Source organism: Acomys russatus, chromosome 15 (genome assembly GCF_903995435.1).
Source record: "Acomys russatus chromosome 15, mAcoRus1.1, whole genome shotgun sequence".
In the NCBI taxonomy this organism is placed as follows: domain Eukaryota; kingdom Metazoa; phylum Chordata; class Mammalia; order Rodentia; family Muridae; genus Acomys; species Acomys russatus.
In genome coordinates, this window is record NC_067151.1 from 34,108,268 (window position 1) to 34,180,356 (window position 72,089).

General features: G+C 39.8%; 1 protein-coding gene and 1 pseudogene across 1 annotated transcript in view; both read left to right on the top strand.

Moving 5' to 3' along the window:
• Positions 1-12,731: 12,731 nt before the first annotated feature.
• Positions 12,732-48,392, top strand: LOC127198996 (nuclear autoantigenic sperm protein-like; annotated as a pseudogene).
• Positions 48,393-71,222: 22,830 nt separating this feature from the next.
• The window catches only part of Tm4sf4 (transmembrane 4 L six family member 4), a 17,972-nt gene continuing 17,105 nt past the window's right edge, over positions 71,223-72,089 (top strand). Inside the window, exon 1 of the mRNA XM_051157183.1 lies at positions 71,223-71,665. Coding sequence (XP_051013140.1) covers positions 71,492-71,665 — 174 coding nt within the window. The 5' untranslated portion in view covers positions 71,223-71,491. The remainder of the gene's footprint in view (positions 71,666-72,089) is intronic.

A 72,089-nucleotide genomic window follows, 5' to 3' on the forward strand; every position in this document is an offset into this window, starting at 1 on the left:
TGTAAGGGACATAAATATTATGCTATTAGAACCACTAAAATATTTCTTCTTCCCAAACTCCCTTCAGAGTGCTCATACTGTCTCTAAAATAAAACCAAGCCTCGCCATGATAGCAATGACAACCTCTGTGGTCCAAAATACATCTCTGAAATATTACCTTATGAGTAATGTCACGATTATTCAAGTTGTAAAACAAATTTATAAATATTAGCAGATTTATAATAAGCATAGACACTACTTGCATACAGTTTAGCACCTGGAAAGTTCCTTGATATTTTGTTCGAGCAGACTCAGTTTCTTGTATGGTACATCAAACTACAGGGTCTTGTCATAAGAAAACACGTGAACGGATCATTTAAAATTGAGATATAATGTCATTTTTATACTGGACTTGGGGAACATATCTGAGTTCTGAACAGAAACCAACCTCCAGCTTGTTTTTCCATGACAATGTAGGCTTTGGTTTTGTTTTAAGTTCTGAACAGGATGTGGAAAACTGGGAAAGCTGCCAGGATTGACATGGCTTTGGTGACAGGGAAATTCAGGCTAGGATTGAGAGCAAGAGCTGAACAAAAGCTTCAACTACATCTGAAAAACTGTACAGGGAGTTAGTACTTGTGTGCCTGTGTTGGGGGGCATCTGTGGGTATGTGCATGCGAAGGGCAGCAGACAATTCTGAATGTCTTTCTCCATCACACTCCACATTATTTTTGAGACAGGGTCTCTCAGATTTGGCTAGGTGGATTGGGTTGGCCAATGTGCTCCAAGGATCCACCTGTCTCTCCCTCCCCCATGCTGGGACCACAGTACATGCTACCTAGCTCCACATTTTTGTGGGTGCAGGGCTCCAAATTCAGATCCTGGTACTCTGTGGCAAACACTTTACCAGTGGAGCCATCTCCCCAGCTATGTCATGGTGATGTACTAAGAAGTAATCAGCTAACATTCCCAGCTCCGGTTCCCACCCAAGTCATTCAGTATCAATGCTTGTCCAGATCATGCTCCTCAGAAGAGGGCGCAGGCGTTAAGATGCTGAAACTCTGGGCAAAGGTTCTACAAAACTGAAAAATGAGTTTGCTTTTGCTTGATCTAGGAGTAGAGAATATGGACAGGAATATGAGGTTTGGCACTGGAGAGAGCTCAGGAAAGGCTATTGGTGAAAGTACAGTTCAGTCACAGCAGACGAGCCCAGCATCTTGAAGATACCAGTACCATGGCATGATCACCAAGAACAGCAGCAGTGGTGGAGCGGAGCAAGTGGGATTCTAGAAGACACACTGGAGAGGAAATAGCCAGAGAATGACTCACACCCTTAGGAGGAGTCCAGAGGATCATGAGTGTGTACATTGGACAGGGAGTTTTCACACAGTTAGACTTGGTTCTGCTTTTATTTGTTTGTGACTGTGCCCTGATTCTTTGCTCCTGAAATAAGAAAGTACTTATTTTAATTTTTATTTCATTTTATTAATTTATTCTTATTACATCTCAATGGTTATCCCATCCCTTGTATCCTCCCATTCCTCCCTCCCTCCCATTTTTTCCTTACTCCCTTCCCCTATGACTGTGACTGAGCTTATTTTAATTTTTAATTTATAGGAGCCCACAGTTAAGAGATTTTTGCTTTCACAAGAGACTTGGATTTGTGGAGGAATTGAGAGAGGGTTTCTCTGCATAACCTTGGCTATCGAGGTCTCACTTTGTAGACTGGGCTGGCCTTGAACTCACAAAGATCTTCCTGCCTTTGCCTCCGCAAGTGCTGGAATTACAGGTGTGCACCACTGTGCCTGGCTGAGACTTAGATTTTTTTTTTTAAACAGACTGAATCTTTTAAGTTTTTTAACTTATGGGACTTTGAAGTGAAAATATTTTATTTTGTGATCTAATTATTAATGTGTGATCTTGGACATGAACAAGAAAGGAAAGGGTGTGGCTTAACAACGATGCATTTGTGTGTCAAGTTAAAAAGGGGTCAGTTGGGGGAATAGGGTAAAAGAGGGAGGGATGGAGGAGGAGACAAGCAAGGGGGCAAGGGGATAACAATTGAGATGTAATCTGAATAAATTAATAAAAAATTTAAAAAGAAAAAAGAAAAAGAAATAAATAAAATTTGTAATAAAATGTTTTTTTAAAGGGGGTTAGTTGAACTGGTTAGTTTTATGTTAATCTGACACAAGCTAAACTCATCACAGAGGAGGGAGCCTCAACTGAAAAAAAAAAAAAACCCTCATTAAGATTAGGCTGCATGCAAACCTATAGGGCATCTTTTAAATTAATAATTCAGATGTAGGGGAGGGCCCAGCCCACTATGAGTGGTGCTATCCCTGGGCTGGTGGTCCAGGGTTCTGTCAGAACCCAGGCTGAGCGAGCCATAGGGAGCAAGGCAGTAAGCAGCAGCAAGCTTTCATGGCTTCTACATGCAAAGTTCTTGGTTCCTGGTTCCTACCCTGCTTGAGTTCCTGTCCTGACTTCCTTCCATAATAGGAAGTGTAAGCAAAATAAACCCTTTCCTTCCCAAGACATTTTGGCCATGGTGTTTCATCGAGGCAATAAAAACCCTAAGGCAGAGAAAAATAGGGAGGGAGGAGGAGAGGAAAGTAAACTTTCACCCAGACGCAACCCAGAAAACTGGAACAGCCATGGCTTGCAAGGGTATCGTGACACCCAGCTTCATTTCTCTGTCACTTTCCTTTGGTCCTCAGTGCTTTGGTGATGCCTAAACACAGACACATTGGGGGAAATTATGTGTCAGCTCTAAAGTACTGTGCAAACACTATCTACTTACAAGTCCCATATTTACAGAAGACTCATCTCTGTTTTTCTCTCTATGGTTCAAGACTGTGGGACCAAGGAAAGGTGACTTCAGTAATAGATATTAAGGAAGAGGGACCTGGGGATAGAAATGGTACTGAGCAACGTAGAGCACCCTGACATGTTGGAGCATCTCATAGCTTCTGTTGCAGCCACTGGCTGTCCCATTAAACCCACAAGGACACTAAAAATTGCCCAAGTTCAACTAACCATCAAAGTACCCATCCACCCATCCACAGGAAGTTATGACAAGATATTAGGAATAATTTTACATGTACCAATAAGCTATAATTTTTGAGGCACCAAGTCATGCCTTGGACCTTCTGCTTTGAAGTGAGTATTTAAACCTTAGTGTTTATAGCACTAACTGTGAAGTGCTAATTGACACTCTTCTGCATATATCCTGCCCATCTTTCCTAATATTAACATCGTAATCCATTGTGAAAATAGGCTTTATTTGAAGGCTAATACACATTTTAAAGATACACACTGGAAAAAAAAAAAAGAACATACATTGAAACATTGAACAATCCTACTACTTGGGAAGTGGAGGGAACTGTGCCCAGAGTTTGATATCAAACTAGGCCTTGGCAAGTTCCAGACCAGCATGGGCTACATAGAGAATCAATATCTCAAAACAAAATGGTGGTGCACGCTTTTAATCCCAGCACACAGAAGGCAGAGGCTGGAGGATCAATGTGAGTTCGAGGCCAGCCTGATCTACAAAGTGAGTCCAGGACAGCCAAGACTACACAGAGAACCCCTGTCTCCAGGAAAAAAAAAAACATATTGAAGTAGTTTTGGGTGGAATATAGGTGACAAAGTTGTTTGTGTGTTAACATTCGTTGGCATCATGTGATGAGGAAATGGGATTTTTCTCATGCTATTTGTACACTTGTGTATGTTTATATTTCCTCATTATAAAACCATTTCAACATTTTAGGGGTCCAGGAGAAAAAAGAACAATGTTCCATATTCATGTTAAACAAAAGGAATTGGTATGTCAGAAAATATAGCTCTTTGTGGGTATCTGTAGGCACTACATATTATTTTCCACTGTTATTGCTGCCCTTGTGTAACAGATAATAATAATAAAACTATAATAAAGAAACACAGAAAACGTAAATTTCACCATTTGTCTGTCATTTTTTCAACTAGATAGAGATGACTGGCTTCGGGGGATCCCTTCCAGCTGTCTTTTTGAATACTATTTAGAAAACGCTGGAGTGCCTTTGTTATTCTGTTTTCCAAATGCATACAGGTGATCAAAGGTACTTTTCAGGGACCTATGGATATGCTGTGTAGTATAAAGCAGAAGATGGAGATAATCTGCCATTTACAGAGTGGTTCAAAAAGCCATTCTATCTTTAGTACATGAAGCACATATGGCAGTCTTGGTATTATAAAGATATCAATAACCAATTACGAGTGAGTCACATTTTGAGATACTGTATCAGTTTGTAAATAATTTACCACTTTATCTTCTCGTCAGGACATAGACCCATTATGAGAAAGTTTATCTCATAAGAATATGAAACAAGCGGTTACAGTTTCTAAGAAGGCAATGAACGCTTCACAGACCATAGGAAAGTAAATCTGGGGAAGCACTAAAAATGCTCCCCTGGTGGCTTTTCTATTTTTACTTCCTTAATCATCATTAAAATTTTGCATGAGGCTAAACATGTCACATGCATCAATAAGAACTAAAAATTTTAAAAACTTTGTTCCATATAATTGTTAAAAAATGAATGGTAGCTATTCTTTCTGGGCTCACATCCCTGTGAGGACAGTTCTATAGACCTCATGCCACACTTCCATGGAAACTGCTCATAATATCATAGTTTTGTTTTATTTAACAAAAGCAAAACATGAGTATTTCATTAGCTCTTCTCATTCTGGGTCAAGACACACAACTTTTGGCCACCTCAGTATGGAGACATAGCCCAAACCCCAGGAGTCCTTTTCTCTGAGGATTAGAAGGAAGTTTTCCTGTGTCACCCCAGTTGCTGACACACAACAGGACAGATGAGCAGATACACTGGCCTTCTTCATCCTGTACAAGGTCTTCCAATAACAAATTAGGTCAGAGGTAATTCCCAAATTTTAACTCCTTTGAGAAAATATACAGACACAAAAGAAATAGCAAGTTCTATATCTATTCCCAAAGGGGATTTGATTCTGTTTAGATTTTGATTGATATGACGCAGTTTACCACTCAAGAAGTATTCAGAAAAAAATGAGTAAGTTTTGGCAAGAGTTAAATATTTAAGTAACATCTGCGTAGCATCCGTGGCTGTATTTATTTAATCCTTAGAGTAACATTTTTCTAAATCAAACATGTAAATCGAAAAAGAATGTGGGTGATGGATATATGCTTTATTCATAACAACTTTTTTAATGTATGGCTTCATGCTCTTCACTGTCCGCCTGAAGAATTTCTGTTAACTAACTGTTATATCTAGTGATATAGAGTTGAGCTACTTGATTTGGTGCTTGAAACAATGTTAACCTATGGGCAGCAAAGGTATTATTCATTATTGCTGTTTTGTGACTGGGAAAATGAGTACCCAGAGAAGTCTTTTTGCCGGGGCTCACAGGAAAAGAGGCAAACCTAGAGTTAAACATGTTTCCCTAGATCCTATGCCCTTTCTCTCTGACGTACCACACAATTTATAAGACAAGTACAGATGATGATTGCCCTTAATTCACCTGTTCACCTTTGGAAAGTGTTTTCCTCTTGCTTCCCCAGCTGCCTGGCACCAGCCTCTCCCCAAGCTCTTGGAGCTGTGATTAGCAGGAAGGGAGCAGCTTGCAGCTAGACCATCTGTCATGCATAAGGACTGGATACTTCTATAGAGGGCAGGGCTCCAAAGCTTGGACTTGCCAGGCACCCCAAGGCACAGAGAACATACAATCCACCTCTGAAGCAAGTGGAAAAAAATAAATGCTGCACTCAGTACTTTGTGTTCCAAGTGGAAAGCCCCACTCTAAAGATAATTGGCTGTTACCTTTAGGAAAGGAGAGTGACTTATATAGCCTAAGCCGTTATGGCCACTGGAGCAGGAGCAGGCAGCAGCTATCCAAAGTCTGCAGTACTGCAAGACTAGGTAATGCTTAAATAAATAACTGGTTCCCAACATACAATTCGGTGTTTAGCCAAGCCCAAGAACACCCTGCCAGCATTGCAAAGTCAACACCAGTATCTAAAATAAACACTGGCTGACTAGCACACACTGGTACTTTCATGAAAACGTATTGTGAAATAACCCTTTACCTACTGGAGTTCCCGGGTATTTTCTGGTCACAGTTCGTTATTCAGAACAATGCTGAGTCTTTAAATAGTCTTTTAAACTAATGAATTCAACAATCTTTTTGTTGCTTGTTTGTTGGCAGTTACTCTAACAGACCTGTAAAGGAGTTGAAATCTGACCAGCTCCCAGGTGAACATATCAGCCTGCCACAGTTTTACAAGGAGCTGGCAAAAGTCTTGTGATTCTTGGGTCAGTGACAAAAAAAAAAAAAAAAAAAATGCCGTTACCTCTAGTGATATCAGTAGCCTGCGCTGAATTTTGAGAAGAGAAATCAGTCTTTTAATATACATGAGACATTCAGTATGCCTTTCACCATTCTGAGAGTAGACATTTTCTCACGTGTGTGTGTGTGTGTGTGTGTGTGTTAAAGTCCTGAACAACAATTAGAAGAGTTATTTTTAAGATATGTATAAGTGTAAAAAATTTACAGAGAATTGTCTCCACTAGTTATTCTTTACCAGACACCATGGTAGCTGATAAAGATTAAAGATAAAAATGTAAGACTGTTTCTGGTTTTTTAGGGGGGCCGGTTGGGTGGTTGTTGTTGTTGTTGGTTCGTTGGTTGGGGTTTTTTTTAAAGCTTCTTTAAAAATCTGGTTGTGCTTAAAAATACAATTGTAACTTTAAATTGACAAATTTGGTCAGTAGAAGGTGTGTGCAGTTCAGTTTCTTTGGTGTTGAGTCTTAAAAAGAAAATTACTGTTGGATCCAGCTCCACCAGTAGGAATCTCCTCCACTTTGTTTGCTGCTGAAGTGTGAAAGAGCTAAGTGCCAGCTAACAGGCTGCATTTGCATTAGAGTGCAGCATTGCAGCATTTCCAAAGAGTCCAGCCTGCAGCATGATGAGCCAATGACAACAAGGTAAAGGTCGTGGCAAGGGAGCAGTGTTTAAAGGAAGAAGTGAAAGCTGACAGGGAAATTGGGTGTGAGGAACGACTCTTAATTTTACCAGTAGACTTTGTTGATTTAACAAATGAACCCATTGTTGATGCCTTCATAATTTAATCCAGGAGTAAGGGTCATGGCCTCAGAGGGATGTGAGCACCATCGCAGGAATGACTATTTTAAAATATCTGTTCATTTGTGTGTGTGTGTGTGTGTGTGTGTGTGTGTGTGTGTGTGTGTGTGTGTGTGTATGCTTTGCCTGCATGCATATCTGTGTATCACATGCACACAATGCTTGTGGAGGCCAGAACAGGATGTCAAATCCCCTGGACCTGGAGTTAAATATGGTTGCATGTGCTGGGGATTAAATCCTGGTCCTCTGCAAGAGCCAGGGCTCTTAACCACTGAGTCATCTCTCCAACCCCATAGAATGTTTTTTGTTTTGATTAGTTCTTCTTACAGTTTTTAAATTCTGCTAAAACAAATCCAGTTAACCTCCAAACCATTTATTTCAATTGCAGCTGATTCTTCTCAATATGGCTGTTCCTTTATCTCCATCTTCTATCGCCCTTCCTTTTTTGTTTCCAAAGAACAGGAGAAATATTTGACTTCCACAACACACTTCTCTATGGACAAATGAGAGAGATCTTGCCCAGAGAACACAAATATTCACGAATCCTTAATAATTTTTCCCACTCCAAATTAGTTCATCAGTGATCTGGTTCAGCAATAAGGCTTTTGTGGATTTAATTTGCGCAAGACATATAAAATGGAATCTAATTCCCTCTGAGCAGCCTGAACATAAGGAATGGCTCTGGAAAAATGCAAAAGCACGGGCAAGAACTCTTGTCCATCAAAGTGCTGAGTTTCACTGATGAAAGGAAGTGTGTTGAAGGGACAAGCCGCCAGAGCCAAGTCTGCTTGTCTGTGCTTTGTTTTTCAGTGCTTGTCAGTCAGCAGAGATGTTCCTTTCCCCAGTTGCCAATTCCCAGGTAACAAGAGAAAATGGAAGGCACATTTATATCACACACACACATACACACACACACACACACACACACACACACACACACTGAAAGCAGCAGGGTGGCTGAGTAACCACAGCTAGCCAGTTTGGCAGGAGGAATTGGTGCCTTTGGACAAATTAGACAAGTGCTCAGAAAGAGAAGGGTCTACTATGTGCCCCTGACTGGACTACCAAATTTTGCATGTTTTAAAAACAAAAAATTAATCAGTTTGTTGAAATTGAAACATAATAATATCATTTTCCACTTCTCTTTTCGCCATCCAACCCCTCTCGTATACTCCTTGGTGTCTCTCAGATTCATTTCTTTTTTTTTTTTAAATCTGTTGATAGATATTCCTAAATACGTAAATACAACCTGCTCAGTCCATGTAGTGTTTCTTGTCCATTTCCTTGTTCAGGTCTTATTTAGGCAGCCATACTGAGACTTCAGAAGCGTAGCTTCCTTGTCATTTCTAGGAGATACAAACTTACAGAAAATCTCCTGATTATCTGATATACATACATACATACTGGTGTGTGTGTTTGTATATGTGTGTGTGTGTGTCAGTGCATAAACAAATGAGTTGTACATCATTTAAAGCTCCATGCCTTTACATAATTGTTTCTGAGGCTCAGGGTTGTACCTGGATTGGAGGCTTAACACAACAGTAATAATGACAGAATTACTTTACTGTTTGTCCTATACCCTCATTAGAGTAAAATAGGCATTAACATGCTGGGTTCATATTTTGTTCTTATTGAATTGCTTCAGAGCTCAGTGGTAACAGGAAAACATATTCCAGACTCATAATACTCAGTTCAAGGCTCCAGGCATCTTAACCCCACACGCATGCTTTTGGTTTAAGCCTATTATTTCATACATGTGCTTAGATCTTCCTTTTTTATTTAAGTCACAATTTTTCATGTCACTAAACGTTCTTCTACAACATGGTATTTAAGATGACCAGAAGAACAAATGGTAACACACTAGCATTTATTCCTCAGGGTTGGCTATTTGGTGCGAGCACTGCCATGAGAGCTGAAAACAAGGACTGTAGCAATGAACCTGGTCTATGAGTGGCCTTAGGAGCATCCTTCCTCACAGACATTCTTCATATGTCCAAACATAAAGGACATCCCGTGAGCCAAGAGTATGTGGAGTGTTTATTTATGAAGAAGTTTTCTGTTACAGATTGGAAACAGAGTATTCCGTGTGTTAAAAGTGCTCAACTCATTTGCTAACGACTGTGGCACTGAGTGGAGCTGAAAGAGTCAACATACCTCAAGCTTCAGTCAAGGGCATCATCCTTTCCTCTTTCCTTTTAATTAATGTTTTAACTGGCATATAAAATTGTGCATCTTAATAGAGAATCATGTGATTTTTACATACATGCATGTGTGTGCGTGCGTGTGTGTATGTTCATATAGATGCATGGGCATATAGATGCACATGTATGTGATGGCCAGCAATTGCTGTCAGGTGTCTTTCTCAGTTGCTCTTCACCTTCTTCTTTTGAGACAGGATCTCTTTGAACCTGGCGCTCAATGACTGGCTAGGATTGGCAGTTAGTGAGTATCAGGGAGCAACTGGGACTACACAGGAGCACCAAATCCCCCACTTTTTATGTGGGGATAGAAATCAGAAAGGTGAACAGCAAACATTTTATCTTTCTAGCACCCATGTAAGTTTTAATATATGTGCACACACATTTAAGTTAAGCCTAATTACATTCTCAGACATTTACCATTTATATAGGGTTACAGTTTCAAAATCCTTTTTCTAGCTTGGACTTATTTTCTTCTATGTCAAATGATGAGAAGATCTTCATCTATGCTTAGAAGATGTCCCACAAAGTTTAAAAAATACACAGAAGCAAAAACACTTCCAGAACAGCACTGCAGAGAGAAAATGTAATGCTTATCAAATAATGTAAAGTTACCAATTATCTAACAGTTTATGAAAAATACAAACTTGGGTTTAACAAATCTGCTTCAACCATCTTTTTAACAACCACAATTCCATTTGTGGTCAAATTTATAAGAGTACAAAGCTGAAAGGAGCCCTCACAGGCTTAAGTTTCCTGGAAGCTCCTGCTGGCCACTGCACCATCTCAGCAAGTGAGATCTGAGCAGCTCAGGGCCTGCCCTCATACTGCAAAACTGGACAGTCTGGGAAGAGTTTTGCATAGACTGCTGCTATGAGGATTAACTCATTAAATGTCTAACAAAAGTCTTCATAAAAATAACAATTATTTTTAGAAAGTTTAATAATAAGCATTTTACATGTATTAAATTTGATCCAACCACTTATAAGTCTCTGTATTTGTCTTTTGGATTAAGTTATATGATTCATACAACAAAGAGTCTTGGAGGGCCAGATACCTTCCTCAGCTCTCAGGACATGCAGGTAGAAAGGGTGAATGTAGCTTCTCTTAACGTGCCTTACATTCTCATACTAATGATGTAAATAAAATAAATATGACAGCAATTAAGATCATTGGAAAAAACTGAAGTGAATTCTTTGAAGGAGATACATATGTACAGAATCTAAGAAGAACCAAAGAAGAGGACCCATGGGTGTAGATTCTTCAAGTGGGGGTAGTTCAAGCTGAGAGCCATTCCACAGGAAGAAATGGGACTAAGCCTGAGAGGGAGAGATGGGCATTCCAACTACAGAGCAGCCTGCAAAGGCTCCAGAATAGGTAAGACTTATCACAGAAGCATTTTCTTTGCAATGTGAGGCCAAGACAGCATCTATGACAACATTTTTCTAAAGATCCTATATCCCGCATTAAAGAAACTCAAAGCCAGTGAGCTATGTTGTAAACCCCAGTTTGTTCCAAAGAGGCCAGTGAACACCCATGTTCCTAACGTCCTTTTGGGGTATAGCGTTTATCCCAGACACCACTTTGCCTTTTAACTTTTAAACACAAGGTATGTGGGAAAACATGGGAAATTAAGGGGAGAGAGAGAGAGAGAGAAATGTATTCAGAAGTCAAATTGGTTGTTTTTGCAGTCTTAATATAAAATCTGATGGTAAAAACAATGTTTCTACTAAAGTAAATCTATGGAGCAGCAGTGCCCTTGGAATTGGTGGCCATGCACATGAGGTGTACTCACGCTAGAAAAAGCTGTGGCAGTGTACCAAGTAAATTGCCAGCTGTGTTGTCAGAATCCCCAAGTATTTTTGCACATATACAAATGAAACAGCTGAGCTACAGAGCTCTCATTGTGATGTCCTCAGCTTTGAGACAAGAAAGTGCTTGGGAGGGAGTCAAGTGAATTCACTTGCTCTCCGTATTAACTGGGCTTTAGGGAAGAAAAACTAAGGCCTTGGGGAACAGATTTCTAGGTTAATGTAACTGTCCTATATGTTTTTTGTTCTTACAAGTCTTTTGTACTTTTAAGTCTTTGCTTCATTTTATTCAAAATCACCTGGAAGTCCTTAATCAAAACAGTAAGTGCTCAGCGTTCTCCAAAACTTCAGCTTTTAACTTAAAAACAAAGTTTGCAGCCAAGAAAAGAGTGAAATAACACCATAGAAGACCAAAGTGAGAAGTGAACAAAATCGATAATGGGAACATAAATGTCTCATAAGGTTTCCTTTAGTGTTTTTCCTGATTTTCTTTTATGTGTACGGATGTTTTGCCTGTCTGTGCACTGTGTGTGTGAAGTGATCATGGAGGCCAGAGAGGGCAGGGGATATTCTGGGAGCACAGTTACAGACAGTTATGAACTGCCACGTGGGTGCTGGGAACAGAACCCAGCTCTCTCTTCAGCCCTGTGGGACTTAGTTTTAAAACTCTGATTACACTTTGGGCTATTTGGATTCATATGAAGAAACAGTGTATACATTTTTTTCTGTGGCCAGTGTGCAAAGTTTTATAAGTTATCTTCGGCCTTCCCAAGCCGAGCAGGGCTCACTAGATTTAGAAGGAAAAGTGAGTGATATCAACTACACAAAACCAAAAAAGGAATCCCATACCACATGGCAAGACGCATGGAGAGAAACTTAGTTACACTGAGTTTAACTGTGTGTCAGAATAAAACATCTATTTTCTAGTGTCTACATTTGTTTAAGCATCGAAAATAGTAGCACATTTGGGGTTTTGGTCTGTTTTGGAATTTAAAAATCTTTGTCAAAAGAGGCAGGAGAAGCATTATCTGTAAAATTGTTTAGATAAGTTAGATTTTTATATACTTAAAAAACAGAATCAGAGTTGAGTTTCTTATCTACTTAGAATTTCCCTTGTGCTTATTAGGTATTATGGAGATTTTAATTTTTTTAATATTTCAATTTAAAATATAAACAGCAAAAAAGCAATTAATGTCAAAGTAACTATAAAATGAAATTTCAATGTTGATTTCAGGTAACCTAGGTAAGGTATGTTAATATACCTTACAATCCTTAGAAAATATATGGTTACTAGAGACAGAACATCTCTGTGAGGCTACAGGTTAGGCATAGTGAGACATACCGGTAGTCTCAGGACTTGGGAGGTGGAGGCAGGAGAATCGAAGTTTCAAGGTTACTCTCAGTTCATAGTGAGTTTGAGCCCTGCTTGGGTAATAGAAGAGCCTAGATAAATAAACAAATAAGGCAAAAATAAGACAAACACATAAAAAGGTATATTACTATGTTTAAATTTAATTCTTTAAAAATCAAAAAGAAATCAACTTAAAAACTTTAAGTTTTGCCTTAGAAAATCAAAGCTATAACAATGTCGGTATCAAAAATGTATGGAAAGCATTCAGTGAGCAATGTGTACAAAATGGCTGAGGAATACAGCCACAAAGTCAGTCTCCTCTTTAGCTGCTCTAAGGCATTACAGAACTATTGCCTACACTGAGTTTGTTGATAGTACCCTGGCATGTGGATAAGTACACAGTAAATTGATGAACCAGCTTACGGATTTGGGAAGAAAGGAGGCACAAGAAGAAAGGAGGGAAGAGAAATAACATAAATATATTACTCATGTATTGAGTCACGAAAAAATTAAAAGTACTTTTCTTTGGAATATCCTATGTATGCATTGGGATCTTTAGATAGAAATGTATTGATGATAAAAAAAAAAAAAAAGTAAGATCTGACTTCTCAAACATTCAACTCAGAAAAAAAAAAAATCACAAAATATTAAGTAAGGGCAGCTGGTGTTGTTTTTGGTGAGGACTCCTCAATGTTAGTATCACCCTAACTGTCTCAGTCCCTGTTACTACAATCTTCAAATGTTCCTCAGTCTGGCCCTTGCTGGAGGAAGTGCGTCACATCACCAGGGGCAGGCTTTATGAGTTTATAACCTCATGCCACTTTTAGTTCATTCTCTCTGTCTAACGCTTGTTTAAAAAAAAAAAAAAAGATCTCTGGAGGGCAGTATAGTGGCACACACCTTTAATCGCAGCACTGGGAAGACAGAGCAGAAAGATCTCTGACGATGAGTTCAAGGCCAGCCTGGTCTACATAGTAAGTTCCAGGACAGCCAGAGCTACGTAGTGAGATCGTGCCTCAAAAACAAACAAATGAACAAACAAAAAGGGTGTTATCTCCCAGCTTCCTGTTGCAGCTGCCGCGGGGGCTGCTAGCTGCCTTGCTTTCCTTGCCGTTGTAGATCTAATCGTCTAGAACTATAAGCCAGAATCTTCTATTTAAAAAAAAAAAAAGTTTATGTTAGTGAATATAGATACACGTTTTTTGTTTTAGAGGTAATCTTACCTTTACTTGATTTCTAGCGGAACTGCCTTAGAAGTTCACGATAATAAAGCTACTTTGTCATTCCATGATATTAATAAAACTATATACTGCAGTTCTGATTGTTTTTCTGGTCTCCTTCAGTCTTAAAATTATCTTGGTCTATACGATAAACTGTGTAGTCATCCTAGTTAGGGCTGTGTCTTAAGATCAAATGGCTTTTGTCTTGGATAAACAAGTCTAAGACTCGGGGATAAACTTTCTAACATCCTTGGCTGGAGCCTGGGAACCTATGTCCTCAGCCCCAATGTCTGCACTTCAGAAAGCAAAGCAAAGAAAATAAAGCTCCAACAAAAGCTTGTCACAGTGTGTGGCTCTAGAGCAGCTGTTCTCAATCTGTGGGTCCTTTTTGGGGTTGAACAAGCCTTTCACAGGGGCGACATATCAAATATCCTGCATGTCAGATGTTTACATTGCAATCCATAATGGTAGCCAAATTTCAGTTATAAAACAGCAATGAAAATAACTTTATGGTTAGGGAGTCACAACAACATGAGGGACTGTATTAAATGGTGGCATCATTGGGAAGGTTGAGAACCACTGGTCTAGGATGAAGAATGGTTGAGAAATGCCAATGACAGCTTCCAATGCTCCATGCCCATCCTGTCCTAAGCATTAACCACACACCCTGAGCAGCCTGCCAGCTGTAGAGAGGAGGTGTGGGATGGGTGCTGCCTCCGTGGAAGTGGGTCGGGGTAAAGTAAAGCAAATGAGGCCATGGTCACAGTGAAAAACAGGCAAGAATCCAGCAGAAGCCTTTCTTTAAAACCCTTGGCAGGCTGGAGAGATGACTCAGTGGTTAAGAGAACTGTCTGCTCTTCCAGAGGAGGTCCTGAGTTCAATTCCCAGCAATCACATGGTGGCTCATAACCATCTATAATGAGATCTGACACCCTCTTCTGGCATGCAGGTATATATGCAGATAGGGCACTCATACACTAAATAAATAAATAAACATTTTTTAAAATAATAAAATAAAATAAAACGCATGGCAAAGGTGTTCTTTAGGCTCACAAAAAAAAAGAAAGAAGAAAAAGAAAAAATATGATAATAAGGGGAACTCACTGCAGATTCTTTACACATTGTAAAGCTGCATTTCAAAGGAGTTATGCGGAATAAGGGAAATTCAGTCTTTCTCGAAAGCCATCTATTTTCACACACCTTACCACACAGATGCCCATGTTCACTCAGCTACAGAAAATCAGAATGGCCTTTTGCTGGCATTGTGTGTCCTGTTCCAACCTCAGATGTCAGCGTTCAAATGTCTTAGCACATGCCATTCGTGTGGTTGTCTCTCAGAAGCAGAGACTTGGGGAAAGATGAGTTAGACATCCTATCATGGCAAAAACAAAACAAAACAAAAACCGCTTTGGTTAAAGCTCAGGTAAGTTAGAAAAATCACATATAATTTAAAGACTTAAAAAAGAAAGTCCATTCTTCATATGTCACTTCAAAATAACTTTTGAAGTTATTCCAGGCTCTTGAGACACAAACCAATACATCTCCGCCATTTATGATCCTCTAATTCGGTGGTTCTCAACTTTCCTAACGCTGAGAGCCTTTAATACAGTTCCTCATGTTGTGGTGACCCCAACCAGAAAAGTATTTTTATTGCTACTTCATAACTGTAATTTTGCTTCTGTCATCAACCATACTACAAATATCTGTGTTCTCCAATTGTCTTAGGCGCACCCATGGGACAGAGTCGGTTAACTCCCAAAGAGGTTGCAACCCGCAGATTGAGAACCACTGCAAGCCTAATTCTTAGGTACATTTTTTCCTTTTGTCATCTGGCTTCCTTGAAGTTTCTTTCTTTCCACGGCTATTAGTCTACATTTGCCCTTATTTCAATGTCAACTCCAATCTGTCTTCTGCTATGAAGTATTCTTACACCTCTCAATTCAACTGTGGCTTTCTTTTCTTCCTCCTTTCCTTCCTTTTCCCTCCCTTCCTCTCCTCCTCCTCCTTCTTCCTTTTTTCTCTCCTTCCTTGTGATAGTGGAAATTGAACTCAGGTCTTTGTACATCCTGCCTAAGTACTCTATCACAGAACCAAATCCTCAGCATCACTGACTTTTTTATTGATTAAGTTATTTATTTACTTTACATCCCAGTAGTGGCTTCTCCTCCCTCCTCTCCTCCCAATGCCTGCCTCTCACCTCCCCCACTTCCTCTACCTCATCCATGGCTGTTTGTCTCTGCATTGGTTTCCATCAGTTGCTGGGTGAAGCATCTCTGATGATTATGCTAGGCTTCTGTCCTCCAGTATATCAGAGTACCATTAATATTGTCAGGGGTAGGCTCCCTCTCATAGCATGGGTCTCAAGCTGGGCCAGCCTTTGGTTGCTTCTTACCTCCAATTCTGCTCCACCTTTAATCCTGGGCACATCTTGTAGGCAGGACAAAATGTGAGTCTAAGGTTTTGTGGCTGGGTTGGTATCCCAATGCCTCCATTGGAAGTCTTTCCTGGTTATAGGAGTTGGCCAGTTCAGCTTCCATATCTCCCATTGCTAAGAGTCTTAGCTAGAGTCACCCTCATAGATTCCTGGCAGTTCTGATTGTCCTAAGTTTCTCACTCAACCCAGTCATCTCTTCTAAAACTTTCTCCCTCCATTTTCCCCCTACCTCATCCCTCCTGTTCCCATCCCCACCCTACCCCGCCTCAGCCCCACCCCCCTTGATCCCTCTTTGTTATGTAGCTTCTTTGGGCTTTTTTTGTGGTTTGTAGCATGGATATCCTGTACTTGATGACTAGTATCCACTTACAAGTGAGTACACAGCATGTTTGTCTTTCTGAGTCTGGGTTACCTTACTCAGGATGATCGTTTCTAGTTCCATCCATTTGCCTGCAAGTTTCATGATGTCATTGTTTAAAATGCCTGAGTAATACTCTATTGTGTAAATGTACCACATTTCCTGTATCCATTCTTCAGTTGAAGGACATCTAAGTTGTTTCCAGATTCTAGCTATTATGAATAAAACTGCTATGAACATAGTTGAGCAAATATCCTTGTAGTATGGTGGAGCATCTTTGGGTATATGCCCAGGAGTGGTACAGCTAAGTCTTGGAGGTAGAGCTATTCCCAATTTTCTGAGAAACCACCAAATTGATTACCAAAGTAGTTGTACAAGTTTGCACTTCCACCAGCATAGAGGAGTGTTCCTTTTCCTTCATAGCCTTTCTAGCAGGAGCTGCTGCCACTTTGTTTTTTTATCTTAGCCATTCTTATGGGTGTAAGATGGAATCTTAGAGTCATTTTGATTTGCATTTCTCTGATAACTGAGGATGTTGAACATTTCTTTAATTGTTTCTTGTCCATTAAAGGCCATTCCTCTGCTGAGAATCTCCGTACTCCATTTTTTACTGAGTTGTTTGGTTTGTTGAGGTCTAGTTGTGGGAGTTCTTTATATATTTGGATGTCAGTCCTCTGTCAGATGTGGAGTTGGTGAAAATATTTTCCGATTCTGTAGGCTTCCATTTTATCCTTTTGATATCCATACAGAAGATTTCAGTTTCATGAGGTCCCATTTTTAATTACTTATTTTAGTGCCTAAACTCTTGGTGTTCTGTTCAGCAAGTTGTCCTGTGACAATAAGTTTGAGGCTAGTTCCTACTTGTTCTTCATCATGTTCAGTGTGTCTGGTTTTATGTTGAGGACTTTTATCACTTGGACTTGAGTTTTGTCCAGGCTAATAGATCTGGATCTATCTGCATTCTTCTACATGCAGACATCCAGTCAGACCAGAGCCATTTATTGAGATGCTTTCTTTTTTTCCCTTGTATGGTTTTGGCTTCTTTGTCCATAGGTCTCTGGATTTACTTCTGGTTCTTCAATTCGATTCCACTGGTTAATCTGCCTGTTTTTGTGCCAGTACCGTGTTTTTATTACTATTGCTTGTTTTAATACAGCTTAAGATGAGGACTGGGGTGGTAGGGGTGGTGATACCTCCAGAAGTTCTTTTATTGTACAGAATTGTTTTAGATATCATAATTTTTGTGTGTTTGTTTTTCCATATGAAGTTAAATATTTTTTTTCAAGATCTGTAAAGAATTCTGTTGCCATTGTGATGGGAATTATGTTGAATCTGTAGATTGCTTTTGGTAGGATAGCCATTTTTACTATGTTAATCCTATTGCTCCACAAGCATGGGAGATTTTTTCCATTTTCTGATATCCTCTTCAATCTCTTTCTTCAAAGATTTGAAGTTCTTGTCATACAGGTCTTTCACGTTCTTGATTGGAGTTACACCAAGTTATTTTGTATTGCTTGTGGCTATTGTGAAGGGTGTTGTTTCCCTAATTTCTTTTTCATCTCCTTCATCATTTGTACATGGAGGGCTAATGATTTTTTTAAGTTAATTTTGTATCCATCAATTTTGCTGAAGATGTTTATCAGTTGTGGGAGTTCCGTGGTAGGATCTCTGGGAGCACTTATGTACACTATCATATCATCTGCTCACAGCCATACTTTGACTTCTTGCTTTCCAGTTTGTATCCTCTTCATCTCCTTTAGTTGTCTTATTGCTCTAGCTGGAACTGCAAGTACTATATTGAAGAGATATGGAGAGAGTGGCAGCTGGAAAAGTAATGTTTATTTGCCTAATGGAATTGGCACCTTGGAGCCTTATTTCTGACTAAGCTCACTCTTTCTAGCTCTTTCTGAATTCTGGCTGGCTGGTTCAACTCAGCTGGTCTGGCTCAAATTCCTTTCCAAGCTGACTGATTCAATCTGACTTCTCTGGGCTTTTTAAAAATTGCTCTCCTTCTGAACTTCACAAACTGAACTACACGAAATTGTACAGACTCAAGTGAACCGCATCAAACTGTACTGTATTATACGATACTATTCTGTACTGTTCCATACTGAACTCAACTCTATTGTGCTGTCTTCTCTACTACACTCTACTGTATTGTAGCTGCTCTTTCCTGTCTATTCTTCTCAAAGTTGGGTGTGTCCTATCTCTGAGTCATTCTATCAAATCTTTCTCTGAGTAGTCATTTGTCTGCTCCTCAATTAGATGTCACTTTCAAACATGGGTTCTTCTTTCTACAAACTAACTTTACCTTCATTGTTTGGGACTAAAGGCGTGTACCAAGGGTGCGTTTATATTCCAGCCAGAAAAATGAAAGGTGTGTCGTGTGTCTGCATTCCAGCCAAACCACACAGACCTAGAAGGTCCTTGGACATCATCAGAGCAGCCATAATGCCGGATTAAAATTCCTCTACAGACAGCCTTGCTTTGTCTCTGATTTTGATGTAATTGCTTTATTTTCTCTCGATTTAATATGATGTTAACTACTGACTTGCTATATATTGCCTTTATTGTGTTTAGGTGTGTGCCTTGTATCCCCAATCTCTCCAAGACTTTTATCATGAAAAGATGTTGGATTTTGTCAAATACTTTTCAGCGTATAATGAAATAAGACTGTATTTTTTCTTTCAGTTTGCTTATATGGTGGGTTACATTGATGGATTTTCATATATATTGAACCATCCATGCATCTCTGGGATAAAGCCTACTTGATAATGGTAGATGATAATTTTTATGTGTTCTTGGATTCAGTTTGCAAGCATATTAGTAAGCACTTTTGCATTAATGTTCATAAGAAAAATTGGTCTGAAATTCTATTTCTTATTGAGTTTTTGTGTGTTTTGTTGCCAAACTAACTGTGGCCTCATAAAATAAAATTGGCAGTGTTCTTTCTGTTTCTATTTTGTGGAGTAATTTGAGTGTTGGTATTATCTCTTCTTTGCAGGTCTCATAGAATTCTAAACTAAAACTACCTTGCCCTGGTCTTGTTTTCTTTGGGAGACTTTTAATGACTGCTTCTATTTATATTATTTACCTGATCTTGATTTAGCTTTAGTAAGTGGTATCAATCAAAAAAATTTATCCATTTTATCCTGTGGAGTATGGGTTTTTAAAATAAGACTTAATGATTCTTTGGATTTCCTTGGTGTCTGCTGTTATGTCCCCTTTTTCATTTCTGATTTTGTTAGTTTGGATATTATCTCTGCCTTTTAGTTGATTTGGCTAGGGGTTTGTCTGTCTTGTTAACTTTTCTCAAATAACAATTAGGGTCCATAGGAAGCTGCACAAACCACTCAGACACCAATCTCAGTAGATATGGATGGTTTATTGAACATATACCTCAAGACTAATCATGATTAGGGATACAGAGTCTTGGGAGCCAAATTGTGACAACCAATATTCTTCAGAGACAGCTTATAAAGGCAAAAACTACAATTAACTCATATGAGGAAGAGGACAGTAGAACAGGATAGTCACTTTTGAATCAAGTTATTTTTGCTAACTAGACAAAGAAGTTCTAGCTGACCTTTAATTTGATTGATCCCAAGTGGTTAGAGCCAACTGTGCTTCTGGTTGGGGAATTTCTAGGAGTAGCAATGCCATAGAGTATGCTGAACATAAACATAGTTTTTGATCAACCTGACTTTGCACAGAGAGCTTTTCTCTATATCAGCAACAAGCTGAGATGGTGTGGCAGGTAGACCTGAAATAAAAATAGCTATTGTTATGCTGCTCAAGAGGAAAAGACCTCAACAAGAACCAATTCTTTGTTTCATTCATTCTTTGTATTGTTCTCTTTCTTTCTGCTTTATTGATTTCAGTCCTGAGTTTGATTGTTTCCTTCCTTCTACTCCTCTTGGGTGTTTTTGATTCTTTTTGTCCTAGAGCTTTCAGGTGCACTATTAAGTTGCTAGTGTGTGATCTCACTGATTTCTTTATAAAGGCACTTAGTGCTATGAGCTTTTCTCTTAATACTGCTTTCATTGTGTCCCATAAGTTTGGGTATGTTGAGCATTCATTTTCATTGAATTCTACAAAGTCTATAGTTTATTTATTTCTTCCTTGATCTAGTGCTCATTGGATAGAATGTTGTTCAGTTTCCATGAGTTTGTAGGCTTTCTGTTGTTTCTGTTGTTGTTGAAGTCCAGCTTTAGCCCATGGTGGTCTGATAAGATACAGGAGGTTATTTCAATATTCTTCTATCTTTTGAAACTTGCTTTGTGACCAAGTATATCATCAATTTTGGAGAACATTCTGTGAAGTGCTGAGAAGAAAGTATATTCTTTTGTGTTTAGGTGAAATGCTATGTAGATATCTATTAGGTCCATTTGAGTCATAACATCTGTTAGTTCCATTATTTCTCTATTTAGAATCTTTTTGGATGACCTTGTTCATTGGTGACAGTGGGATGTTGAAGTCACCCACTATTAATGTATGGGGTTTAATGTGTGAAGTAAGCTTTAATAATGTTTCTTTTATGATGTGGGTGCCCTTGCATTTGGGGCAAAGATATTTAATATTAAGATGTCATCTTGATGGATTTTTCTTTTGATTGGTATTAAGTCTCCTCCATTTCTTTTTATTAATTTTGATTAATCTATATTTTATTAGAAATTAGAATGGCTATTCCAGCTTGCTTCTTTGGTCTATTTTCTCGGAAAATCTTTTTCTTGCCCTTTTCTCTGAGGTAATACCATCCTTTGATGTTGAATGCAGTAGAATAGTGGATACTGTTTTCACATCCATTCTGATAGCCTGTGTCTTTTTATTGGGGAATTGAGTCCATTGATGTTGAAAGATTATTAAAGACCAATGATTGCTAGTTCTTGTTATTCCAGATACTTTGATGTTATAGTTGGTGGTGGTGGTGGTGGTGGTGGTGGTGGTGGTGGTGGTGGTGTGGTGGTGGTAGTGTGTGTGTGTGTGTGTGTGTGTGTGTGTGTGTGTGTGTGTGTGTGTTATTTTGGTTTTGCTGGTATGAAATTATTTATTTCCTGTGTATCTTGGCTGTAGTTAATGCCTTGGGTTGGTATTTCTCTTCTAGTATCTTCTGTAGGATTTGTGGATAGGTATTGTCTAAATTTGGTTTTATCATGGAATATCTTGTTTTCTCCATCTATGGTGGTTAAAAGTTTTGCTGAGTATCATAGTCTGGGCAGACATCTGTGGTCTCTTAGAGTTTACAAGACATCTTTGCAAGGCCTTCTGGCTTTTACAGTCTCTGTTCAGTAGTCAGATATAATTCTAACAGGTCTACCTTTATTTGTTACTTGGTCTTTTTTTTCTTGCAGCTTTTAATATTCTTTCTTTGTTCTCTACATTTAATGTTTTATTATTATGTAGTATGGGGATTTTCTTTTTGTTGTTGTTTCAATCTATTTGGTGTTCTGCATGCTTCTTGTATGTTAATACACATTTCATTCTTTAAGTTATGAAATTTTCTTCTATGATTTTGTTGAAAATATTTTCTGGGCCTTTGAGCTGGGAATCTTCTCCTTCTTCTATTCCTATTATTCTTGGGTTTCTTCTCTTCACAGTGTCCCAGACTTCCTGTATATTTTGTATCAGAAACTTTTTAGGTTTAATAATTTCTTTGACCAATTTATAAATTTCTTCTATTGTATCTTCTAGACCCAAGATTATCTCTTCCATCTCTTGTATTCTGTTGGTGATGCTGGTGTCTATAGTTTTTGTTTTCTTCCCTAAGTTTTCCATCTTCAGAGTTCCCTTTTTTTGTGTTTTCTTTACTGCTTCTGTTTTTATTTTTAGTCGAACCGTTTTATTCATTTTCTTTGCCTGTTTGATTGTATTTCCTGTATTTCTTTAAGAAATTTATTCATTTCCTCTTTAAAGGTCTCTATAATCTACATAAGATTGGATTCAAGCTCATTTTCTTGTGCTTGAGCAGTGCTAGAATATCTAGGGTTTGTTGTGGTAGGGTAGTTGGGCTCTGGTGGTGCCATATTGCCTTGGCTCTTGGTGATTGTGTTCTTACACTGGCCTTTAGACATCTGGTGGTCCTTTGTGCTGTCAAGGCTCAGGTAATGCAGGCAGAGAGCCATGGGCCAGAAAATGGAATACAAGGGACAAGGTACAGATCACTGGTACTAGACATACCCCAGGGGGACCTGGCAGGCAGGGGAATGTCTGGCTTTTTGTGTAGACTCTATTGATCAAGTCCATATGCTTGTGTGTCAGGTACTTTACTGTTCCATCTCCACAGCCTTAAGATCAGACTTCTTCTGGTGAAGACACCAGATCAGTGATTGTAAGAGAAATCCCCGGAAAGGATGCAGTGCTGGGAAGGCAATGGACTAGTATAGTAAGCCTCTCTAGAATTCTGGGAATCCAAAAAGCAATGGTGTCACGTAATTCTAAAATTGCTGGAGTCGGGCAATTTGTTTTCAGCCATTTCCAATAGGTTTAGGTTTATTAGAGTGCAACAACAAAATGTTTTACATAAATTTGGAAGATAAGTCTACCAACTGTGTCAGGTAGTTCTGGACTGCCTGTTGGTTTAGAGTGCAGGCCCTGAACTTACTTATATGAACCAAGAAGTAGGTAGATATGAGTAGGAAACTATTGTTTTGATCACAGCACTGGTTTCTATAACACAGCATTTGGAGAAGAGGTTCGCAGTGATTTTTGATGACTACAAAAAACACTTAGAAAATCACAGTACTAAGGATGATGGATTTTTTATTTCTGTGAAGAAATTAAAGAAAATCATTTTGAACATGACATAATTAAAAATATTTGGGTGACTCACTTCTTCACATGTTGATGTTTTATTATTATGAAAGGGGTAGTTTATAACAAAAAGTAATTTGCTTCAAGTTGATTTGAAAGTACAGGGACATGATCAGCCATTTTATTTACTAATACAGAACCTACATGAACCTTATTAAATCTGAGACATTTGAGTGAGAAAAGGTTGGTTCTACACAGAGAAATCCTGTCTCAAAAAAAAACAAAGAACAAAGATTTTATGAGTAGAGCATTCCTGCCATGTTTAAGAAGACATTATCTCTCAGCTGGTGTCCTGGTTCTCTGGCTCTTAAGATCATTCTGTTCCCCTTCCCCTGATGTTCTTTGAGCCTTAGGTATAGAGGTTGTGTTCTGGATGTTCCTACTGAGTGTAGACACCCAATGATCACTGATTCTCTTCATTTTGCCTAGTTGTAGCTTTCTGTAATAGCCTCCACCTACTGCAAAAAGAAGCATATTTTATGAGGGGTGAGCACTCCACTTATCAGTGAGTATAATAAAAGATATTTAAAACACAGCTATATTGATTTAGGAAATATATAGCTATATTGATTTAGGAAAATGGCAGTTGTTGCTTGTCCTCTAAGATCTATGATCTCCACATGGGTAGTTGGTGAAGTTTATAGTACCAGTCCTTCCTGTCTTGCACACATTAGCACTCTAATTAGAACTTAAGCCCAATTAGGCAGTTATTGGTTGCCTCCAGGATATTAGTGCCTGATTGACGACTGGGGATATCTTGCTTTTACCTGGTCGTTGTATGGTTCACAGGATTCAGATGATCACTTCTCTAATTACTTTTTTTCCTTGGCAGCCTTCTTTGTTCCTTCTAATAGTAGAGAGGCAGTTCTTAAGGAGAAGGCTTTAAGGTTGGTGCCAGATTGGTTCCTCCAGTGTCTGACGTATATACTGTCTTCAGCAAAGGACACAGTTCCTACAAAGGCAGAGAGAGGAGGTTAAAAAAAAAAGAGAGAGAGAGAAGAGATAAATAATAAGAATGATTGAAAAAGCCAAACAGAAGCACATTGTTATATAAATTTACCTTACTTCATTTAAAAATATATCTATGCCTACATAGAATGATAGTATTCCTCGCAGGAGCTATGAACTATTTAGCAAAAATGTTAACACCAGGTAAAGGACACTTTTGTTTGAATTTCTGGTCAAGAAGTGTTGAAGAGATTCCCAAAACAATATATGCTATTATCACTGGCCTTGGTTTCCTCCCAGAAATTAAAAGTTAGACCATCTCTTTAAAACAATGACAGCAGATGTTACCCCAGGTAGAGAGATACTCATGGGAGGGTCTTTGATATAAGATTTGTATTAAATCATTGAGAATTTCATATATCAATTAATCATATTCTCCTCTACTCTTCCTGCTAATTCTTCTCAGATTCACCTCCATTCCCTCCCACTTTTGCCCCCCCCCATATACATACACAAATTGAATCCAATTTGTGCGGCCCATGTCCTCATGGGGCCATCCTCTGTAGCACACTTGACCTACCAGGGGCTAGACTCTTAAAGAAAAATGATTCTCTCTTCTCTAGAAGCCTTAGCTATGAGTTGTGGCAGATATTATATATATATATATTTCAAATTATGTGAAACCACAACAATTTTTTATACTTTAATTAGCCCCTCTACTTCCATTGTCTTATCTTTCCTTTGTGATTTTGATTTCCCATGAAATATAAACTGAAACTAGTCTTACAGACACTATAGTCTTACAAACTCCTTAGGACTGTCTGGTTTGTTTTCCTTTTTAATTTCAAAGCCCTGGCATCCTTTTGTAGGGTAGTATGCTGTAAATTTTTAACCCTGGTTCGCTGAGTAGTTTCACTATGAATACTGGGAGATATCTTGTTTATGTTAACAAGTAAGGTAATAAAGATATATACTTAATATCATTTATCAATGGTAGCAACAAGCTCTTTGACGAATTGTGTGATTGTTTCTTAAATACTCAAAGAATGTATTCCCAGGCACGTGCTGGTTGCCATGTAATGGCACCCTCTGCATGACTATAACTTTCTCTATCATGCTTCAAGTTCACATAGTCAGAAAATAATCAATATGCTTTCGTTATAACATGTGACAAATTCTATGGTATACATGTCCCTACCAAGGATGACTTCAAAGTAGCTATGCTATGACATTGAATGTAGATCTGGTTCTTCCCAACTCCCAGTGTGCAGCAGACACACGATCCCCACAGACATGACAGAATGAAATAAGCCCCCAAATCTGCACAATAGTAACAGAAGTATAATTAGGAACCAGTGAGTTACTAGTGATTTTAGGGTTTTTTTTAGTGTCATATATTTATTTGAAAGTATGTTACATAATTTAATTAAAATTATGTTTGACTCCTAAAAGCTTAACCATCATCTATTATAACCTGGCAGTAGTCAGTTCCAGAATTTACTGCTCCTGTAGGAAGAGAAGGCTGTGTTTGGTAGAGCATCCCAAAATATTTCTGTACAGTGAAGCATGTTAGGGGTTAATTTCAGCAAAAGAACATGAACATTTGGCTAATAAAAAGGCATGTGCTGACTCTATCCTAAATCTTGTGGACTATAACTAAAATCTCTACAACAAGCAGTAGGGGAAGAGAGGACATTAATGTCCTTTTCAGTTCAAATGCATGTTTTAATAATTCAGGCCTTTGTGCTCTGAGTTCTATCTTTGTACCTTGGGCAAATACAAAAAGGAATACTGATTTTCTCATATGATGACTGTGAAGATATGTAATAACATTGGTTCAAAAAATAACTCAAAGCTATCAGCAGGTGACATAATAAATTTTATTTTACCACATTGTACTGGTTGACATTTCACTCACTTGACCCAAGCTAGGCCTAGCTGGGTAGAGGCACTTTAATTGAGAATCTGCCCTTCTTCAGATGGGCCTATAGGCATTTTCTTGACTAATGATTGATGTGGGAGCCCACTGTGGGTTGTGCCACTCTTGGGCAAGTAGTCCTGGGTTTTACAGAAAAGCAAGATGAGCGATCCCTGGAGACATGCTCTCTGCCTCTAGGTTCCTGCGAAGCTTGAATTCATGCTTTGGCTTCTGGTAATGACGGAGTGGAATTAGAGTGTATAAGCCAAACAAAACCTGCCCTCTACAAGTTGCTTTTAATCATAGCAACTACAAGTGAACTAAAATATGTACAATAAAGTTCTACTCTACAACAAGAAATGGAATTTTAAACACACATTTTATTGATAAATATTTAAAATGTTAAGCCAAAGAACCCAGACTACATACTATATGGATTACTTCTACACAATTCTTGAAAATTAAAACTAATGTAGGATACCAGGAAGCTGATTTTAGTTGCCTAGAGAGTCATGAAAGAGAGGGGACAGTTACAAAGGAACAAAGCCATCCAGCAGCAATGAGAATGTTTGTTATTTTGATGGAGTGGATGGCTCCATGTTTCACATGTGTCAAAATCCATTTGGTATTATGTACAGTATATTATATGTCATACATATACATGTGTATAGGTTATAATATATGTGCACATGCATATATATGCACACACACACATACACAGTGAATATTCATTCAAGAAGATACTAAAAGCTGTAATTCAGCTTCATTAGCAGAGCTGCCCATGGTGAAGCAGTTAAGTCTGCTCATCTCAGGTCCATGATATCAATTCACATGATGATCACCAACTAGCATGTTTCAAATAAACAGAGCATGTTTATGTGTGCATTGTTCTAAATGCATTGGCACACACTGTGAACTCCCCCATTTGCGTGACATTACCTGTATTTTACAGATACTCTGAAGTTGTACACCTGCTATTTGCCAAGACGATATGCTTAGTTTCTGGGAAAAAAATATATATCCAAAGTTATTTATTTACATAGTGATTTATGTTGAGAAGTATAAAAGCGAAAAATGAAAAGATATTTTCTGGTTCATTCTTGTGCAGCAAGCACTTTACAGAGCTCTGCTGACTCTGTTTTTTAAACCTAATCAATCTGTTGTTTAACAAACCTTCTAGGTGATCTTCTTAAGTAAAGATGTTTAAGAACCACTGACTCTTAAGAAATGTAGTGGTTTGGATGAGAATGCCCTCCGTAAGTACGTACATTTGAATGTTTGGTCCCTAGTTGGTGAAACTCTTTGGGAAGGATTGAGGCATTGAAGGGTGTGACCTTATTGGAGGAGGGGTGTTACTAGATGTGAGCTTTGAGGTTTCAAGAGCTCACACCATTTCCAGACACGTTCTCTCCCCTCCCCGCTGTCCTTTCCCTCCTTCTTTCCCCTCTTCTCTCGCTGCCTCATGATTGTGGATCAGATGTAAGCTCTCACTACTGCTCCAGTGCCATGCCTGCCTGCGTGCTACCATACTCCCTGACATGATGGCCGTAGACTCTAACGCTATGGAACTATAAGCCATCAAAAAATCCTTTTCCTATAAGCTGCCTTGGTCATGGTGTTTTGTCACAGAAACAGAAAGTTAACTAAGATAAGGACTGAATTGTGTTCCCATGAAGTTCATGTGTTCAAACCTTAACTTCTATTGTCATTATTTTTAGAGACAAAGCCACTAATGAGAGTAGTAGTTTAGGGTTAAGTGGGGTCATAAGGATGGAGCTCTAATCAGTAGAACTAGCATCCTTAAGGAAGAAAGGAACACTAGAGATAGTTCCTTTTCCATGCACAAAAAGCAAAGGTCATGTGAGGACACACTGAGAAGGTAGCACCTTCTAGCAGGGTATAAAACTAGATAAACACAGTTACCCAAATATAGTGGAGCCCATATGATGCCATCCCAAGCATGTAAGTGCTGGACCCATAGCTGTGCAGTTTGATGTTTGTCCTGATAGGTTTTGATTTTGCTTTGGTCTAACTTTACCTAGAGTTCCTCTCATCCCTACCCTATGAGTTAAGAATGTCTGTTCTGTACCTCTCATAGTATATTTGGAACATATAACTTGAAAAAGAAATTCAGGGGCTCACAATTAAGAGTTTACCCTGAGTCTCAGAAGAGACTTTGGGCTTTTGATCTGTTACATTTTGTTAAGATTGGGGAGAGTGATAAAATTTTGGGAACTCTTATAGATGAACTAAATGCCTTTTGTGTTATAAGATGGCCATGAACCATTGGGTTTCACAGTGGAATGGCTGTTAAAAAGAGATATGCTCAGAAGATCAATTCAGTCAACATTCAAGCATGAAGAAGGGATGGCTTCTTGAGCTCCGGTTTCTAGATGAAGAGCTATCAATTGTAGGCTTCTTGGGAAGGGAGACTCAGTTTCCTTTAAGGGCATGGCCCTGGCAGGTTGATCATACTCTGCTGGATGGCTCTATATGCAGGTATATATAGGCCATAGAAAGTAGATTCAGTGGCTTAATAAAAAAAGCAACAACAACAACACATACACAACACAACACAAAATTGAGTGGGTCAAGTTAAGAGGAGTTAAAGGGTGAAAATCAAAATACATTGAATGTGTGCATGTGTATAATTCTCAAAGAATTAAAGTATCATATTTTTAAAAGTGAGATGTGCTTGGACGTCAAATTGATAAGGAGAGGGCATGTGATAGGCTTTGATGGTTCATATTAATTGTTAACTGGACAGGATTTGAAGTCATCTAGGAGACACACCTCTACAGCATGTCTATAGAAGAGTAGGTATGCAAAAGGAAACAAGAAAAGAGAAGAGAAACAGAGAAAGTCCCTGATACATATTCTAACCACATTCCACAGCACCTCTTCCTACCTAAAAGAGTTAGAGTTTATCCCAGATTAAATCTAGACTAGAGGTGCTGAAAGAACAAGTGAGGACATGGTGACAGAAACAGGGAGAACAGGGTAGACTCACCGAGTAGTCTATAGATAAAAGTGGTATGCGGGGAAACTCATGCAGAAACAGCAAAGAAAACAGTATTGTGCCAAAGATGGAGTTATGTTCATGTTTGAAAAGATGATTAGATGATGGCAAAGTCTTAAGGATGAGAAATCTCCTAAAAGAAGCAGAGAACATGTGTTCTCAGAACTACACAAGTTGCATTGCCAGAAAGAGCACATTTAAAGTAATACAGGAGGTAAACTTTAAACCCCTTCCCAGATCTAGCCAATGGTCAGAATATTCTCCACAGTTGAGTGGAGAGTGTGATACGACTTTCTCACGTACTCTGGTGCCTCACATTTGACCATGTCCCCTGGAGGGGGAGACCTGGTGGCACTCAGAGGAAGGACAGCAAGTAGCCAAGAAGAGACTTGATACCCTATGAGAATATATAGGGGGACGTAATCCCCTTCAGGAACAGTCATAGGGGAGGGGAATAATGGGAAAATGGGGGGGGGAGGAATGGGAGGATACAAGGGATGGGATAAACATTGAGATGTAACAAGAATAAATTAATAAAAAAAAATTAAAAATAAAATAAAAAATAAAAAATAAAAAATAAAAAAAAATAAAGTCAGAAGGTTAAGTTCAGGCAAATTAGTTCCTGCTGACTTTGACAAGAAGTCCAGGAAGATGGGGGGGAAAGCCCAGTCTCTGGAATTGGGCAATAAGAAAAAGAAAGCAATTCCATGCTAGCTGTTAAGACACGGCCGTGTGTGGGAGGCAGACAGCTACCATAAAGCTTTTGCAGTAGAGAAGGTAATTGAGATCAGCTTCAAATACAATAACAGTAAGCATAGCCTTATAAACAAACATCAGAGTAAGGTGGTTTCATTATAAAATCAATATCATTTTATATGTCTTTGTAAACTTCATACCATTTTTATTTCATGAAATAGTATTTTAATATAATGCCTTAGTACCCAGTAACCCTTACATAGATGTAACATTTGTAGGGCTGGTGGACTACTCTCTAGAAAAATCGTAACTGCCTTTTCCCACTCAAACTGCAGCATACTCTCCTACCTGTGATGTGATTGGTATTTTTCAGCACCACCAATTTGAGAGGAAAAACAAAGCATAGGTTTGTAGGTATTCATTTGCATTCCCTAGATTTTGCTTAAAGTTATCCATCTCACTTTGGTTATTAGTTGTTTATGTTCCAGATTACAAATGTTCACATATGTTGCTTTTTGTCCATGAACAAAATCATGCTTTTATAAATTATTTCAATATCAAAGACATTTATGTATACTCTATCTTGATAGTATGTCTAAATAATTTTTCTAGGTATAGCCAGGCCTTTTTCATGGTACAATATTACATACATGTTGTCATAAGTGACAACATTTACAAATATTTGTATGTGTGTCTTTTTTGTTAACTATGCTTTTTAAGATTTGTTGTCATTATTTTTTATGTATGTGTGTGTGAGTGTGTGTGTGTGTGTGTGTGTGTGTGTGTGTGTGTGTGTGTGTGTGTGTGTGTGTGTACATGAAAGATGCTAGAAGTTTTAGACTCTCTTGGAACTGTAGTTAAAAGCAGTTGTAAGCTGCCTGACATGATGCTGGCAATTGAACTTGGTCCCTCTAGAAGTGTAGTATATGATTTTAACCACTGAGCCATCTCTTTAGCTCATTGACTACATGTTTTAAATACTAACAGATACCACCATCAATACCAACATTAACAATAATGATCAGCTTTAACACTTGCTCCAACTATTACTTCACTCTTCACCTGAGCTGTTTCACTAAGACTGTTAACATTTCACTATTGCTAGGGAAAGCTGGGAACACCTAGCATTGAGAACCAGGCAGCAGGTGAGCCGGAGGTTTTTACCCTTGGGTAAAATCATTGGGAAGAGCTACATGCCTAGTGGTGAGAAGTGGTTCCAGGCTTTGTGTTCACAATGCCCTTTGACCTACCTTAAATAATGGCAGTGCACCCAGGATCTCACCTCCCTCTCCAAGTCTCGGCTCCTATCTCTCTAGAATAGGACTGCTTTATGTTGTAGAATTTTTGTGAGGGTCACATAACAGAATACATGCAGAGTGTTTAGTTCTATGCGCAAAACATGGCAAGTACTCCACAGAGCCTCCATCTTGTGTTAACTTAATGCAATTTTGTTATTCTTTTCTGTGTATTTGTTTAAAAAACAAAAGCAAAAACACAAGCCTTAACTCTCAGCAGGCAAACAGATCTCTGTGAGTTCGAGATCAACCTGTCTATGGCATAAGTTCTAAGAAAACCAAAACTACACAGTGAAAACCTATCTCAGGAGGAGGAGGAGGAGAAAGAGGAGGAGAAGAAGAAGAAGACGATGTTGAATGGAAGAATGGAAGGCAGAGTAGGATTCTCACTGATGAAGGACAAAATAGTGGGTCAGCATTTTTAGTTGAGGCACACAGTAGGTAACGTTGGCAGAGGTCAGAGGGCCTTGCAGGTGAGTACCAACTTTTGTTTTATATATTGGTAACAGCAAGGTGTGTGGTTATGCAGGTGTGTGAATTACAGAATAGTGAATGATCCTGAAGACATTCAGAAATTATCTTTGTGCATTAAACTATAAATTTCCTGATTGCTCCATTAGGCTAAAGTCCTCAACTCTCAAAAAAAAATTCATTTTAAAGAGTTTTTTAAAACACACAGAGAAAGGAAAGGTAATAGGGCTACAGTTGTTTGAAAATGGCTAATACTGATCCAAAGTCTTTTATTAAATTTAGAAACTTCTACTTAGTTTTCTCAAATGAATTTTTCAGCAGAGGCCATCCCTTTAAATGTCTGTTGACATCATGTGTTGTGGAAATTCTATTAGATAGGGCTGCTAGAGGCTATCAAAATGAGACTTGATAGCCTATGACCATATAGTGGGGGAAGAGGTCCCCCTCTGGCAAAGACATAAGGGAGGAGAATAGGGTGAAAGTGGGAGGGAGGGAGGAACAGGAGGATACAAGGGATGGGAGAACAACTGAGATGTAATCTGAATAAATTAAATTTTAAAAATATAAAAATAAAAATAAATAAAAAATTAAAAGATAGGGCTGCTAGAGAAAACAGCCTAATTTTTAAAAATATCTGAACTCATCAAATGATTGAATGGGAGTAGCTGGTATGATGAAATTAGACACATTCTTATTAAAAAGGGGGGATACTGTGAAAATGAGGCCACTGGTGCTAAGAAACCCCCAACTATACAGCTCTCTTCTTCTCTTCGCCCACCAAATCATGTCCTGCCAGCACACAGCAAAGCAATGCATGAAAAGGCTAAACCGTATGAAATCAAACTCAGTTGTCATTGTTCATGGCACTGTCCTTCTTGACATGTGAAACTGTTTCTCTCTAGCCCTGGACTGGAGGCTAGGCTGGCTAGCCAGCAAGCCCTGGGCATCTGGCTCTCTCTGCATCCCCAGGGATTACAAGGGCAATGGGCTTCTTTAGATGGGTTCTGAAAATTGAACTCAAGGCCACACTTTCGCAGAGCATCTCCCTACACCTGGCACATTTACTTTGAAGATAACAACACCACAGTTATGCACCAAAATTCAAAGTATTATCTTAATTATCACAACAGTCAATGCAACAAGTACTGGTGTGTGTGTGTGTGTGTGTGTGTAACAGAGAAGAAAACTGGGGCTCTAGAAGGCTGAATGATTTCTCAACAGAATTCAAGTTTAGGAGAGCTGCAGTCCAAACCCTTTTGTTTCTATAATGCTGTACACTGTGCCTACATGACTGATAGCCTCACAAAGCTAGTGAACATTGACTTGCAGTTACTCTGGGGCTAATTTGCCTCTAGAGTCAAACACTAAATACCACTTCATTCTACAACAACACAGAATCTGAGAGAACACTGAGGGGCTTCAATGGGAGGCAGAATCTCACGTAAAGGTCTGAACCTGTGTTCTGGTCAAACTCATTTTATGTGCACATGGAGGATACAGAAGCATCTACGATTTTGATGGCCTTTAGAGGAGTTTCAACACATTTGGGTTACGTTGTGTCATCTATTTCTGTTTTACTACTCAAAAAACTGGGTGCATCTTATGGTCAGGTTTGTCTTATGGTCCAAAAATATGGTAAATAGTTGCTAATGAAACAAACAAGAAAACAAGGCAATTTCTTGCTTTCTCCCTAGGGAAGGATGTGACTTTTAGAATGTTACTTTTAGCTTAAACAAACTTTTGGAACTTGTTTTTATTTGTGTCAAAATTGTCAACTTTAAAATGGGAAAGTCAGAGGAAAAGAGAATTGGAATTCTATTATATTGGTATCTACCTGAAGTACAAACTCAGGCTTGGAGATGGCATTTCACATCTACCAGACTAACAAAATCTTGTAAAGAAATAAGATGTGCTAATGAGATGTAAATGAGTCAGTGTTGACTTGGGTCTTAAGTATGCCCTTAAACACTCATTTGCTAAAGGCCTGAACACCAGGATATGGTGTTGTTGGGGGCAAGAAATGATGGGACCTTTATGTGCTGGGCCCTAGCGGATGTTAGGATATTAGGACACTTTGGGGACCTTTCTCTCTGTGTGATTCAGGGGACTTTATCACACAGTGTCTGTGATAAAATTCTGTCTCATGACAGGCAACAGGAGCAACTTACTACCGACTGGAATTTCTGAATCCATGAACAAAATAGACCGTTTTCTACTGCTGTTGTCTCACTATTGCACTTTAGTGACATGAAGCTGACTAACACAGTTGTGCGCCACATTCTTCTCCCTGGTCATCAGGATTTAATGTCAGTTTGTAAGCAAGTAGGTGGCTTATAGTAACTTATTCTACAGATCATTGAAGGTGCCACACACAGTACATTTTCTAAAATTACCACAAATATGTTATAATAATTGTGCTTATTTTTCAGATACAAATAGCCATGGTTTCCCTAAATTTTCAACCCACATGGCTATTTCTTTGGGACAGCACAGAATAAATGTGAAAAGAAGGTCCTGCGGCTGGTAAACAAAAAGCTAGCCCTGCAAAAATCCTGGACTTTAGCATTTTTAATATACTTTGATTCTACTGATCATCACATTCAAACTTCTCACTAGGAGCAAGAGCATCAGAAACAATTCAGTGTGGAATTTAAAAATGACACCATCACCAGCTCCAAACCAAGAGGTTAACTTTTGTAATAAACTCAGCCAGCAGGTAAGGTCTATGTGTGCCACTCATCAGAATTGACACTTGTACCTCCTGATGTTTCAGACACATATTTTTCATGGATCTTTATTAGAAATATCCCTCCATCCAAACCACGTTTATTTCACTTGGCACATACTATCAGATAAGCCCCCTGATAGTTGTACATCCAGTGTATAGGCATACAAGATGGCTGCAAAAATAAGTGAGCGATTAGAGATTAGGACACAATTAGTTTTTATTAGAGTATTGGCATGATCAGGCTGCTTGGTCCCCAGTCATCAAGAGGTGTGGTTTGTACCATTTATTTTTAGCAACAATAAAACAAATACCTCTTCCCACGTTGTGGCTTTCTGTGCATTCATAGACCTGACTGTCCCTTCAGGTATTTTACACACAGAGATAAGTCCAGGGCAAGAACAGCCCCTGGGTGCTTGGGGCACAGCTTGGCGAACCTGGGAAGTCAGCTTAAGTATTTAAGGCACCTGGGAAAATGGGAGTTGGATTGTTGTTGTTGTTGTTGTTGATGATGATGATGATGATGTGGCTTTTTCCCTTTTCTTCAAAAAGGCTATGTGGCTAGGCTATAAGATGCCAACTTTGAAGAAGCCGAGTTTCCCCAACAGTCTTCTCTGAGTCTGAGTCCAAGCTTACCAGTGTGATGAAAAGCATTGCCCAGGATGCCAGCGTCTCTTGCCTTGTCCAATACTGAGAGTGTCACACTCTTCAGGCAATGATTCAGACACTCACTGTCTTCTCACTCCAATGTTTAAAGCCAGATAGGAAAACTTGACTCCACTTCAATCCCCCTGTCTCTCATGTTTTAAATGGTATTTATTTGTATGAGGTGAGGGAGCACGCTAATCCTATGGAGGTCCAAGAATAGTCTGCAGGAGTCAGTGCTCTCCTTCCACTACATGGGCCCCAGGGAGCCAACTCAGGTCATCAGCCTTGGCAGCAAGTGTCCTCACCCACTGACCCACCTTGCCAGTCTTTGGTTCACCTCTTTGAGTAGTTAAAATTAGTTTCCTGTGAGCTAAGTTCTTATTTGACTGAAATGCCCTTTCCAAAAAGAACTTTGCTGATGAATATGCTTGTCATAGGTTCTTATCAATTAAAAAAAAATCAGGTGGAAAGAAAAGAAAGCCTGTTATAAATGTCAAGACTGGAACAAGGGTCACAGGAAGTGTGGTGTGATACTGAAGCATTTAATTGTCACTCCAGGCTCCAAGCAAGATTGTTTAGTGGTGACTAACAGACAGAGTGATCATTTTGCTCCAGGCACAGCAGGTCTCCTATCATTATAAGGAAAACTCCCAGCCATGACCAATTCCCAGCTTAGCCCTTACGTGGCAGGGTTCTCTCTCTCTCTCTTAGTTATTAGCTAGGGAGGACACTGCCTGTAGGCTCAAAGAGGGTAGTGTTTGATGAGACCTAGATACTGAGGTCAAAGAAAAGCAATAACATGGCTAATGCTCTAAACTGAAGAATCATTCAAACCATAATCTCAATGAGATGTCATTGAGGTCAGGAGCATTAGTTCAGACAGCCTCACCAGAGATATTTGTCTAGTGAGCCCAGAGGACAGGTAAGGAAAGAAACAGAAATCTCTGGGTCAGCCTCTGGGGAGACTGTGATGATTTTCTATGGAGTCCTTCCTAAGTTCCGACAGGAATCCCACTGGACCCTGGTGGGCCTGGTGGGCCCTTGTGTAGATGTTCCATAGCTACCAGTGTCGATTCCAGAATATCTGTATGAACTATGTGAGGTAAGAGGTTATGATCTTCACGTGAAGAGGACGATTCCAGAATATCTGTATGAACTATGTGAGGTAAGAGGTTATGATCTTCACATGAAGAGGACTTTTACACACACACACACACACACACAGACACACAACCAGTGTTCTTTCTAACCTGAAGTTGACATGTGGCATACATCTCCCATGGCTGTCCTGTGACTTTATAAGAGCTCTAGTGCACTGCTCCTTTGAGCCTTCTGGTTGCTGCAACACTCTTTCACCACCATGGTACAGGAAACAAGTTGAAAAGGGAAAGGATCTGCCCTTGTGAGTCTTTGACTAGAGGTGTGATCAATGGCTTAAAGCTCAATCCATGCCTCTGCTCCCCAGTGAAGAAAAGTTCTACTTGAAACCCAAAGACAATGACTTCAAGATAACTATGCAGCACACAGTTGGAATTCAAGGCATGTTTTGTTTAAAATATGACTGATACTTAATGAATCAAAACTAAAATGGAAAATTAGGAAAGTGACCTCTACATCCTCTTCTGACAGCACCACTGAAATTAAGCTGTTAATGAACTCTGCATCTGATGGTAAGTGGGAAATTGCCAGAAGTTTGACACATGAAATGCAAAACCTAGTGAAGACCCACAGTCACTGTGCTGAATGAAACTGTACTTCAGCTAAGAAAGATTCAACTTCTTTTCCCCTTCTTTTTAGTTTGCTTGGTAATTTTTAATGTATAGTTCCTATAATTCTATTTCGAACTAAAGCATCTATATAATACTTTAGATGATAATCTATAAAACATACACGTATTGCCTTGTTTAAACTTAACCAACAAATGGGGCATTTAAAGCTAGAGAGGTCCAAACTGCTTGTCGAAGGGCTCTGAACTGCCGAGTGCTGTGAATGAAACCCAAGACAAAGGTCAGATTCTGCCCTAGTGCTCTTTCTGCGGCTTGGTGTTTCTTACTTTTGGTTATTTTCCTACATGTTTTGGTGTGACATATTTTCTGCATTAGAGTTCTAGTCACTACAAGATCAAGATGGGCAATGGTTACCAAAGCTTACGTTGTTTCCCAAAGTTCTCATTTGATTCAATTCTCATGGCTTTATTAAATTCCGTGAGGAATGCACAGTAGCTCACTCTGCATTAACAAGACAGAGTAATACACTAGACTAACAGCTCCGGAAACAGACTGCCTGGTGCTGAATGTCAGCCCACTACCTCCAAAAGGGTAACGTTGGGCTGTTTCCTGTTCTTACATTTCCGCCATCTGCTCACAAGACATAATATTACAGAGTGCGGGGTTGTTATGGGAACTAAATAATATGACTCACTTGAAGCGTGAGGAATAATAACTGAGTCTTAACTAGGAATCAAACCATTTCAAGTTCCTACTATGTGGAAAGACAACGTTTTATGGTGACCACGTCTACACAAATTACCTGTTTGAAGTATGCAGATAACTCCATAGCCTGAAGGTAACTGGGAAGTGACACAGAATAGGTTAAACTGCTGCTAGCTAGGAAAACAGAAGCCAGGAAGAGCCTTTCAGAGAATGTCTATGAGTATTCAAGGACTGTAGAGGTTGGAAGAGGTAGAGACACTGGAGGTTTCAGAAATAATGGTGGGTAAAAACTAATACTTTATTCAATGGTTCTTCAAAGCAATGAAGGGTTTTGTGCATTTTGGAAGTGGAGCATAGAAAAGGGAGAGTTTCCATACTTCCCATTTCTTCACCCCAACCAAGCCCTGAATTGAAGAGCAGGACTTTCGCAACCACGCTTTCAGATGATATCTGCAAACTCCAAGAATCAAAAATACAGCATTCCTGCAGAGAAGACCAAGGTGTCTGGGTATTCTGTGACCTCCCCTTCAGTTATGACTGTATGACAGTTAAGTCAAACAGTTCACTGGCCTCTCTCTCTGCCTCTTGGCTACCATTCTCTCCCATCCAATCCCTTCCTTACCGAAATATTCTTCCTAATGATATTTTCTAAAGAATGACTAATACATGTGCAATCATTTTGCAAAACTACAAAATGACCTGTAGTTTAATGATAGCTAACGAGAAATAAAAATCAGGCTAGCATAAGCATACCCATCTTATGCTTCTGCACTAGCTTGCACGACAATTTCAGACACGGTAGTTTAATCGTTCTTTAGGCCTTCAGGTTTGATACTGCTGCTTTATGAAGGAGTACACTGTGACATAGAGACACTTTTCCTGATAAAAGTCCAGGGGTAAGCAATAGAGTCAGTGAAAGTTGTCCTGTGTCTGAATTAACAGTACAAAGGTGCCGCCTACTTACTTTAGATGGTCCAGTGACTTCTCTTTGGGGCTTACAGATAAGCTATAGACCGATCAAGAAACACATAGCAGTAGCCTGGCCAAGGCCTTCAGTCTCAGCAGTGGTAAGTCTGTCAGACTATCTGAAAGTGTGTGTGTGTGTGTGTGTGTGTGTGTGTGTGTGTGTGTTTGTGTGTGTGTGTGTGTGTGTACATATGTATACATATGTATTTGACTTTTGACTTCTATCTTGAATATGTAAAGTCCTTGCAGTTAACTGATAAAAAGAAGATTTGACAGATAATGGGGTGGGCCCAGGGAGGAGGTCTGAGCTGACCCAGGGCACATAAGGAACTCCCCAACTTGAGGTAGCAGACACTTTACCCAGGGAGGCCAGAGCTGACCCAGAAAAGAAAAAGATCTTCACAGGAAGACAAAAACTTGAGTTACCTGCTCTGAAACACAACTCCACAGCAAAGTATGACACAACTTTAGGATAAAAGGACCAAAACTGTTCTTCAAGCAAGTGGTGGAAACAAGCAGGTGTAGCTATATTAATATCTGAAAAAAAACAGACTTCAAACCACAAGTAAAAGAGATTAAAAACATAGTTCATACGCATCAAGGAAACACTCCACACAATTCTAAAAATAGATTCACCTAACAAAGCAAATGGCACCAAATATAAAGTCACAGGCTAATCTTACACAGAGATAGTGAGTGACTTCAATACTCCACTCTCACCAAACAAAGGTCATTTGGATAATCAGAAACACACTGGAGTAAAATGACACTATAAATCAAGTGGACCCAACATACATTTACAGAATGTTCCATCCAAACACTGGAGTATACACATTCTTCTCAGTAGGTCATGGAATTGTCCCCAAAATTGATTACATATTAGGATATGCAGCAAGCCTCAACAAATGGAGGAAAATCAAAGGAACACTCTGTCTATATGGCCACAATAGAATAAATAGATATATTAACAGCAATAGAAACTACAGAACAGCTGGATGCGGTGGCACATACCTGTAATATCAGCACTCAGGGAGGCAGAGGCAGATAGATCTCTGTGAGTTCAAGGCCAGCCTAGTCTACAAAGCAAGTCCAGGACAGCCAGGGCTACACAGAGAAACCCTGTCTGAAAAACAACCAAAAAGAAACAAAAAAAAAAAAAAAAAAAAAAAAAAAAAAAAAGAAAGAAAGAAAGAAAGAAAAGGAATTACTACAGAAAGTACACAAACTCCTGGACATTAAACAACATTCTTCTGTCAGATATGGTGATACACCACTAATGCCAATACTGGAGAGAAGAGCCAGAAGGTTCTGTAAGGCCGATCTGGTCGATATAACAAATTCCATGCCAGCCATGGCTATAGAGTAGAACTCTCTCAAATATACATACATATATATTGGATGAGAAACAAGTCACTGAAAAAATCAGAAGGAAAACATTTTAAATTACAAAACTGAGTGAAATGGAAAAATACAACATATCTAAATTTATGAGACTCAATTTTTAAATACTCATTTATATAAATGTTTCATCAACATTTATGAGTGTGAACTACACACATGCCTAGAGCCTGGAGAGCTCATAAGAATGTGTTGGATATCCTGAAACTGAGTTACTGATGGTTGTTAATTACAAAGTGAGTGCTGGGAACTGAACCCTGGCCCACTGCAAGCGCAGAATCACTCTCTAGCCAAAAGACAATAGTTACAAGAGGAAAGGCACTAATATAACCAAGTCCCTACCTCAAAAAGTGTGAGATATCGCAAATAAATAACTTAATTAAGTACCTTAAGGCCTTAGAAAAATAAAAACAAAGCAAACTGAAAAAAACTGGGGATATGAAGAAATAAATATTAGGTCAAAAATTAATGAAATAGAAACAAAATACAAAGAATCAGTGAAAAGGAAAGTTGGTTCTTTGAAAAGATAAGATTGGCAATCCTTAGCCAAATTAATCAAAAGAAAGAGGGAGAAAGTCAAAGTTAATAAAGGAAATGGATAGATTTCTAGATATGTATGTTGTACCAAAATTTAACAAAGATGAAATAAACACTTAAACAGATCTACAACAAGCAGTGAGATCAAAGTACTAATAAAATGTCTCCTAAATAAAAAATGCCCAATGGGAGGATAAAAGGGATGGGGTAACCATTGAGATGTAATATGAATAAATTAATAAAATATTTTTTAAAAAAGAAAGTTGAAAACAAAAAAAAAATGCCCAAGATAGAATGGACTCACTAAAGAATTCTACCACAACTTGAAAAAAGAACTAATACCAGTACTACTCAAATTAGTCCATAAAAACAAAAGTATCCAAACTCTTTTTTATCAAGCCAGTATTACTCTGTTATCAAGCCAGATAAAGGCAAACCAAAATAAATAAATAAAAAGATGATTGGTAGGTAGGTAGATAGATAGATAGGTGATAGATAATTGGATAGATAGATGATAGGTAGATAGATAATGAAAACTACAGACTTTTCTCCCTGATTAACATAGCTTTAAAATCATCATAAACTTATGCCTAACAAATTCAAGATTACATAAAATATCATTCATCATCAAAAATTTGTTGTTTTTCATTCTAGAGATATAGGGATGGTTCAACATACACAAATCACTAAATGTGGTTAATCACATAAACTAACTCAATAAGTATAGAAAATAGGCTATATACAGCAAGCCTTTAAATAACACCATGCTAAATAAAGAAAAATTCAAAGCATTGTCATTTAGATCAGGTACCAGGTTACTTACTCTCTCCACTCCTATTCCACGTAGTCCTTGAAATATTAGCTAAAGGAATAAGACCAGAGAAGAAAATAAAGGGGATACAAACAGAAAAAGAAGTCATATTTACAGATGAAATGAGCCTATACATAAGAGACCCTAAACACTCCACTAAAAGCCACTCAGAAGTGACAAGCACTTTGAACAAAGTGGCAGGATACAAAAGCAACTTTAAAAAATTAGTACTCTTCTTAAATAACAATAAAAAACATCCTAAAAAGTCAAAGAAGCAATCTTATTCATGGATTCTTTATACATACATACATACATACATACATACATACACACACTACCTGTGACTAAGCCTGACCAAAGGGGAAATTTTACCATGAAATATATTAAGATAATAGAAAATATTGAGGAACATACTAGAAGCTAGAAAGAACTCGCATGCTCATAACTTGCTAGAATTAATCATATGGTGATCATATTACCAAAAGCAATCTACATATTCAATTGCAGTCCCAATCAAAATTTCAGTAACATACTTCACAGAAATAGAAAAAAAATTGCAAAATTGAATAGAAGGAACAAAGGACCAAGGACATCTAAAGCAGTCTTGAGGAAAAATGAAAACTGTGAATGGAGGAATCAGCATACTTGATTTCAAACTATATTAGAGAGTCATAGAAATAAAAACAGCGCATATTGGCACAAATGCAGACACATATAAGTGGAAAAGAATAGAAAACCCAGACATAAGTCAACACAGCTACAGCCACCTGATTTTTGACAAAGATGCCAAAAGTACACATTGGAGAAAGGCAGTATCTTCAATAGATGGTGCTGGGAAGATTAGATTTCAACATGCAGAGAAATGAAACTGAATTCTTATCTCTTACGCTGCACAATACTCTATTCTGGATAGAGCTCAATAGGAGACCTGACACCCAAAGCCTTACATTAAAAACAATTGGAAGTCTGCTTCAACGTAGGCATAGATAAAAGGTTGTTGGGGGTTGGTCTGGCGCTGCTGTATAATCAAATGCTAAATATTGGCCCCCAAGATCTGGTTGTAGTCCAGAGAAGCACATACTTAGGTGATATTATGTAAACTTTGCTCGCTGATATTTTCTGATTGGTTAAATAAAGTTGCTGACACCAAATTACTGGGCAGAATAGAGGTAGGCAGAAGTTCTGCTCCTGGGCTTGGGGTCTCATGTAGGTGCCATGAAAGGAGAGACAGAGAAGAGGAGGGGAAAAAAGGATGTTACCATGGATATGGACCTTGAGCATGTGGCTGTGAGGACTGGCTCAAAGGAGCAGAAGCAGCCCTAACAATATATGACAAGGAATATTGGGGTACACGGCTAGGAAATAGCAAAATAGCTTAGAGGTTGACATCTGCCTTACTGTAGTGCTTTAAAGATCATAATAAATCTAACAATGTCTCTGTGAGTTTTATTTAGGAACTGAACAGTCTGAAGTGGGGTAGAAACCCTTAATAGATATTTAGAAACAATAAGGGGCAACAGCAACCCCAAAAAAATATTTCTACAACAGTGGGTCTCTGAATTTGACTCTGGTAGCTCAGGAAATGGGAATTCATGAAACTATACGTAGATGTCTGTCAAAAGAATCTGTTACTTCATCTGGAAATAATCAAACTCGGGGCTGAAATCAATAAATTAGAAACAAAGAGAACAATTCACAGAATCAACAAAACCAGGAGCTGGTTCTTTGAGAAAATCAACAAGATAGACAAACCATTAGCCACACTAACTAAAAAGCAGAGAGACACTATCCAAATCAACAAAATCATCATAAATGAAAAGGGAGACATAACAATAGACACTGAAGAAATACAAAGAGTCATAAGATCCTACTTCAAAGGCATATATGCCACAAAATTTGAAACTCTAAGGGAAATGGACAATTTTCTTGATCAATTCCACTTGCCAAAATTGAAACAAGGTCAGATAAACAAACTAAATAGTGCTATTTCCACTACAGAAATAGAAGTAGTCATTAATAGTCTCCAAAAAAAAAAAAAAAAAAAAAAAAGCGCAAGGCCAGATGGTTTCAGTACAAAATTCTATTAGACCTTCTAAGAAGAACTAATACTGATAATCTTCAAACTACTCCAAAAGATAGAAAAGGAGGTCACATTACCAAACTCCTTCTATGAGACCAGAGTCACTTTGATACCTTAGCCTCACACAGACCCAACAAAGAAAGAGAATTTCAAACCAGTTTCTATTATGAACATTGATGCAAAAATAGTTAATAAAATACTCACAAGCACATCAAAGATATCATTCACCATGACCAGGTAGGTTTCATTCCAGGCATGCAGGGATGGTTTAATATATGGAAATCCATCAATGTAATCCACCATATAAACAAACTGAAAGAAAAAAAAACCACATGATCATCTCCTTAGATAAGAAAAAACATTTGACAAAATCCTACACCTATTCCTGCTTAAAGTCTTGGAGAGATCAGGCATTCAAGGCACATACCTAAACATAATAAGAGCTGTATACAGCAAGCCAATAGCCAACAGCAAGTTAAATGGAGATAAACTCAAGGATATTCCACTAAAATCAGGGACCAGGCAAGGGTGCCCACTTTCTCAATATCTCTTCAATATAGTTCTTGAAGTTCCAGTCAGAGCAATAAGACAACAAAAGGAGATCAAGGGGATCAAAATAGGAAAGGAGGAAGTCAAATTATCCATATTTGCAGATGATATGATAGTGTTCAAACTATGGCACCAACCAAGGACAATATGTGCAGTCAGTATCAAACTCCTACCCAGATCTAGCCAATGGATAGGACATTCTCCACAGTTGAGTGGAGAGTGGGGTCTGACTTTCACACGATCTCTGGTGCCCCATATTTGGCCATGTCCCCTTGATGGGGAGGCCCAATGGCACTCAGAGGAAGGATAGCAGACTACTAAGAAGAGACTTGATACCCTAGCATCATATTCAGGAGGACGGGGTCCCCCTAAGTCACAATCATAGGGAAAGGGAATGGAGTGAAAGCGGGAGGGAGGGAGGAATGGGAGGATGCACGGGATGGGATAGCAATTGAGATGTAATATGAATGATTTTATTTTTCAATTAAAAAATTTTTTTTAAAAAACTGTGGTACATTTACACTATGGAATACTACTCAGCTATTAAAAACAAGGAAATCCCAAATTTTGTGGGCAAATGGATGGAACTAGAAATGATCATAATGAGTGAGTTAACCCAGACTCAGAAAGACTCACATGGTATATACTCACTTATAATTGGGCACTAGCTCAAAAGGCATGTCCCCTGAAAGTGTTCACTTACCAGGAGATTGGGATAGATGTGAGGACATCCTACTGGGACTCTAGGTGAGAGAAGTATGGGAGAATGGGGAAATAGGATCCAGAAGGTCCTAGAAACCTACAAGTAGAACATCATGATGGTGCATAACAAATTACCACAAGATAATTACCGCTAGTGATATTAAGCAACAAACGTTTGCTATCTCACACTTTCTCAGACTCAGGAAGTTGGGTACAGCTTAGGAGGGTGTTTTTACCTCACAGTTTCTCACAAAGTTGAATGTGTCTTCTGAAGTGCACATTCCCGCTGTCTGCACTGGTGGGGCTCAACTGTGATCTTTTGGGACAAGGCTGTAGTTCTCTTCTTGGATACTGATCAAAAGTATCGCTCGGTTCCTTGGTTTATGGGCTTCTCTGTAGAAAGAGAAAAGCAAGAAATGGCTAAAGAAATCCAACAGTACAGAAATCACAGTATTTTTATAACTTCCTCTCAGAAGTCACAACCTACCACTCTTGTGTTAGAGGTCACACCTAAAAATACTCTAGGCACTCTCAGTTGCCAGTGAGTTTGAATTTTCTAAGAGATGATAACATAGTAAAGTTAGTCTTCTAGACTCCAGGCCTCTGATACACACACCCAAAAGTAAACACACATTCACTTGTTTAAGATTCTTACATGTTCTCACTGTACCTTTTCTTATCCAATGGAAAATTTGTCACCAAGAGACTACTGGCTTTGCTATTACCAATGTTTATCAAACATCCTAATTTGTGGGTTCTTCTCCCTCCTCCTTTTTACCCCCCCCCCCCCCACCCCCCCCCCCCCCCCCGCTTTCACTCCTATCACTAGATAGGAGAGGAAGAAGAATAGAGAGGAAAGAAGAGATCCCTGAATAAAGTCAGGGGTTGGAAAGGGGACGATGTTATCGTTAAATTACTTTCTGCTGGTTAGAGCCACTGAACTCCTTGGGGCAAAGTTTGATCGTCACTGGCAGGATACCTAATTTTTTCTTTTTGTTTCTTCTTTTTGCATGACTACTTAACAAACCGTGACCAATAGCAACCAACAAACCCCCTATTGGGTCTCTAGCATTTATATACCTTCTGAAAAGTCCCCAGAATTCCAAATGTCACACAATCACAGAAACTATCTGCAGCTGGCAAAATCATGCCTCTGCTAGAGCAGGAAGCATAGTCAGCTGCTGCAAAGTAGCCCCATATCCCCCATAACTGGGATTAAAATGAAAACACATTCTATATATTTCTGTTTTTTAAAGAAACCAAAACTCTAGACTTCTCACTACAAAAGTCTTGAAGCATCTTTATGTGTCCAGGTCTGTGTTTCACAGTATGTTGTAAAGAGGCATATACGTTATGGGGAAATCATAATGTGTCCATTAGAGTTTGGCAGAAAGAACATGTTATGCAGTTTGGATTTTAGTGAGAAACTTTGGGGAATATCTAAGAAAGCATGACTCACTGTAGGCTGGATGTTATCAAAAGCTTGAAGTAGTTTATTACTGGATTTCCCCATAGGTATCATCTATGAAAAGGACAGACTAGAAACACTGTGGCAAAATAATAAAAGCAACTAAGACAGAAGGGTTTGAATCTGCCATTTTCTGTGCCTGAAATTGAACGTGTTCCTGCTCCTGCTACTTCTGCAGATAAAATGAAAAGTCAGGATGTGTATAGTGAAGGTAAGACACTCCTGGGATTAGGATAGAAGCATATGGTGGTGGGGCATATTCTCTCAGCTGTTAATGCATTCCAGGAAGCAGCTAGGCTTTTAGGTAAGAAGTATGGAGAAACAGCTGATGAGTGTGGAGAACCCTTCTTTTTTTAATAGGAAATCTCTTTTGACTTGGCCAGAATGGAGGATGGAGTATTGGGAAATGCCTTGGAAAGAGTGCACGTGGAAGAGGAAGAAGGAGAAAAAAAACCAGAAGATGAATCTTTGGTAAGAAATAATAATGTAGATGAAGAAGCAAGGGAAGAATTGAGAGAGCAGGTTTATGATGCCGTGGGAGAAAAAGAAACCAAAGAAGCCAAAGGAACTGATATAGAAGACGAAGGTGAAGTGGGAAAGGGTGGAAAAGAAGATATGGATGTAAGTAAGCCTGTCGAGGAGCTACAGGAAAAATTAAATCGGCTTCAGTTAACTGAATCCTCTGAAGAGGCAAAAGAAGCAGCAATACCAGGACTGAATGAAGCAAAGGGCACTTCTGGGAAGACAGAACAGGAATCATTGTGTACTGAGAAAGGAAAATCAACTTCTGGGGCTTGTGTTCAAAATAAAGAATTCAGAAAAATGTCAAGAGGAGGGACTGGAAATAGTAAGCTTGGAGAAAACGCAAAAAAAAAAAAACCCAGAAGATCAGCCTGTTGGGGCTCCAGAAAAGCAGGGCACCTCAATGAAGGTAGATGCTCTAATAATAGAGCCCACAGTCAAGCCAGTGGACTTGGTGGGGGGGGGGGGGGAAACCAAAGGATCAAGTAGCTACCTCTGAGAGTGAAGTAGGGAAGGCTGATCTTGAGCAACTGTCAAGGCAAGATGTTGAAGTGTCGCCAGTGGTAGCTGCAGAGATCGGACATTCTCTGAGAAACCCGAGCAGGAGATTACGGTTCTTCCCAACAACGGTTCAGCTGCAGGAGGTCAGACTCCTAGTGAACCACAGACTTCTGCAGAAAGACTGACAGAAACTAAAGATGGCTCAAGTGTAGAGGAGGTCAAGGCAGAGCTGGTTCGTGGACAGGAGGAAGCTATGCTACCTGTAGAAGAGTCTGAGGCAGCTGGTGATGGGCTTGAGGCCAAGGTAGGCCAGAGGGCCACGGAGAAAGCACCTGAAGACAAATTTAAGGTAGCTGCTAATGATGAGACACAAGAGAGAGAGAGAGAGATGAACAGATGAAAGAAGGTGAAGAGACTGAAGGCTCAGAGGAAGAAGACAAAGAAAATGACATGGCTGAAGAAACACCAAATGAATCCGTTCTTGAAAACATGTCTCTTCAAGAAAACAAAGAGGAGGTTGGGAATTTAGAGCTTGCCTGGGATATGCTGGATTTATCCAAGATCATTTTTAAAAGGCTAGAAAGAAAAGAAGCCCAGCTTTATGCTGCACAAGTCCTTCTTAAACTTGGAGAAGTTAGTGTTGAATCTGAGAATTACATCCAAGCCGTGGAGGAGGAGTTCCAGGCTTGCCTAAGCCTGCAAGAACAGTATTTGGAAGCTCATGAGCACCTCCTTGCAAAGGCTCACTAGCAGTTGGGTTTAGCCCGTTGTTACAGCTCTCAGTATGATGAGGCAATGCCACAGTTTGGCAAATCTACTGAAGTCATTGAGAAAAGAATGGCTGTACTAAATAAGCAGATGAAAGAGGCTGAAGGCTCCTTTGCTGAATATGAGAAAGAAATTGAGGAGCTGAAAGAACTGATAACTGAAAGTAGAGAGAAGATAGAACATGCCAAGGAATCTCCACATAGTGAGAATGTAGCTGAGCTGGCCCTGAAAGCTACTCTGGTGGAGAGCTCTACTTCAGATTTCACTCCTATTGGAGCAGGCGCCGCAGCCTCTGTGATTGCCAATAGAAAACCAACAGATGGTGCTTCCTCATCAAATTGCGTGACTGATATTTCCCATCTTGTCAGGAAAAAAAAAAAAAAAGAGGAAACCAGAGGAAGAGAGTCCCCAGAAAGATGATGCAAAGAAAGCCAAACAAGAGCCGGAGGTGAACGGAGGCAGTGAGGACACTGTCTCCAGTGGAAGGGAACATTCAGAAAACATGGAAGCTGAGGCTGAGAATCAGTCTGAAAGCCGGGCAGCAGAAGAAGGGACAGTGGAGTCTGCAGCTACAGTTGAAAGTACTGCAAATAAAGAAGGAGCAGAACCTTCCTCTTGAGGGAATGTGGTTTTTTACATAATGTATTTTTTCACATTGGAAGATTCTTTTTGTATAACTTCAACAAAGATCATAGATGACAAGAAAAAAATGGAAGGGTTTGTTTTGGTTTACATATTCAGGGGCTTACATATTTAGCCTATATATACAGTCTGTCATGTTAAAGACAGCATAGAGGCAGGAACAAGAGACAGCTGGTCACATTGTATCCATAGCCAGACATCAGAGATTAATGAATGCTTTCACTTAGCTCACTTCCTTCATTTTATTCAGTTTAGGACCCAAGCCTACAGTATAGTATTACTCAGATTTAAGGTGAGTCTTCCATAGGAATTAACCTAATCTAGACATGCCTAGACATTTATGATTCTAAACTCTGTCAAGTTAACAATGTAAATCAGCCATCATAATTCCACTTTTGTCTACTTGACACCAAACATATAACTTTTAAGCCATAACCTTTCAACCCCTGTCACCATAGGCCATCAGTATTAGTCTGCTTTTCTATTGCTAAGATATAATACTGTGACCAATAGAAAATTGTTTTGTCTAAAATGATGGCAATCACATCTAATGCAACAAAGGGCAATAAATTGTGTGTAGAGGGAAGTGTTGTCCCAACATATTAGTACTGCTTTGGCTGCCCTACTCCTGAGAGGAGTTACCTTGGGAATTTGTCTTAGTGCATACCATCTACACCATCACACACAATACTTGAGTTCTAATGTTTAGCAAGAGCGGGCTTCATTCCACTCCTCTCACTCACACCTCTACATGAAATCTGATATCTTTCTGCCACTACTAACCTCAGTGTTGTTAGCTGGAGCCTCATCATGGCTGCTCACATCTAGCATCCCAATTATTTCTACCTCTGTCCTGCTGTAACTCGTTCCTCCACAAGGGAGTCAAAATGATCATTAAAAAAAAAAAAAAACTGGCAGGAGGAATGGGAGGATACAAGGGATGGCATAACCATTGAGATATAATATGAATAAATCAATAAAATTTTTTAAAAAGGTAAAAATAAGAGAAACAAAAACAATAAATGAAATACTCTTTAAAAAAAAAAAAACTGGCATATACCACTTTCTGTTTGAAACTGTCCAGCAGCTTCCTGCTGAATGGGACATGAGTGGCATCTTCTAACTGTGGTCTGTAAGACCCATGCCTGTGCCTTCTCCAACAGTTCTTGCCACCTTTGCCTCAGGTCCTCACCCTTCAGCTTCTGATGCACGGCTTTTTTCCCACCAGAAGGTCCTTGTGCATACTGTCTCCTAGTCTAAGAATAGGGGACCCCTTCTCACCCTCACATCTTATCCTCAGTGTCCCCAAATAGGTAGCAAAGCAAGTTCTCCTTACAGACTTCTCCATCCACTTGCATCCATTTTCCTATTCTATAATAAAGGTTTTATTATCTCTATTTTCTTTGTCTATTCTCTCTAATTCAGCCCTATGACAGTATACACTGTCTATAAATCCAGCACTGAATAGCTCAGAAATGACACCCAACAGTTATTTGTTTAATTAATTAGTTAATTAATTAATTAATTGGACTATAGTACATATAAGTAAGTAAAATAAAAAGTAGAAAGGCAGTTCCAGTAATAAAGAAAACTGCTAGTTGAATTCAGACTCTAGTAAAATTTAACCCAATGTGTCTGGAATAGGGTGTGTGTGTGTGTGTGTGTGTGTGTGTGTGTGTGTGTGCGTGTGTGCATGCATGTGTGTGTGCATGCATGTGTGTAAGAGAGAGAATTAATCAGAGAGAAGTACAGATAATGACATTTATTAAGCCTATTGAATATGTGTGTCTTACTTATGGTTTCTATTGCTACAGTGAAACATCAAGACCAAAAAGCAAGTTGAGGAGGTAAGGGCTTATTTGGCTTACACATCCACACTACTGTTTATCATCAGGAAGTGAGGACAAAAATTCAAACATGGCAGAAAGCTGGAGGCAGGAGCTGATGCAGAGGCCATGGAGGGGTGCTGTTTACTGGCCTGCTCCTTATGGCTTGCTCAGCCTGCTCTTTTTTATGAAACCAGGTCCACCAGCCCAGGAATGGTTCCACCTACCATGGGCTTAGCTCTCCCCCATTAGTTGCTAATTTAAAATATGCTCTCCAGACTTGTTACAGGCAGATGTTATAGAGGCATTTTCTCATCCGGGGTTACCTCCTCACAGAGACTTTAGCTTGTGTCAAGCTGACATAAAGCTATTTAGCATAATGTGCTTTATAAAGCACATGCATTTGTTACATGTTTTGTGATTTTCTTTATGAAATTTCACTGTAAATGTGAAATTTTCTATTATAACCTAAATAAAACATTCTTCTCCTGTCCTACATTCCTGTGGACATCTGAGAACATATTTACTTAAAAATGGTTTTCAAATTATATGATTGTGAAATTATGTCATATGAGTTAGGAAAAATTAAGGAACACAGCTCAATATGGCTCTAGTAAAACAGGCATAGGACCCACAAGGGTGGAAATCAAGCTTTGCAGTTGTGTAGAGCACCATCTCACCCTGCCCTCTTGATCTCTACAGTATTGAGTATGTATCCATCTGTTGCTGTGTTTCTGTACTTACTCATACAGTGTCTAACTCAAAGCAAACTCATGGCCTCATTTTCTTTCATTGACTATTCCTTACTGGAAAAAAAAAAGAATGAAGAGACCAGTGTTTTCATTTAGTATGCCACAATGACACATTTGTACATACATAGAAATTTAGCCATATGTGGTAGTACAGGCTTTTAATTCCAGCATTCAGGACACGGAAATAGGCAGCTATCTGGGTCCAAGGTCAGCCTGATCCACCTAGAAAGATCCAGGGCAGCCAGAGCTACACAGTAAAACCCTATTTGAAAGAAAGAAAGGAAGGAAGGAAGAAAGAAAGAATTACAGTCAAGGATTTTGAAGTTTTCATTGAATAATATAATTACAGAGAGCTTTAGAGTAGTAATTTAGCAATAATTTTTAAGAAGATTTTGACAGATTCAAAGTAAGTAAACATTAAAACTTGAGGATATCCTTTTCAACCCATTACTATCATTTTAAAGCAGTTTTCTGCCTCCATTTGGCAGCTATAAGCTATATATAAGCAGCTATAAGCTATACTCCATGTAACTAGGCTAGGAGAGAGAACTGGAGAACTAAGTTCAGCCACAGCAGCATTGACGATGTTCTGTTTGTCTCATTCAGTTTCAAGACTCTTTTTTATTTGAGACTACAAGATCATTTCTTGCCTCCTCATACTTATTTTAAGCCATTGCGTTTCTGAGTGATTTGTTATGCTGCTATGACTAGCTGATAGAAAAGGTGGAGCCTCTCTAAAACTGGTATAATAGTCTTTTAACAAAATGGCTATTTAGTACATGCAATGGTCCTTACACACATCTCATCAATTTACTTTTCCCTGGCGTGGGTGGGAAGAGAAAAAGGAGGCTGAGTGAGTTGGAAGCCGGCCGGTGTAAGTCTAGAGAGGGCCATTGGTGTGGTGCTGGAGACTTTCTTGTAGACTTCCCTGATTGGCAGCAATTCAGGCCCTAGTCTAAGAATTCGAAGGTGTGATTCTGATCCCGGTAATTGCAACTCCCTGGACTTCTCAGGCCTGCCCTCCCATCTCTCCATCGACCATCAAAAGAGCAAAATAAAACCTGCCTGGCTGGCTTATTCCACTGGCAAGACTGACTGAGGCTATGACATGATATCCGTTGAAATTGAAAGATGGTTATGCACACATGCACCTGAGATGATAGATGATATGACCTACAGCCTCAACTGATCACACTACTAGGCTTTTCTCAAAATTAATAGTTAAGAGTAAAGCATATAGCTCAGTCTCTTAATCCAAGATAGTCAGGAAGCACAAACTCAAGGCCTGTCTAGGCTACAGTGTGAATTCAAGACCAACTTGGGCAACTTGGCAAGGCCCTATGTCAAAAATGCAAAGCAGAAGCTAAAACTATAGGTCATTGTTGTAACACTTGCCTATCATGTATGAAGCCATAGATTTCTTCCTCAGACTAGGCATGCAGACACGTGCCAGTAATTTCAAAACATAGGAGACTGAGCCAGGATGATGAGGTGAGCCAGCTTAAGCTACAAGGTGAGGCCTTTCTGTTAGAGGTTGGTCTGATGTATTTTGATGCTAATTACTGGCCCCTGAGGTCTGCCTGCTGTCTTTTAATGTGCCACAACTATTGCTATGTAACCTTGCCTAAAAACTTACTCCTATTTGACCAATAAAAAGCAGACACTCGGGCAGGCAAATGGATAGGCATGGCAAAGGTTCGACAGCCTTTGAGAACAGAGAGGAGAGGATCTTGGGAGGGAGAGAGAGAGAGAGAGAGAGAGAGAGAGAGAGAGAGAGAGAGAGAGAGAGAAGGGACAGAGGAGAAAGAAGGAGAATCTCCATGGGATGGAAAAGGAACTCTGAAGTTGTTCATGAAAAGAAATGGCCCAAATGAACAACCTTAGCAAGTATTTTGGGACTGTGGATGGGAGGCAGCCCAAACAGAAATTATTAGAAGCAGATGCAATGGGATGGAGACTGGGAGATAATGGAGGATGGCTTAGGAGGTAATATCTGTCTTGCCCCAGGTAAAGGCATACTCTAAAATACATCAGGAGTCTATGTCTTTATTGATTGCAAAAGTGGGTTAAAAAATACCACCATCATAACTGTAGTCTAATCACAAATATTTATTAGGCCATACTTCTAAAGTAATCACAACACCATTCCATAAAAAGAATTTATTTTATCTTATTTATGAGAAAATAAAGAAAATGTTTTTGATATGAAGAATGTCATATACCTGAATTTTTATTTTACAAATAAAAGATGTATATACTCTAACATATGTAATTACTACTCTTAATTGATTTATAACTGGCTAGCCACTGATAATTATTCCACTTCCCAAGTAAAGTAATTGAAGCTGTGAAGAGTAAGTTCTGAAAGGTTGAGCTACAAAAAGCAACATAGTCAGAATTTACAGCCAGGATACTCTCATTTCCAAGCAAGTTTACTCAAAAGAAGTAAAAGCAAGGGTGGAGGGATGGCTCAGCACTTAAGAGCACTGGCTGCTCCTCCTAAGGACCTAGGTTAAAGTCTTAGCAACTCATGGTGGCTCACAACTGTCTATAGCTCAAGTTCCAGGGGATCTGATGCCCTCTTCTAGTCTCCTAGGGCACCAGGCATGCAAGTGATGTACATATGTACATGCAGGCAAAACACCCATATGCATAAAATAAACGTAGGCATAAACAAATAACATGTTTAAAGAAGGCAAACCAGCCTTAAAGGCTCACACACATCATGTATTTTGAGAAAGTAGCTGCATTTGGGATGACGGCCAGCTGTCTTGAGGAAAGCAACATAGAAAACTGAGGGGATCAATTCTCTCTGCTTCAGATCCTAAGGGGATCTCTTTGTTCCCACCCTTGCTTCTTCCAAAGCTAGTGAATGAACCAAGAACCCCATAGACAACCTTTGAAGGCACCTGGGGCTAAATAAATTCAGCAAGTGGATATTAGACATGTCTTGGGCCTGGGCAGAGGGAGGCCTCAATTCTCATAGTGACTATGAGATTGTACCCTCTTAGGGTTTATCTGCAAGTACGTACATGTAAGAAAGGAATGTGAGAGATGTGTGTCACATCCCTCAAATACAGTTCTCTAGGCTATTTCTAGGGTTCCAAGTGAGGTCATTTTTAAGTGGTTGTTTTTTCTCTCATAATAAGGAGATACGTTATCCTTCAATAAGGTAGAACAATCCCTTCTTTCCTTACCAGCTCCCTCTCCCTCCCCCCCCATTCCCTATGAAGCTCCCGCCACCAGTTACATTTTAATATGTGACATATTTCACATTTTTCAACCCAGTTGGGAACAAGGGATGGATGGGTATTCTCTTATTAAGTTGAAATTTAAAATGCATTAAACATGATATTGACATCACAAGAACGTAGGCTTTTAGTATGGTTACTTCCAGGTGACTGGATGCACAGTGAATCTAAAACAAGTTTGAAGCTGAGGTTTCCAGAAGTAGATAAATGGCTGTGTCTTGTGGTCTTCACAGCTCAGTTTTACACTCATGTATGAATGATACGTGTTATCACTGCCGTCATTATTATCAGTTATTACTTTATGATGCCTTCATTAAGTGAAGGCTTTGTACTAGGTACCATCAAGGACTTTACCTTTCCAGAAGACAACGTCATAGAATTTAATGAGTGAATCATTTTCACTGTCAGGGCAGAGGTAAGATTAAAGGTTTTGACATGGTGATAAGTTTTAAAAATAGGTATAGCCCTGGAAAGCCCAGAGTTAAGCTTCAGGATTCCTACTTCCAAAGTCCTTCATGGGAAGAAGTTAATTGCAGATGCTCAGAGAGAAGAGGCAGAGAAACTATGGCCTGTTACAGAGAAGTTCAAGAAAAACAGAGCCTGAGAAACAGCCACTGGAGTCAGTACAAGATGGCGCTGATGAGCTTTGTGTCCTGTGTAGACAGGAAGCAGGTGGCAGGAAGTTAGCAGATCAGTGTGGGCCAGGAAAAAGGGAGAGGGACTTGACGACAAAAGGAAACCCAAACACGAGGTGGCAGTTGAGGGAAAGAACAAAGTCAAAGGAAAACATCCCCAAGAAAGTAGGAATTTAAAAATGATACATTTTGCTAATTATTGAAGTTAATTGGTGTGTAAGAGGGAAACCATTGTATAGTTCCTTCTATTTAGCAGATATATTCTAATTCCCTTAGTATTAAGTTAGGAAAATAAAGGTAAAAACTAAGCATGTGAGAAGAAAGTAAAGAAACGAATCACAAGACAATATTAGATGTATAAGAGAGAACAGCAATCCAAGCATAATGGCACACCTCTTTGATTCTAGCACTCAGGGAGGCAGAGGCAGGCAGACGGCTGTGAGTTCAAGGCCAATCTGGTCTACAGATTGAGTCGAGGACAGAGAAACCCTGTATCAAAAAACCAGAGAGAGAGAGAGAGACTAGCAGGTGGTGACACCATCTCAGGTGTGGAACACTGAAGATAAGAGAATTTGTGACACACAAAAAAAGACACAGAATAAAATGCTGATTAAAAGAAGAAGGTGAGAAAACAAAAATCACTAAAATAGAAAGGAAGGTAGAAGAGATACTCCAGGCCTCCATTCCAATAAAAAATAAAATAAAATAAAAGGAGGAGATGCTACATCTAGGGGAGGAATTTGAAAAACCGAGAAAGGACTGGGACGCCAGTGATAACTGCCATAGCGGATGCACACCTGTTGATCGGTGGCAGAGTCTGTACAGTGGAAGCCATTGTGAGTCTCCCAGGCTCACACTATGAGACAGCGCCCGCCCTCCCCGGAGAAAGGATACAGCGAGCAAAGAGGCAGAGATGCCAGTCCCCTTCCAGCACCAGAGCCTGCTGAGATGACCACATTAGTAGTGGCTGTGCAAGAAAAGAAGTGTGCTAGAGCAAGCAGCAGCTCTCTAAGGGGCCCACAGACAACAATGTGAGAACTCAAAGTGGGGGGAGCATCTTAAAGGCCCACAAGAGCAAAGTAAAAGCTTAAGGAGGTGACATCTGAAATGTCCACAAGGAACAAAGTGGGAGCTCAAAGGGGGAACACTTGAAACACCTACAGAGAGCAAGTGGAAATTCAAAGTGGAGTGGGGGGACATTCATTTGACCCCCCAAATAAATAAATATAGCAACCAACATGTACAGCATCACCCTGTGGTCCAAGGACTGCCCTATGACACTTTGCTAGAAAGGTGTTCTCAGGGCCTACCCTAGGCCTTCCAAGTCAGAGTCTGGATTTCAACAAGACTGAAAATGAGTCATTTGTTAGTCAGCATTCTATCACTATAACAGATACCTACAAGAGTCAATGTAATAAAAGAACAAATTTATTTTGACATATACTTTGCACATTTTAGCCACCTTCAGTTTGTCCTGTTGTTTTGAGGTCTGTGGCAAGATGGCAAATTATGATTGGGATTTATGTGATGGGGCAAAGCTGCTCACCCCATGGCTGTACATGACAACAATCTCCCATAGAACATGCCTTCTGGTGATGTAAAGCCTCCCACTAATTCCCACATTATAAAATGGTCCATGCCTCCCTTCCCAGTGGCACCAAGCTAGAGGCCACTGACTCATGGGTCTTTTAATGCCGCATAAGATCCAAACTATGGTGATTCATATACACGTCCCATCTGAGAAGCACTGATTAATAACTTTGCCAGACATTTTTATGGAACTACAGGGAATCACAGAATTGTTAGTCTCCCTTTTAGTGTAGGTTTCGATCGCTGTGACGAGACACCATGACCACAGCAACTCCTATAAAGGTAAACGTTTAATTGAGGCTGGATGACAGGATCAGTGGTTTAGTTCATTATCATCATGACAAAAGTATGGTGGCGCACATGCAGACATGGTGCTGGAGAAGGAGCCAAGAGTTCTACATCTGGATCTGCAAGCATCAGAAAGAGAGTGAACCACTGGGCTTGGCTTGAGCTTCTGAACTCCAAAGCCTGTTTCCAGTGACGCACTTCCTCCAACAAAGCCACACCTACTCTAACATGGCCCTATATCCTAATCCCTTCAAATAATGCCACTCCCTATGAGCCCATGGGGGCAATTTTCATTCAAACCACCTCAGTCTCAATCCCAATCTATTGGAGATAGACAGTCTGTATGGTTACTAGGGATTTAAACCTAATAAAAAACAGAGTTCCTACCCTGGACCCTCTCTACTTTTGCCTTTGCACTCATTCAACACAGCCACTCCACAAAGTTGGTATGGATCTAGTAAGAGATGCAGCCTGGGGCCCTCAGGCTACTCTAGCTTACCTCAGTCCCCTATGGACTTCCCCTTGCTGCCTCACCTCCTTCACCACCTTAGGATTTGGGCCCTGTGAACTAACAACTAATATCAAAAGACAAACATCACTCTAACTCCAGATGCCAAGTCTCCCCACAAACACACAAACAGTATGATGAACCATGACAACACCCTTCCCCCAAGTCACCAATTCCTTAGTGATGGTCCCCAAGAAGGACAACTTAGACAAAATTTAAGACACAGAATTGAAAAGAACAATTATAAACATACTCAATGAATTCAGAACATTCAAAGAGGACACAAAAAGTACACCTGAATGAAAGCAAAGAGGACAAGAATACAATGATTGCAGTTCAAAAAAAAAAACACAAATGACTTAATTTTTTTAAATGAGAATTCAAGATGTGAAAATTAAATTAGGTGTGGTGGTGCATAGCTTCTATCCAAGCATTCAGGAGGCAGAGGCAAGCTTATCTGTAGAGTTCAAAGACAGCCTAGTCTATATAGTGAGTTCAGGCTAAACTAGGTATGTAATAAGACCATGGGGTGGGAGGTGGGACCGCAGACAGAAGATAGAGAAAGTCAGAGCTTCAGGACAAAGTAAAGGAACTGGATCACCCAATCAAAGAAAATGGTAAGTGAGAACCAGAAGGATCAGGGACTCCACAAGAAAACCTAGAGAGACAACTAACCTGGGCCCATGAGGCTCACAGAGACTGAACCACCAACCATAGAGCATGCATGGACTAGTACTAGGCCCCCTGAACATACATAGCAGATGCATAGCTTGCTCTTCATGTGGATCCCTCAATAACTGGAGTGGGGGCCCTCTCTGACTCTGATGTCTCCCTTTGGATCCTGTTCCCTTAACTGGGATGCCTTGTCTGGCCTCAGTGTGAGAGGATGTGCCTAGTTCTGCAGCAACTTAATGTGCTATGAAGGATTGATACCTATGGGGGACCTCTCCTTTCTATGAAGAAAAGGAAAGGGGAGAATGGGGGAGGGGTGTGAAAAGGGCGGGAGACTGGAAGGAGAGGGAGTGTGCTGCAGTCAGGATGTAAAGTAAATAAATAAATAAGTTTTTAAAAATTAAAAATCACAAATATACAGGAAATTTGGGACACTATGAAAATACCTAATCCATGAATCATTGAAAACAAAATAAGAGACTAAGATGGCTCTACAGAGGGTACTAAAGAAAATATTTTGGGCTGAAAAGAAAGATTAACACACAAAGGGTCATAGAGTAAAAATGAACAATAATAGGATAGTTAATCAAAGGAGATCTAAGAAAACACCACAAAAAAAAAAATGAAGTAATAAGGTGGTTTTCCCAGTGCCAGGCTTATCCATTGCACTCTGGATGTGCTGACACCTGTGACTTCCCCAAGTGTGAGAAACTCAACTGCATAACTTGTGGTAGTCGTGGACCACATTCACACTCTTCCCACTCATGGAAAAAAAGGGCAAGAATTAATATGCATGTATTAATAAAAACCCTGAATGTTAATCCCAAGACAGTTATAGAAGGACAGTTCAATAACCCACTGTCCTCTCACCAAGCCAGGTCACTCTGACATAAACCAAACAGACACATTGGAAGTGAAGAGCACTATACATCAAATAACCATGACAGGCATTTACTGAACATTCCACCAAGGCACTCATTAGTGCCGATATGAAGCTAGGGAGAAGCCTCCATAGTTAAGAATGCTTACAACTATTGAAGAGGATCTAGGCTGGGTTCTCAGCATCCACATAGCAGCTCACTGCTGTCGGTGACTGTGGTTCCTAGGGATCGATGCCCTCTCCTGGTCTCTATGGGCTTCTTCATTCACACGGTACACATACACACACTCGGGCACACATACGCACAAAATAAAATAAAAACTCATTTAAAAAATAATTGATGTGCTTGTTGGCAAGGCATGTAACTTTTTTTGTAACTTTCTTCAAAATAGAGCACATATTGGGACATAAAGTAAGCCTCGCAAAAGTATAGGAAACCTGAAATAACAATCCTTGTTCTATCTGATCACAATAGAATAAAGCCAGGGTCCAACAGCAAGAGAAACTGCAGAAGACACACAAACACAGAAATTAAGCAACACATTATTGAATGTGGGATTGCTGAAGAAATTTTAAAAAGATAAAATGTAGAATCCTAGAAGAGAATAAAAATAAAAACACAAGATTAAAATATCTATGGAATAAAATAAAAGCAGTTCTAAGAGAAATTTTCATTGTACTGAGATTCCATATCAAAAATCTTTAGAGATCTCAAACAAATAACTTAATGAGGTACCTTAAGTCTTTGGAAAAATCAATAATAAATCAACTCCAAAAGCAGTAGATAGAAAGAAAAAATTAAAATCAAGGTAAGTATTAAGGAATAGAAATTTTAAAATGCTAGGATTCAATGAAATGGTGAGTTGGTTTTTTGAAAGACAAACAAGATTAACTACTCTTTAACCAAATTAACCAAAAGGAGTAGAAAGAAAATTTGAATTAATAAAAGTTAACAGCATATTCTTCTCTTACATAGCGCCCCACATTGCTTTTGTACCTGCTTTGAATGGCTCAAACTTCCTGTTATAACAGTTCCACAGAATCTAACACCGTCTTTTGGCTTCTGTGGGCACCTGAACTCAGTTGCACATATCCACACACAAGCACACATGCATACAAAGACTAAAAATAAAACAAAACAAAATTATAGATGAAAAGAAAGGCATTACAACAGATATCATTGAGACATTCAGAAAATCATGACTATATACCTTTAAAAAAAACTATACCCCACTAAATTGGAATTTATAGATGCATATGACATACCAAAATTAAACCAAGATGAGATAAACAATTAAACAGATCTATAACCATCAATGATAATGAAGCAGAAATAAAATGTCTCCCAACTAAAAAACATCAAAGCCAGTCAGACCCATCATAAAATTCTACCAGATCTTAAAAAAGGAAAAATCTAACACCAATATTACTCAGATTCTTCCATAAAATCAAGAAGGCTTCTGAACTCTTCTTATGAAGTTGGCATGTTAGTGGCTGTTTTTAAAATGCATATCTGTGTTGCAGTTTCTCTCTTAACCCAGCTAGCACCCAAATAATTGAGACTGGGTTATGTTAATTATTTAATAAACTTTACAGCACAATACTGAGCAGTTATTATTCTATTCTTAACCCTCTATGTTAATCTGGCTCCCTCTTGGCCAAAATCCCCAAGATACTTGCATGTTATAGATTTCTCTGCTCCAGCCATTCTTTTTTCATGTTGTCTCCTGAATCTCTGCCCACGGCTGAATTCCCTGTCCCCCCTCCCCCCAACCTCTCTCTCTCTCTCCTTCCCTGGCTGGCAGGAAGTTCAGCCCTATTCTCTTCCTTGCTCAGCAATTGGCTGTAAGCTGCCTTATTATGGAGCAATGTTTACACAATATTGAGACAGAAGATTCTCAGAACTAGAATTGCAAACCAGATATGAGAAGGGGCACAGAAACCAACATTTGAGTCTTTACACAAAACTCAATAGTATTATCCTGATACAAAACCAGATACAAAACAAAACAAAAAAGAGAAAGTTACAGACCAACCTCCCTGAATATATGAATACAAAGTTCCCAATAAGATAGTGGCCAAATTAAAGATCACATTTTAAAGACCATTGATTATTATCTTTGTTACTTCATTCCAGAGATGCAAGGACAGTTCAACATACATAAATCAATAAATGTTAGTACATCACATAAATGGATTCAAAGTCAGAAATCATGTGATCATATCAATAAACACAGAAAAAAACACCTTTGGATAAAAATCCAACATCTTTTCATATAAAAGAGAGGCTAAGCATGGAGGGGACATGCCTCAACATAATAAAAGCTATCACCAACAGCAGAAAAACTCAAAACATCCCCACTAAGATTAAAACAATAGTGTCCACTCTCCCCAGTCCTATTTAATATACTGATTGATGTCTTAGCTAGAGCAATAAGACAAGAGAAAAAATCAAAAGATACAAATAGAAAATTGAGTAAAATCATTCCCAATTGTACATGGTATGATTCTATACACAATTCCACCAAGAAAACTCTTGAAGTGATTAACTTTCAACAAAGAGGAAGGACACACAATTAGCACACACACACACACACACAATCAATCAATCAATCATCAACTTTCTAATAGCAGTGAAAAGCATACTGAAAAAGAAATCCAAGAAACAAGCTCATTCTCAACTACCACAAAACCACTTAAGAATAAACCTAACCAAGTAAATGAAAAAACTCTACAATTAAAGTCAGGACATTAGAGAAATAAACTGAGAAAGACACTAGAAGATACAAAGATTTCCTGTGCTCATAGAATAGAAGTAATCTTGGTGAAAATGGCCATCTCACCAAAAACTATCTCTAGGTTCAATATGATCCCAGTCAAAATTCCAGAACTGTTCTTTGCAGACATAGAGAAAATATTTTGAAAATGTATATGGAAGTACAAAAGACTAAAAATAGCCAATCTAGAACAAAAGTAATACTGCAGGAGCTACCACCAAATCTAACTTCAGTTATATCACAAGGCCATGAAAATAAAAAACAATGTGGTACTGGCTGGTACAAAAGCAAACAAATAAACCAGTGGACTAGACGACCCATATATAAATCTACACAACTACAGCAACCTGATTTTTGATAGTTAGCAAAAGTACAAGTTGATGAAAGGGCAATATCTTCAACAAATCGTGCTTGGAAACCTGGATATCAACATGCAGAAAAATGAAAGTAGATCCTCCTCTCATCTTGAAAAAAAACTCAACTTCAAATGGATCAAGGACCTCAACAGAAGGTGTGATACCCTGGAACTGCTAGAGAAGAAAGTATGGCATACATTTCAGCATTAGGCATATTAGAGACTTCGAAAATAGGACTCCAGTGGCACAGGTAAGAACAATAACCAACACACAGGATCGCAATGAAACTAAAAGGCTTCTGCACAGTAAAAGAAACTCATTCAGGCAAACAGCATTCCCAAAATGGGAGAAAATATTTGTCAGGTGTAAGTTTGACAGAGAATCAATGTCTAGAATAGTCAAAGAACTCAAAAGCCTAAACACTAAAAAAAAAAAAAAAGAAAGAAAGAAAGAAAGAAAAAAAAATATTACAAAATGGGCTATGGAACTAAACAAAATCATCAAAAAAAGAAATACGAACAACTAGAAAACCACATTTTCAACATCTATGTCCACTAAAAAAAATAGAGAGAGAGATTAATACTATTTTAAAATTCCATTGTACTCCAGTTAGACTATAAATGACAACTCGGGGTTCAGCGGTTAAGAGCACCTGCTAGTCCCGCAGAGGACCTAGTTTAGTTCCCAGCACCCACATGGTGGCCCACAACTATCTGTAACTTCAGGCGCAGGGGCTATGATGCTCTTCTGGCTTCCACAAGGACCAAGCTCATATTTGATACACATACATACATGCAGACAAAACACTTACACACATAGAAAAATTTAATTAAAAAGAGTGTAAATGACAAATACTTGCCATGGATGTAGAAAAAGAAGAACCCTTGTACAATTTTGGTGGGAGTGTGAACTAGTTCAGTAACTTTGGAAACCAATCTGGGGTAAAAATTATAAGTAGAACTACCATATCACACAGCCATACTACTCCTGAGCATAATTCTCAAAGGATTCTATATCATACCATGGAGATGAATGCACACCTGTGTTCATTGCTGCTCTATTTACAATAGGTAGGAAAAGAAATCAGCATATATGTCTATCAAAAAATGAACAGAAAATATAATCAAGTATGGTGGCACATGCCTTTAGCCATGGCACTCGGGAAGGACATCTGAGTTTGCGGTCAGCCTTATCTACATATTGAGCTCCAGAATAGTACATAGGACTACATAGAAAGACCCTGTCTGCATTTTGTTGTTGTTGTTGCTGCTGCTGCTGCTGCTGTTGTTGTTGCTAAGATACCATCCTTTCATCAATGTGTGCTTCTACTAACTGTAAAAAAAACAAAAAACAAAAAAAACAGGTAGCTATGGAAGTTGGTCAGGGAAGCCCTGGGTCCTCCAAAACAACACAGGCTCCTGTCACTCTTCTTGATTAAAATTAGATAAGACCCCTTTGCTGAAGATGTCACACATCTCAGCTGACTAGCTTCCTAAGTACCAGAGTATGCTACTCAGGGAAGAAAAGGTATTAGGGCTTTTACCCAATCATTCATGGACCACAAAACCAAGCTGCTAGGTAAGACATGCCACCTGTGCAGCAGTAACACATCTGTCGTGACAATAACCAACTGTCCTCTGGTTAGATTTGAGACCTACTCACAGGAAAGAAACAGTTAACATCCTATGCCTAGGGAGCTATTAGGCCCAGCTCACTAATGTCATCCAACTAAATCAACACTGCATCAAAATGTCTTCTAAACAATCTAGGCTCTGGATTTTGGAATAGGGTCACAGGAACTATGTGAGAGACAGAAAATGGAATAGAGAGCTGCAAAATGTCATCCTGTAGATGTGACATGGCCATTGAAAGATAAATTCCCAGTTATGATGGCCTGCATTTGGCCTGCACAAGAGGAGTAGTTCACAGGACCCTAGCTCCTAATGCTTAGGTATTGGTTATTAATGGATTCTGAAAGAGAAGGAATCAATGTCTTCAGCTTTACGCCTACTTATGAGCCCACCAGGCTCCAACAGATAGCTCCCAAACCATGGTCACACAAACGGTCCTCATTAAACTCAGATCATCAAATAACAACAAAAATAGGCATTGGTATGAGAAAGAGAAGGTAAGGGGGATGACAGGAGGCTATAGCAAGATGAGAGATGGTGGGGCATGAGAGTAGCCAGTACGTATCCTGTACAATGTGAAAATGTCAAAGAATAAATGAAGGGGGAAACTGAGTGAGGTGTGGTGGCATATCCTTTTAATCTCAGCATCAGCCTGGCATACACATCAAGTTCCATGATAGCTACATAGTGAGGCCCTGTCTCAAGAAACACAAGCAAGAACAAAAATTATTGGGCATCTACAGCCTGCCATGTGCTGTACTGCATACCACTAACAACTACCCAAGGGTGTCCCTACCCTCCAGCTTTAATCATGATCATTGTTGCCCAAAGAAGATGCCTTGAGAGCTGATGAGGTTCATCTAAACTTTAGGGCTCTGTGAGTAAGAAATGATCTGAAATTAGAGGTGTTCACCAGTCAACCTTGACTTCTAGATTCTACTGTTAGAAGGGATAATAGCACAGCTGTGCCAGAAGATAATCGTGTGTAATGCCTGGCTACTAAAGGAAGTGACTTCCTTGTGAAATTTGGTTTTACCATTTTTCCTGCATCAGAATTTGGTCTTACCCTGCAATTTTGACTCCCATCACATACCCATTTTGCACTGGAGGATCAGCCCATAAAGTCAGATTATGCAGCCTGGATTTCCTTTGCCTGAAGGAATGTAACAAATGCCTGAAGGAAATAGCTGGAGAGAAAAGATTGATTTTGTCTCCCAGTCAGAGTTTTGATGCATGGTTGGCTGCTCCATTGTTTCTAGGCTGTGACTGAGCAGAAATATCATAGAGAAAGGACATGGCAAGGGGAAAGTTGTTCCCATGGAAACCAGGAAGCAAGGAAGAGTAATAGGAAGAAGCAGCCAGGGCCAAGATATACACTTCAAAGATATCTCCTCAGAGGACTTCTTCCTTTAACTTAACCCCACTTCCCACAATGTCGCTACCTCTAAACAGTGCAGTCAAATTTTGGATTCATTTTAGTTAAACTGTTGATTGGGAAGATCACAGCCTACACAGCCCAGTCATCTCTAAAACACCACCACAGACACATCGAGAGATGTACTTCATCTATAATCCCAGGCATCTCTCGAGACAGCTCACAATGGTGTTATGTGAATCGAAAGCCTCTTTGGACACTATGGTCACATTCGTCCTTGATCTTCTTAAGGGGTCCTTCCTTTCACAAGATGAACAGAAGCTCTTATGAGTGTGTGCTTGAGTTCAGGTGCTGGCTTTTCCCTGTATGATCTTGCATAGGCTCCTTACCTCTCTGAACCTCAGTTTCCTTCCATGGAACAACTCATAGTTTGCTATATGTTTCTGAGACTATTTGAATAACCAGCAGCCATGGAGGATACTACTGTCTTTAGTCAGGGTTTCTATTGCTGTGATGAAACACCATGACCAAAAAGCAAGTTGAGGAGAAAAAGGCTTATGCGGCTCACATTTCTACAGCACTGTTCATCATTGAAGGAACTCGAACAAGACAGAAAGCTGGAAGCAGGGGCTGATGCAGAGGTCATGGAGGGGTGCTGCTTACTGGCTTGCTTCCTCATGACTTGCTCAGCCTGCTTTCTTATAGAACAGAGGCCTACCAGCCCAGGATGGCACTACCCACAGTGGGTTGGTCCTTGCCACATTAATCACTATTTAAGATGATGCCTTACAGTAGGAGCGTATGGGGACATTTTCTCAACCGAGGTTCCTTCCTTTCAGATAGCTCTAGTCTGTGTGTCCAAGTTCACATAAGAGTAACCAGCACAGCTACTTCTTGTTACTAATTAGGAGATCTTGGGTAAGCTATCTAATTTCTCTGTGCCTTGGATCCCTTCTGAGGGAAATGCAAACTGAAATGGAATCTGCTTTATACAGTTATCATGAGAAAATATATTGCTCCATATCTGTTTTAGATCAAGTTGCATTGCTATAACAAAATACTAGAGATCAGGAAGTATATAAAGAATATAAATTTACCTGTAATCCCAGCACTGGGGAGGCAGAGGTGGCCAGATCATAATGAGTTTGAGGCCATCCTGATCTACAGAGTGAGTATAGGACTCAAAGGCTACACAGAGAAACCCTATCTTGAAAAACCAAAAAGAAATGAAGGAGGAGGAGGAGGAGGAAGAGAATGACGAGGACAAGGAGGAGGGAGATGAGGAGGAGGGGGATAAGAAGGAGGAGGAGGAAGAGGGGAAGAGGAGCAGTGGGAGGAACAGAAGGAGGAGGAATTTATTTGATTCACGTTTCTGGGTACTAGGAAGATCAAGAGTACGGTACCCACCATCTGGGGTAAGACATCAGACTGCTCCTTATTCTGAAGGAGGTCATCACATGGCTGGGCAGATCTCCCTAGCTCAGGTACCCTTCCCTCATGGCGACCTCACTTTCACGAGCTCAATTTATCCTAATTACCTCCCAAGTGTTCCACATTTAAATGCCATTGGCATACTAACTTAAGGATTGGGTTTCCAACACATGAGCTCTTGAGGAACACACTATAACTTAGGCAGTATCAATAAGTATAAGTTACGTTTTCTATTGTATTGATAGTTTTTCTCCTCCTTATCTTCCTTTCCTATAAGCACCACTGATTTTCAGATGTCGATAGTGAACAGCATATAAATTCTCACTAAATACTCTGAATAATTTAAATAGAGGTGTCAGAGCTAAAACTGGCACCTGCAGAGGTTAAGTGACATGCTTTAAACCAGGTGCTTATGATATAATTTTAGCATGTTTTATGCTCTTTTTAAATTGTTTTATTGTCAAATATGTGTGCTTAGTGTTGAGGAAGATAAGCTTTTCTTTTTAATTGGGGGAAAGTTGTACACAGTGGTGAATGCCCTATGATCCAGCACTCAGAAAGTTGAGGCAGAAGGATTAGACAGTTGAGGCCAGCTAGGACTACATAGTGATATTTTGTCTCCAAACAAAACAAAATAAAAACTTAATAATGACCATTACCTGTACAAAGACACAGTTAAAAAGAGTGTTGGAGTACATAGTCAGATTTAGGGGGCTAAAAAAATGCAGCATTAAAATGTTTCTGCATTGATTTAGGAGGGAATAGTCAATGTATCTGTGTGGAGGAGTGGGGAAAAAAACAATGTGAATTTTTAAGCTTAGTTTCCTTTAAAATCTACATGTGTGTTCAGGTTCAAAGAAAGATGAGATACTTTGGTTACTGCCATTTGACTTCATTGATAGCAGAAGAGAGATGAGTTCTTGTTGAGAATAATTTTCACCTGTAACCATGGCAACATGGGAGAATGCTAAAACAAATCAATATCTGAGCAGGTTGCTCTGGACAGACTTATCAGGCAGTGCTCTCTCTCTGAGAGGTTACACTTATGCCCTTTTGTACTAAGATCAGTGCTAGAGAAAGCCACACAATATCCCTTTTAGTAATAACAGTGCCTTTATGAATTCAGAATTTGAAACCAACTGACATGTTGACTTTGGGAATATACAGCACCTGCTAGATTCTAGGTCCAAATCCTGGCACATGTCAAAGCATAGTGCTTGCCTTCTGGAACTTCCCTGAGTAAATGAGTTAATAATTGGGGCTGTAAGGCTAATGTCTGACATGCAGTACATTCTATGAATCCTGTGGTGGTTTAAAGAATGGCCCTCTTGGGCTCATATATTTGAATGTTTAGCCACCAGGGAGTAGAACTCTTTGATAGAATTAGAAGGATTAGGAGGTATGGACTTGTTGGAGGAAATGTATCACTAGGACTGGGCTTTGAGGCCCAATCTCTCTCTCTCTCTCTCTCTCTCTCTCTCTCTCTCTCTCTCTCTCTCTCTCTCTCTCTCTCTCTCTCTCTCCAAATTAGATGTAGCTCTCTGCTACTATTCCAGTGCCATGCTTACTGCCATGTTCCTTGCCATGATGATAATGAACTTACCCTCTGAAAGTGAACATGAGCCTCCAACTAAATGATTTCTTTTGTAAAAGTTGCCTTGGTCATGGTGTCTCGCCACAGCAATAGAACAGTGGCTAAGACAAATCCTGTATTATCTGCAGTGACTCCATATTGTGAGACAGAAAGGGCTGAAGGTGAAGCTCTGTCCTCTAGTTCTCCATGCCATTTCCTCACGTCAAGCCTCTTCCAGGCCAATGGCTCTTGTAGTAATTCTCACACTTGGTGACGTGGGCATGAAAGGCTATCCATGCCAGTGTTGGTCCATTGTTCCACTCAAAGAATAGCTGGTTTATTATTCTTCTGGTCAGAAAAGGCAAGATAAGAGAGGCCCCACCGCGCCCAGTCCCACCCGACAGAGACCCCCAGCCGCCGCACACCCGACAGACCCCCAACGCCGCACACCCTACATACCCCCCAACGCCGCACACCCGACAGACACCCCCAACTCCGCACCCGACATACACCCCCAACTCCTCACACCCGACATAGACCCCCAACGCCTCACCCCGACATACACCCCAGCGCCCGCACACCCGACTAGACCCCCAACTCTCACACCCTACAGACACCCCCAACCCTCACCCACTACAGACACCCCCAGCCTCACACCCTACATATACCCCCAACTCCTCACCCCCTACATACACCCCCAACTCCTCACACCCTACAACACCCCAACTCCACACCCTACATACACCCCAACTCCTCACACCCTACATACACCCCCAACCGCACACACTACATCACCCCCAGCCTCACACCCTACATTACCCCCAGCTCCTCACACCCTACATACACCCCCAGCTCCTCACACCCTACATACACCCCCAACTCCTCACACCCTACATACACCCCCAGCTCCTCACACCCTACATACACCCCCAACTCACCTCACACCCTACATACCCCCAGCCCTCACACCTACATACACCCCCAACTCCTCACACCCTACATACACCCCCAACTCCTCATACCCTACATATACCCCCAGCTCCTCACACCCTACATACACCCCAACTCCTCACCCTACATACACCCCCAACTCCTCACACCCTACATACCCCCAATCCCTCACACCCTACATACACCCCCCAGCTCCTCACACCCTACATACACCCCCAACTCCTCACACCCTACATATACCCCCAGCTCCTCACACCCTACATACACCCCCAACTCCTCACACACTACATACACCCCCAGCTCCTCACACCCTACATACACCCCCAACTCCTCACACCCTACATACACCCCCAACTCCTCACACCCTACATATACCCCCAGCTCCTCACACCCTACATACACCCCCAACTCCTCACACCCTACATACACCCCCAACTCCTCACACCCTACATACACCCCCAACTCCTCACACCCTACATACACCCCCAGCTCCTCACACACTACAAATCATACTCAAACTATCTCACCCTTTATTATTGGTTAAATTTCCTTCTCTCTGCCAGCACACACATAACATGAGACTTTTGGAAATAAGCAAGCTCCAAATTTTCTAAAGAGTGTGCTAAGGAATTTTGATCAAGAGAGATGAGCTGTAACAGAACGCTTTAATGGGTATAAAGCTAATGGCACTTGGTACTGGTACTACATTCACATATCAAACTAAGTCCCTAAACTATTCTGCCATTCAGAGCTCTGGCTCTGCTTTATTGAATTTACTCAACACATCAACTACAGAAAAATTCCCCATTTGCTCTTTGACAGTCTTATACATGCATATATGCTTTGATCAAATCCACCTCTCATTTTCTCCTCTCCGATCCCTCTCCTAATCCCACCCCACTCCATACTTTTCCCTCCCAATTTTATGTGTTCTTAAAACAAACAAACGAATCAAGCCAGGCATAGTGGTACATGCCTTTAATCCCAGCACTTGGGAGGCAGATGCAGGTGGATCTCAGTGAGTTCAAGGCCAGACAGGTCTACATAGTGTGTTCAAGGACAAACAGAGCTACATGGAGCTACCTTGTCTCAAAATAAATAAAAGAATAAATAAACTCAAAGTCAACTTAGTGCCTCCTGTATGTGCACTGAATCTAGCCCTTCAAGGGGCAAATTCCAGAAGAAACTGACTCCCTCCAGCCCCCTGCAGCCATCACTTGCCAATAGCTCCTCAGCTAGGTATGGGGCTTCATGAGCTCCACCCCATTTCTGCTGGAAGTTTGTGTGGCTTCCTCTTGTGCAGGGAGTCCCAGCTGCTCTGACTTCAAGAGCTCAGTGACACTGTCATGTCCATCTCTGTCATGGACAATTACATGTCACTTGCTTTTTATTTAGCAACTATTCAAACCCCTAAACATTTCACTGATTGTTCTTAGTTTTAACCTCTAGCCTGTCAGTGAAAGGCTAGAAAGAATCTCTTCCCCGACCTTAGGCCTTTGGCTGATTCATCACTCAGTACCAGGATAAGTCAGTGAATCACGTGGAGCTGGGCTAAGTGTGGCTGAGACATCCTAAGTGACTGACACAAAGCAAGCTAATAATTGAATTGTGCCCTGAAAGGTGACAAAACTTCCGGTGTGTGTATGTTTTACTTCCTCCCATACTGCAACTGCTGTTCAGTCACCTCCTCTCTGTCTCCATTGTCCACATCTTTCTTCTGCTAGTGTTCACTCGCCCTGCTCCTTAGACATAGGTTTCTATTCCTGTAGGAAGTAACCAAGCAACCCAATTAGAAAAATTGGTTTTGCTAATTCTATGACGTGCTGGGAAGAACGCGGTATTTAATTACCTAATTGAGTAAACAAGTAAAGAAAAAAATGCAGTAGCCATGCAGTAAAAAATAAATAGTTGTTCTGATTTTATCCTTTTAAAACCTCAGGCCTGAATTCAGCCATATTCAATAAGGCCGTAGAATCACTTTTGTATTAAGGAAAACAAGCCCGTCTGGATGAGCCCGTGTTTCACGCTTTCCGTGGACAAGACCAAAGAAGAGCCAGGCAGATCACTTAGTCCTTCGGAGGCATAACGCTAATCAGGATGTTTGTGGATTATAGAGCCATGTATGCAATGCCTAGGGAATACTTCTTTATTTGGACAGAGGCTTTATGAAATTAAAGGGGCAGTGCTGAACACTGCCTTTCCCAGGCTTCTCTTCAGTTGCAACAGCCTGAATGTCTTGTCTGTGCTGGTGGATTATTAACAGAGGTTATTGGTCTCTATGGCAAAAACAATTGAACGATTGCGCAGAATGTAATCTCATTTATGAGGGTGCAGAAAAAAAGAGAGAGAGGCAGACAGAGGGTCAGGGATATAAATGCCCATTGCCACTGAGGGCCTGCTGTAGTTGAGAAGTGAAGCTACTCCAAGGACGCAATTCACAGAGCTCTGATAGTTGGTCCCAAATTTCTTACTGGACTGGGTAAAGCCACTGGAACGTGCTGTCTAAATCCCTGAGGAGACCCGTGCAGCAGGTGGTGAAGAGGAGCTTTTGGTCTCTGTGCTTTACTGAGCCATCCCAGCATGTGCACTGGAGGCTGTGCCAAGTGCCTGGGGGGCACCCTCATCCCCCTGGCTGTGTTTGGTCTCCTGGCGAATATTCTTTTGTTCTTCCCTGGAGGCAAGGTGATAGATGACAACAGCCACCTTTCCGACGAGGTCTGGTATTTCGGAGGAATACTGGGAAGTGGAGTCTTGGTGAGTACAGAAACCTTTATATTCCCACAAAGGAGAGGTCCTCTGAGCCAGTCCTTTTCATTAGGTCCTTATTGCATGAGATACCATTCTAAAGCTAACAACCTTTATGTGGTCAAAAGTGGTGCCTTAATATATGTCCCCTTTCCGTTAGCTGATGGGGAAACCTTAGTTTACTAAATGGTTCATCTCCAAGCTTGGGCTGGAATCACCATAGGACATTTGAGCCCAGATACCCAAGCCAATAGCCACTTAATTGCTTTAGTCCAATAAAATAGTGCCAATAAGACTTAAAAACAAAACGCAGTGCTTCATACAAATGGACTGACTTAGAATGAAGGGGCGCAGAAGCTGCAGCTAGCTCTCATTCAGGAACTCCCTATTGCCTTCTCCCCTGTTTCCAATCCTGGTGGGAACCTCCAGCTTT